Source organism: Carassius auratus, chromosome 3 (genome assembly GCF_003368295.1).
Source record: "Carassius auratus strain Wakin chromosome 3, ASM336829v1, whole genome shotgun sequence".
NCBI classification, from domain to species: Eukaryota; Metazoa; Chordata; class Actinopteri; order Cypriniformes; family Cyprinidae; genus Carassius; species Carassius auratus.
Genome location: NC_039245.1, coordinates 29239316 through 29311404, shown reverse-complemented (window position 1 = coordinate 29311404; position 72089 = coordinate 29239316). Strand labels below are relative to the sequence as shown.

At 37.2% G+C, this 72089-nt stretch overlaps 1 protein-coding gene and 1 long non-coding RNA gene across 3 annotated transcripts; both read left to right on the top strand.

Moving 5' to 3' along the window:
* The first annotated feature begins 10694 nt into the window (after window positions 1–10694).
* On the top strand, window positions 10695–11608 carry LOC113053555 (uncharacterized). The gene is made up of 3 exons (XR_003277245.1): window positions 10695–10746; window positions 10882–10910; window positions 11537–11608. It is a non-coding gene; the product is annotated as an uncharacterized LOC113053555 (long non-coding RNA).
* Window positions 11609–35491: 23883 nt separating this feature from the next.
* LOC113053532 (sialoadhesin-like) lies at window positions 35492–68107 on the top strand. 2 transcript variants are annotated; one of them, XM_026218654.1, is made up of 12 exons: window positions 35492–35521; window positions 36186–36221; window positions 38907–39179; window positions 46714–46974; window positions 47150–47422; window positions 62628–62900; window positions 65869–66141; window positions 66213–66347; window positions 66571–66741; window positions 66857–67138; window positions 67329–67571; window positions 67667–68107. In XM_026218654.1, the coding sequence occupies exons 5-12, from the start codon at window positions 47317–47319 to the stop codon at window positions 67795–67797; spliced, it is 1614 nt and encodes a 537-aa protein (XP_026074439.1). In that variant the 5' UTR covers window positions 35492–35521; window positions 36186–36221; window positions 38907–39179; window positions 46714–46974; window positions 47150–47316; the 3' UTR covers window positions 67798–68107. The 2 variants fall into 2 exon arrangements, with proteins under 2 accessions (XP_026074439.1, XP_026074446.1); XM_026218661.1 differs by lacking the exons at window positions 35492–35521; window positions 36186–36221; window positions 38907–39179; window positions 46714–46974; window positions 47150–47422 and adding exons at window positions 61506–61539; window positions 62256–62291 and having other exon boundaries at window positions 62820–62900; window positions 67667–68104.
* The last annotated feature ends 3982 nt before the right edge of the window (window positions 68108–72089 follow it).

Genomic DNA, 72089 nt, shown 5'->3' with positions numbered 1-72089 from the left:
TGGTGACAGAGGACGCAGTGTAGTAATTTGGGCATGTTGTCTTTAAATGAGTTTGACATATCAATAAATAATGGAAGATCCTTACAAAAATATGCATGTTTATTATGCTTTATGTATTTATTTGTTCATTCATTCATTCATTAATTTATAATTTCTGTTTTTATTCCTAGAGTTCAAATGGTAGAGAATGGTAAATCACAGAAACACAAATGTGAACAATTTTAACTTTAAAACACAATGTAATATACAATGTAAATTTTAGAAGCACGTCATTTGATTAGTAAATATATTTGTCTTTGGTCAAAAAAAAAATATACAAATCTTAAAAATGTGTCTTATATTTAATGAGAGGAATCTATCTGTTGGATACAACTGCGACTGCTGGGCATGTGCACATCAATATTGCCCAATGTTTGTCAAGCTGAACAACGGAGGAAGGTGAAGACGTTAATAAAACCGAATCTAATAAGTAGCAAGCTTAATCTATTGTTAACCGAATCTATCCCTTCAGCCGAAAAACGAAAGACATCTGTCATACATGGATAAGGAAGTGTGACGCTGCTGCTCAGCTTAGATGTCATTGGCTATGACTTTTCAGGACAGTCTGTGGTTGGACTATCTTTTAACCCATATTAAACAGCGCATCATGTTAAAAAGTATGTTTTGCTCCTATCATCACATTAGTAATATATTAAGTCAACAATGAAGTGTTGCTATCTTGAGAAAAATGACATCTCTAGCGAGATCCTAATCCTAACCCTAAGCATAACTTCAATGAACTACAAAAAACAGCCCCCTAGTGTTGCCTTTCTATAGATAGAACGACGGAGGCTTGTGGGTAATGTAGTTTAAAACTTTTTATTAACGAAACTAAATAAATTATTTATTTTAAGGTAAACTGGATATCTAAATATGTTTATTGTGCAAACATCTGTGATATATTTGAGAGGCAGGCTGAAATGTGGTATTTTACAGTGAGCAATATTTAAAATGCTTTTATGCCAGCTTTCCACTTATTTCTGAAAACTGAGCTCAACATTATTTTATCAGCATAGCATAAGTAATAATCCTGCCCATTTTCTCTTTGATATGTTAATTGCACTCTGATTTACAGCCATTTGAAATGTACAGTTTTGGGCTCTTCCGGGGGGTGCTACTGGGCCCCTGGGGGTAGCAGGGCAGTAAAACCTACATATATGTATTCTCCTCATCATGAACAACATACTGAGCTGAGTCACATTTATATCTGACAGTTTTCACAGTCCTCTGTTTTCTATTCTATTCATCATGACTATTATACCTTTTGACAGGACATTGTGAGGCCATCTGATGAAACATGGAAAAATTAGAAAGAAATGATTTAATAATGAAAATAATAGATTATTTCTTTGATTTTTGAAGTAAATGGCAAGAAATATAATGGATGAACCTGCAACAACTTGCCATTATCTATTCCCCACTGTAAAGCAGTAATCAAGGACAATGTATACACATTGTGATACTTCACTATTACACAAGGACAAATTCATGCAGTGCTAAGAATATTAATTTATATATATATATATATATTAGCATTATATATAACTATTTAGCAAAAATCAGTGTAAAAATGTCCTCCTCACCCCCGTATCTTGCTCCTCAGGTGCTGGACATCAGTAATGTGCGTGCTCTTGGTTTTAATGCAGTACAAGATCCACGTTGATCATTCCTGCTACATTCTCAGTTATCCCTTAAGTGTTTGTAACAATAAAGCCCATGGCACCATCTTGTAATGCAGAATAATTAATCTTGTAACTCCCTGTATTTCACAAAAAATGTGCATATTTGTTACTAAAATATAAAAAAAATACTTTCTGGTGTACTGATGTCCCAGATGTTATTAATCCGATCAAAAATGTTCATGTCTTAAATAAAAAAATAATCCCAATAATTAATATGTCGTTTTTCCAAGTCTAAAATAAACACATATGAGCCTACCTAGTAAAATGATGTATTTACCAAGAATCTTCAGAACACAATATTCACCAATTTCATTTTATTGAAGCATAGACTATAAAGTTGATAAAGTAGCATCAAGACAAATAAGATTCAATGAAAATAATTATCATCAAAGATACATTAACCTCATATATAAATCAGTTCCCACGGATGAGTGATGAAATGTCCTTAAAAGTCACACAGTCCCATCCAGTCAACTGTGATACAGATCATGTGATACATATAAGACATGTGATACTGTTCCAGAAAATAATGATTCCTTTCATCACATCTAAACTGGTTTCATCTCCCCATTGTGATCCTCTCTCGTGTCTGGAAACAGTTTGTGGTTGATGTCCAGCACTGATGTGGTGTAGCTTGTTCTCAGCCAGAGGATCTCTCAGTCCTAACATCCCAGACCTGGTCAAAGTGAAACACACAATGCAGAAGAAGTTGTTTAATGGACAGAGAGCGCAGCTTATGTTCTGTGTGGTTTTAGCAGTGTGAGCAACTATGACCCTTGTAGTACTGTACACTTACCATTCTTCAAGCTGGTTTGAGACCTTTTGAGAAGCTTTTTCTCTGAAGAGAATTGACCACATCCTCTTCTTTCACTCCTTTCAAGAGCATCACTTGGTCAAAACCCCTCATTTGGCTGATGAGATCATCTGTACAAATAAAAATACTGCAATAAATATGTCATTCTGCAAGAATTAAGAAAAAGTTACAGAAGCAAAGGTCTTGCTCATGAGACATTAGCATGTGTAGTTCTCAGAGACTCTAGAATTCATCTATTGTTGCAGTAAATGTGTTTTTTTTCCCTCTAGAATCTTTCTCCAAAGTTCCTGACTTCTCTCACAAATGTGTTTTAGTCGGTGCAGTGTAAGGCCTGGCTTCAAACCAATTCACTATCAATTCACAATTTATAACATAACATTTATAAAACAATGAAATAATGTCAATTGGTGTTTATATCAACTAAACCAATTTCATGATACTTGTCTGCTTTTAAAACAGGTGGTGTGTTTTTAAAAACATAATATTAAAAATGTCCAGTCACACTTTGCTAACATGCTGTAATTGTAATAGTATAAAACGAAATCAAGGCTGACATGACCAGTTCTGTGAGAGATCATCATAAAATGTTGTATAACACAGCATTGCTTCAACACACACATACCAAAGGACTTCTGTTTGTTTGAGCACAAGATGGCCGTCTTCATTTCTCATCCTGAGCAAATCATTTCCTTGGTCTTCCTTCTCTTCTGTGAAACAAGAAAATCTCTACTTACTCTCTGAGCAATTAATATTGCTCATTAAACATAATTAAGTTAATTTAAAGTAAGATTCAGACCAGAGCATTTGATGAGTAAATGTTGATTAAAAAATATTCTAAACAAATGTACCTGGGAAGAGCTGATCATGGCAAGATTCGCTGAGACTCAGTAATAGCTCTTTTAGGTTTTAGGAAGGTTTGTGAGGGTTGGCTCTTGAGTGAGCTGTTGAGCTTGATATTTTAGACCTGAAAAAGAAGAACAGCATTATCTGGAAAAAATCCTGTAAGACAGAAGGAAGGACATATTATTAATTACGTGCAGCTTGTACATTACACCTCTGTAAAGATGCTGTATAATTAAATGTTAAATGAATCCATTATTGAAAGCAAGTAATTAATAACAAGCTATAGTCATATGAATTCTTTGATAGTGTCAGATGAGACAGTCCTGGGGCTTGTACAATATCATACAAGTGTTAAACTGGATTATTAAGACTGTGATGTGTTTAGGGATCATTTTTAAGACTTTGACCCTGTCCAGATACCCACACTTGCAGTCTTGGCCACTTGAGAGTGTGTGTACGTGACAGTGTGTGAACGAGACTGTCCCCGGTCTTAATAATGCCAAAGCACAGCGTCCTTAACACACACTAAACCTCTCCAATACTGCTCCGGAGCGCTATACAAAGCTTAGTGTATCCCATCATGCATCATGTTTTGGAATAAATCGTCAGACTTTTTGCCGAGATCTCACAAGAGGTCACGGAAAGCTGTCCAATGTACAGTATGTGAAATATTGATAATTAGATATTAAAAATCTCTTTGAACACATAAGTGTCCCATAAGGCAGTGGCTCCCAATCCTGGTCCTGGAGAACCCAAACACTGCACATTTGAGATGTCTCCCTGATCAAACACACCTGATTCAACTCATCAGCTCATCAGTGAAGACTCCAAGGCAGATAAGAGAGACGCCAAAACCGTGCAGTGCTGGGGTTCTCCAGGATCAGGATTGGGAAACACAGTCATCAGGTCATGAAAAGTTTGACACACACTTGTGGTCATCATGCTCACTTGAACACTAGGCCAAATACAGGAAAGACTTCAAATAAGTAATCAAGTGGTCAAGTGGAAAGATGGCAAGTGTGGGTATTTGGACAGTGCAACAGTTTAAGAAACAACAAATGCTGTACAAATTATAACAGCAGGAATTTTTGATAAAAGAGACAAACTATCACAGACTTACTGCTGCAAATATCTGCCTCCGCAGCTTTCTGTCTTCTCCATTTCTGAAGGAATCCCTCTCCAGAAACACCACTGGGCTGACTGCCTTTACGTCTTTTCAGCTAAAAATATAAATAATAAAAAAGGGGAGAGAAAATAAAATTGAATTATATACAGAATGTTAATAATGATCTGTGAGCAAAATATTTATATATATATATATATATATATATATATATATATATATATATATATGAAAATAAATAAATAAATATATATATATATATATATGAAAATAAATATATATATATATATATATATATATATATGTTTAAAAAAATATATATATATATATATATATATATATATATATATATATATATATATATATATATATATATAAACTGATATGAATGAACTGCAAGATGGAAAAATACATGTTTTATTATTTATTTTTAATTTGATTTTTTTTTTTTTTTTTTGGATTCACATTAAAAGGTATTAAAAGCATGGTACAGAACACATGATTACTGTGATATCTGTCATATAAAAGCACATAAAAACACTAGCATTACAGTGATACAAACATAGCTGGTTTGGTGATTATTGTATTGTTGTATTGATTATTAATATATCATAGTAAAACTACAGTTACAGTTACTAATGTCCCATTTACTGTGTTTTAACTTCACATTTCATTTATTATTGTGTCGTGATTACCATGATTTTACTACAAATACAACTTACATCATTGATCCTGAAATTAATAATAATATAAAACGGATCGAAGGTCTATGGCACGTCACGTGACAGATAGAGTTTAATCACACTAATTAGCAGCTGTGTTCATTTATTTAAACGCAATGAAACTCAAAGACAGCCGCGGACGACCGATATAATACAGCGATTAAACATATGGCACTAATCTGATTAATAAAGAAGACAGAATACATTTGATAAAAGGCATTAAAAGAGCGTATATACGACTACTCACCCAAACTGTGGAACTGATAGCAAGTATCGCGCGATGTGTGCTGAATGAGACTTCTTGAACGTGATTTCATAGCGATAAACATCTCATGTCCTCGTGTCGAATTCTGACGCCAAAAGTTTCCCACTGAAAGCAATGAAGGTCGTAGTGCTTCGATAGTCGACGCCGAGAGGCACATTTGGCGTCATAAAAGTGACGCTAGGGGCGCTTGACCATGCTTCGGTTTTTGACGCCTTTGGAGTGAGAATGGGTTGTGTATTCTTGATGGAGTGTTGGTGGAGCCTCTTGTAGTGAGTAGCCGCATTTCCACTGTTGGGCCAGTGTGAGCCAGAGCTTAAAATGGGCCAGGCGGGGCTAATAGTCTCGGGCCAGTAGTACCGATGCCAGAATAGCGCAGGGTTTCCACCGTCAGGGCCTGAAGCTCCGCGTCACTAAAGCACGGCCTTTAACCTGGCATTTGTTGCATGCTTTTTAAAATATTCAATTCCAAAAGCTTCAATGTTTTACTATAGAACAAGTGATACATTGATCATAATGAATTAATTTATCAGGACTCAAAATTTAATCACACAGAAATAAATGTATCTATATTTTATTTATTTAAACGCTTATGAAAATAGCCTGCTTTTTCAGTCGTGTCTGTTTCTGTTTATTTGTAGCCATGCCTATATGTCACATTTAGAATTAATGATAATGTCTCTATTTTTATAAAAGCTCCCGGAAAAATATAAAAATAAAAAATAACATTATTATATTTTCATGACTTTTTCATGAATTTTCATTATATTTTTTCCTGCATGCCTTGTGCGGGGCACCGTGTATACATAAACAATATATTGTACCATATCTTTAAGTTTTTCTAAATCCCAAACAGAGTCCTTACATCAATAAAGTATCTGTCTATCAGAGGTGGGTAGAGTACCCAAAAACTTTACTCAAATAAAAGTAAAAGTAATTCTAGAAATATTTACTCAAGTAAAAGTACTAGTCTTGAATAGTTACTTGAGTAAGAGTAAAAGAGTATCGGATAAAAAATCTACTCAAGTAGTTAGTTACTAGTTACTTTGGGTTGTATATACGGAGCCTATTTTTATTTAGATATATAGATAAAATGTATGTTATGTGTGTGTGTATACATGTATATATTTCATCAGCCTTTACTCCAATTTATTATAAAACCCTGTCTGTTTACTTAAGTAACAGATATAGGTGTCATGCCATAACATATTTTTAATACGACTGACTTTATATTAAATGTGAATTTAACATTGAATGTTAATGTGATATAAATATTGCTACTAATCTTTCATTGTTCAGAAAGAGAGTAAATAACATTTACATTATTAAAAATCATTTTCACTGACAGTCTAGATTTCAATCACTCTCAGAAACTCCCATTAAAATCACTGAAACTGTTAACACTGAAATCAATATCTTAATTATAGATTCGTACACACATCTGCACTTTGTTGTTTCTGACGAGAGAATTCGCCAGAAAGAGGTCTCCATTCAGTGAGCGAGTGAAGGAAGTACCGGCATTTCAGCGATGACTCATCTGAACTCCTCTGATTGGCCATTGCATTCAAAAGCTCAACAGACTAATGGCACAGTGGTATCGTGTACTGTAATCGAATGTAGGCCAAGTTATTACCTGTTAAACAGTAGACAGCACACGCGTTCATCTAATAAGGATCTCCATCGCAAGCAAATAATAGCCTTTGCAGATTTGCTTTCAATTCAGTGCAGTTCCACAGCCACGTTTTCAACGCTGCTGATCTTAAACGTTACAACTCTGAGTGAACCGCTTCAGATGCTCAGCGCGTGGCAGGGAACTGAACGACTCATTTAAACTGATTCATGAACCAATACACTCGTTTCCCAATTGGTTTGATCAAGCCTTTGAAAAGAATTGACTCAAAAGAATGAATCGTTCGCGAATGGGCATCGCTCATTGCCAAGAGAAAAGTAGACGGCGCGTTTGGAATAAACTGAAGCATTTATAACATTTATTGCATTAAGATAAAGTAACGAGAGGAGCGTCGCCCACAGTAACGAAGTAAAAGTACAGATTTTTCCCAAAATATTTACTCAAGTAAGAGTATAAAGTACCCATCTTTAACTATACTCCGAAAAGTATTAGTTACCCCGAAAAATTACTCAAGTAAATGTAACGAAGTAAATGTAACTCGTTACTACCCACCTCTGCTGTCTATGAACATGTTTTACAGGCTTTTTTAGATTTGGGAATACACATGCGTTAAAGCTGCAGTAGGTAACTTTTTTTTTAAATATATTTTTTTACATATTTGTTAAACCTGTCATTATGTCCTGACAGTAGAATATGAGACAGATAATCTGTGAAAAAAATCAAGCTCCTCTGGCTCCTCCCAGTGGTCCTATTGCCATTTGCAGTTACGGACCACTCCGTAACTTTGTTTGTGTTCAAAATGTAGAAAAATGTATATAATACGCGAGTACACCATGAATCCATTTTCCAAACCGTGTTTTTAGCTTGTCCTGAATCACTAGGGTGCACCTATAATAAGTGTTTATATTCGGACTATTCTAGATTGCTTCGGGGATACCACGGCGGAGTAACCCAGTACCTTTGTGATTCTTCATAGACATAAACAGAGAGAAGTAGTTCCGGCTACGATGTTCTTCCGCAAGAAGCAAGCAGTTCTGTTTATTAACCGCTAGAGCGTCAAAAGTTCCCTACCGCAGCTTTAAGTCAGTATCATGTTAGATAACGTTAGTTTGCTAACGTGCCTATACACGTGCAATGTAAATGGAAACTATTTAGCTAACTACCACTACCAAGCTAACCGACTTATTAGATAGGCACGATTGAAACTTAATGCATGCCATAAATCCTATTTTTTTTGCGTGTTTTGTATAATTTAATCACAAATGTGATTGATAATCGATAAATGTATGTTTTATATGATATGCACACTACAGTAGTTAGCTTGTATGTTAGGATGGACTACTATGACAAATAGCAAGTTAAATAGAGTATAGGATCTGTTGTCATAGCACTTCCGCACTACAGCGTGGTTAGGTTGTATAGCGGGAGAAAAGCTGCCATAAGGGGTAGGTACATTAATTATCTGTAGTAAAACTAATTAGACCATTTTTAAATAACTGAATGTTCATTTAAATTATTGAAACATTATAATGGACCTACTGTATAGGTGTTTTATGTCGTAGAACAACTTCAAACATCTTTAAATGCTTGAAATCATTGATTTCACTGGTAGTTTAAGAAAACGCTTGACTGCAATTTAGGCAATACAATCCCAACTATACCATATAAAGCTTATTATTTTGTTATATCTGACAGGCTAAGAACTACTTTGTCATACAATTGGCAATGGGTTATTTACTGCATTTAAACTTATGTCTCTTGCTACTTAGGTTTTTACTCATGGAGAGAAGACGACGACTTCGACCAATCCAAGATGCGGAGTACCATATCCAAGCGGGGATTGATAAACCATGTCTCCAGCAGCGTTTTATCAATCATTTTAAAGGTAAATGTTAAACTCCTTAATATGATTTAGTTGGAATCAGTGAAATGCCTGCAGTGATCAAGTCTCTTGCTCAAGGGCACAGTGCACAATGGTGGTTGCTAGTACCGGGATATTAGAACTGACAATTCAACAGCTTTTAGACATGATATACCATTTTTTCCTTCAGCCCAGCCTGATTGCAGTAATCTAACGGTTTGACAGTGATTATTCCCTGTAAAATTATAGAGCACACAAATGCCTTATTTTTTGGCTCTAAATTGTTAAAATTTAAAGAATTGGTAGAATTACGGACACTTATTGTTATGTTTAAAGCAAAAAATAGAGTATTGCCCACAGACCTTCAACACTTGTTTGTCCTTATAGAAAATGAAGGAAGAAGAAAGGGACATTTTAGGTATCAAACTGTAAGGACAACAGCAAAACAAATGTGTACTTCAGTGGTGGGAGTGAAAGTTTGGAATTCTCTACAAAATGAACTAAAGCAATGCAAAAATATCAGTTTAAAAAAATATTTAAAGAGAAAACAATGGATTTGTATGAAAACTTATAGAAATTGATGATGATGGTTGTGATCATGGTTTTCTTTTGCTTTGGAATCTGTTTTAGGTTGATGTTTTGGTTTCTAGTTTGTTTCATTTGTTATCGTCATGCATTGACGTTGTTGTGTTTTTATTATTATTATTATTATTGTTGATGGGGCAGGAAATAAGATTCTTCATCCTTTTCATCATGGTTTTATAAATTAAATATATGAAGAAGATGAAGTAAGTTTTGTTGGAAAATATCTATGAATGAAATAAACATTATCAATAAAAAAAAAACTTTTTTTTTTTTTTTTTTTACCTTTTATTTAACCAGGTAGGCCGATTGAGAACAATTTCTCATTTGCAACGGCGACCTGGGGAGCAGCTGGGATTTGAACCAATGACGTCGTACACACAATGAATGCACTCTACCACTGAGCAACCAACTGCTAATTTAATCCTCTTTTTCTTTTGTCTTAGGCCGAGGTGTTTTTGCCACTGAACTCATATTCAGAGGCGACTTTGTTGTGGAGTACCGAGGGAAACTACTGTCACCGCAGCAGGCAGAGTTTCAAACTATTGAGTACAATGAGTCTGCAAAGGTTTTTCTTTTTGATTTTCAGTGGAAGAGTAAAACATGGTGGTAAGTAGATGAAGTGGCTATGTAGCAACTTTACAAAGCAAGGGCCATGTCTAAAATCTAGAGTTGTTCTCTTTATGTTAGTGCCTTTGTCAGTACTACTTCAGTGACAGTTTTCTACCCTTCACTGCACCTTCGCAGTGACCGTCATCTGGCCTTCACTGCACCTTCGCAGTGACCGTCATCTGGCCTTCACTGCACCTTCGCAGTGACCGTCATCTGGGCTTCACTGCACCTTATCTGCCCTTCACTGCACCTTATCTGCCCTTCACTGCACCTTCGTATTGACAGTCATCTGCTCTTCACTGCACTGGTTACTTGAACTAGTCATTATTTCTATTAAAAACAGCTAGGCTCATGTGAAACACTATTTTCAGAAAAGGCTAAAAACATGGTGTGAGTCATTTGTCCAGTTTTCTTTTACAAATACATTATTCCATACAATAATCCTCCCCTGCAAGGATGTCCCATGTTTTTCTTAGTGTAAATGCCCTCTTACTATATTTCACTTGTTGCCATCTGTGTGGTTTCCCAAAACACACTTCACTGGCACGGACACCCTGTCCAACATGCCCGTCTCAGGTAAAAGCAACTGTCCCTCTACCCCATCAGACATATCACTGTTGCAGGTCTCAAACTCTAGACTGATTGATTAGTTATTGTGTAAGGAAAGTGAAAAGTATAAATAAGGACTAACAAATTATGCTGTTCTTGCAGATGATAATTTGCAGAGTGAGCGCTCGAAGGTAAGTGCATAAGAGCCCCAGACTGGGTCAGTTTGTGGATCTGCACTATGTATTCATGATTGTCAAAGTTTCCAGTGTCTGGTTCCAAAGTCAAATGAACATTGAATTATACTCTTGCATAGCCCAAAAACGTCACTTCTACATCTATGTGTTGCTATACTAATACTTCAAGCATAATATTGGCCCACATAAGTATGGACACTAAAGCATTTCTCATGTTCTGTACTTTAAATTTGAAATTACACAAAGAAAATGTGGATACATGGTGTTTTGACTTTAGTCGAATAACTAATCCATACCGCATGACCGTAACAAAGACAAGTCTGGTTTCCAAACCTGCATTTTTTTGCTGGCACCCTGTCATATTTACATTTAAAAGGTTTGTGATGCGTTTTCATTATTGTTTCAAAGTACTGGTGTACAGAACAAAAGAAATTCATTTTCAACATGAAAATCTTATCATCCCTAGTGTCAGTCTGTCTGAAGTAATAGACCATTCCAGGTTACTTAAATCCAAATTAATTTATCAACCTTTTTGTAGTATTGCATTTGCATTTTTTTTTTTTTTTTTTTTTAAACAATAATTTCTGGTACACTGATTGTTATATTTGGTTCAACAATTGCAGGCCAGGATTGACAAATTAAAAGAACACCACAATAGGTGTGAAACTCGGTATGAATCTACGGCAGAGAAGCGAAGCGCTCTTCAAAGACAGCGAACCTTACTCCTACTGCAATTGGCAAACTTGGATAAAATGATGAGTCATTTTATTGTACGTTGACATAACTTGGGTAAAATATTTTCTGTTCTAAAAAATGCAGCAGGTAAACCTTGCCTGGCTAACGTCAGACCAATTGTCATTCGAGACTTGGTCTGGGAACCACCTGTTCATTTTCTCGTATTTGAGGCATGGTTCCCAGAGCAGTTTATTGGGCGCTACGAATGTCTATCAAATGCGCTTGCTTATGAAATTGTTTAACAGTTGCTCTTTTTTCAAAACAAACTTACGTTCTAAACTACTTAAAACACTATCTAAAGTCTCGTGTTTTGTATAATTTAATCACAAATGTGATTGATAATCGATAAATGTATGTTTTATATGATATGCACACTACAGTAGTTAGCTTGTATGTTAGGATGGACTACTATGACAAATAGCAAGTTAAATAGAGTATAGGATCTGTTGTCATAGCACTTCCGCACTACAGCGTGGTTAGGTTGTATAGCGGGAGAAAAGCTGCCATAAGGGGTAGGTACATTAATTATCTGTAGTAAAACTAATTAGACCATTTTTAAATAACTGAATGTTCATTTAAATTATTGAAACATTATAATGGACCTACTGTATAGGTGTTTTATGTCGTAGAACAACTTCAAACATCTTTAAATGCTTGAAATCATTGATTTCACTGGTAGTTTAAGAAAACGCTTGACTGCAATTTAGGCAATACAATCCCAACTATACCATATAAAGCTTATTATTTTGTTATATCTGACAGGCTAAGAACTACTTTGTCATACAATTGGCAATGGGTTATTTACTGCATTTAAACTTATGTCTCTTGCTACTTAGGTTTTTACTCATGGAGAGAAGACGACGACTTCGACCAATCCAAGATGCGGAGTACCATATCCAAGCGGGGATTGATAAACCATGTCTCCAGCAGCGTTTTATCAATCATTTTAAAGGTAAATGTTAAACTCCTTAATATGATTTAGTTGGAATCAGTGAAATGCCTGCAGTGATCAAGTCTCTTGCTCAAGGGCACAGTGCACAATGGTGGTTGCTAGTACCGGGATATTAGAACTGACAATTCAACAGCTTTTAGACATGATATACCATTTTTTCCTTCAGCCCAGCCTGATTGCAGTAATCTAACGGTTTGACAGTGATTATTCCCTGTAAAATTATAGAGCACACAAATGCCTTATTTTTTGGCTCTAAATTGTTAAAATTTAAAGAATTGGTAGAATTACGGACACTTATTGTTATGTTTAAAGCAAAAAATAGAGTATTGCCCACAGACCTTCAACACTTGTTTGTCCTTATAGAAAATGAAGGAAGAAGAAAGGGACATTTTAGGTATCAAACTGTAAGGACAACAGCAAAACAAATGTGTACTTCAGTGGTGGGAGTGAAAGTTTGGAATTCTCTACAAAATGAACTAAAGCAATGCAAAAATATCAGTTTAAAAAAATATTTAAAGAGAAAACAATGGATTTGTATGAACACTTATAGAAATTGATGATGATGGTTGTGATCATGGTTTGCTTTTGCTTTGGAATCTGTTTTAGGTTGATGTTTTGGTTTCTAGTTTGTTTCATTTGTTATCGTCATGCATTGACGTTGTTGTGTTTTTATTATTATTATTATTATTATTATTGTTGATGGGGCAGGAAATAAGATTCTTCATCCTTTTCATCATGGTTTTATAAATTAAATATATGAAGAAGATGAAGTAAGTTTTGTTGGAAAATATCTATGAATGAAATAAACATTATCAATAAAAAAAAAATATATATATATTTTTTTTAACCTTTTATTTAACCAGGTAGGCCGATTGAGAACAATTTCTCATTTGCAACGGCGACCTGGGGAGCAGCTGGGATTTGAACCCATGACGTCGTACACACAATGAATGCACTCTACCACTGAGCAACCAACTGCTAATTTAATCCTCTTTTTCTTTTGTCTTAGGCCGAGGTGTTTTTGCCACTGAACTCATATTCAGAGGCGACTTTGTTGTGGAGTACCGAGGGAAACTACTGTCACCGCAGCAGGCAGAGTTTCAAACTATTGAGTACAATGAGTCTGCAAAGGTTTTTCTTTTTGATTTTCAGTGGAAGAGTAAAACATGGTGGTAAGTAGATGAAGTGGCTATGTAGCAACTTTACAAAGCAAGGGCCATGTCTAAAATCTAGAGTTGTTCTCTTTATGTTAGTGCCTTTGTCAGTACTACTTCAGTGACAGTTTTCTACCCTTCACTGCACCTTCGCAGTGACCGTCATCTGGCCTTCACTGCACCTTCGCAGTGACCGTCATCTGGCCTTCACTGCACCTTCGCAGTGACCGTCATCTGGGCTTCACTGCACCTTCGCAGTGACCGTCGTCTGGGCTTCACTGCACCTTATCTGCCCTTCACTGCACCTTATCTGCCCTTCACTGCACCTTCGTATTGACAGTCATCTGCTCTTCACTGCACTGGTTACTTGAACTAGTCATTATTTCTATTAAAAACAGCTAGGCTCATGTGAAACACTATTTTCAGAAAAGGCTAAAAACATGGTGTGAGTCATTTGTCCAGTTTTCTTTTACAAATACATTATTCCATACAATAATCCTCCCCTGCAAGGATGTCCCATGTTTTTCTTAGTGTAAATGCCCTCTTACTATATTTCACTTGTTGCCATCTGTGTGGTTTCCCAAAACACACTTCACTGGCACGGACACCCTGTCCAACATGCCCGTCTCAGGTAAAAGCAACTGTCCCTCTACCCCATCAGACATATCACTGTTGCAGGTCTCAAACTCTAGACTGATTGATTAGTTATTGTGTAAGGAAAGTGAAAAGTATAAATAAGGACTAACAAATTATGTTGTTCTTGCAGATGATAATTTGCAGAGTGAGCGCTCGAAAGTAAGTGCATAAGAGCCCCAGACTGGGTCAGTTTGTGGATCTGCACTATGTATTCATGATTGTCAAAGTTTCCAGTGTCTGGTTCCAAAGTCAAATGAACATTGAATTATACTCTTGCATAGCCCAAAAACGTCACTTCTACATCTATGTGTTGCTATACTAATACTTCAAGCATAATATTGGCCCACATAAGTATGGACACTAAAGCATTTCTCATGTTCTGTACTTTAAATTTGAAATTACACAAAGAAAATGTGGATACATGGTGTTTTGACTTTAGTCGAATAACTAATCCATACCGCATGACCGTAACAAAGACAAGTCTGGTTTCCAAACCTGCATTTTTTTGCTGGCACCCTGTAATATTTATACAATATTTACTTAAATCCAAATTAATTTATCAACCTTTTTGTAGTATTGCATTTGCATTTTTTTTTTTTTTTTTTTTTCAACAATAATTTCTGGTACACTGATTTTTATATTTGGTTCAACAATTGCAGGCCAGGATTGACAAATTAAAAGAACACCACAATAGGTGTGAAACTCGGTATGAATCTACGGCAGAGAAGCGAAGCGCTCTTCAAAGACAGCGAACCTTACTCCTACTGCAATTGGCAAACTTGGATAAAATGATGAGTCATTTTATTGTACGTTGACATAACTTGGATAAAATATTTTCTGTTCTAAAAAATGCAGCAGGTAAACCTTGCCTGGCTAACGTCAGACCAATTGTCATTCGAGACTTGGTCTGGGAACCACCTGTTCATTTTCTCGTATTTGAGGCATGGTTCCCAGAGCAGTTTATTGGGCGCTACGAATGTCTATCAAATGCGCTTGCTTATGAAATTGTTTAACAGTTGCTCTTTTTTCAAAACAAACTTACGTTCTAAACTACTTAAAACACTATCTAAAGCTGCATCGAAAGGTAATTTCGCATCTGATGCCATGTTGGATCCATAGAAACTTCTTCGATGTGTCGCATAGATGTCGTCAATGTCTTGCTGATCCCTCCCCGTTCTGTGATTGGTTCCCTTTTTCAGGGGAGAATTTAGTCCATGGTGTCCAGGCTGCCTTAGCAGCGTGAATCAAATAATGCGGAAGGCAGCCTGGGAACACCCAGGCTAAGGTAAACCAGGATTTGCATGAATTGAAAATAAGATTTACCTACTGCTATTTATATATTTGATGGAAAAGATTTTAAACATTACTGTTTGTAATTAATGTGCTTAAGGGATACAGGGAACAACAGTGATTTTACAATTGTTTGTACTTTAGTTAAATCATTCTACACTCTCTTTCTGTGGCATTGAATTTTTTGATTGATTTTTAGCTGGGCCCAGAATCACATCCAGTCACTCAACCAGCAGAAGATTCTGTGATACCCTCACCAACAGACACTAGGGATGGGTACCAAAACCCGGTATTAAACTGGCCCCAGGGCTAAATTATGTAAGACCGTAGTATCAGTAAGATCTGACGGTACCGGTTCTGCTTTCGGTACTGGAGGAAAAAATAATAATGTACAATGTATTTTTGCTTAATGTTGTCATGCACATTTAATCTCGCCAAACATTTCTAATGTGCGATCATATTAAGACGTTTGTCCGTGAGATTTGCGTGAACTCATGCACGCCGCAGAGGCTGCCTGTCAGTAACACACGCACACACCACAACGAGCGCACGCACATGCATTAACTGTACGTAAACTCCTGGGCCCGTATTCATAAAGATTCTAAGAATCCTCTCAGAAAACTCTTAATTTAGCTTAAAAACTTTTACGTAGGAGTCTTAGCTTAAGAGCGATTCGGGACCGATCTGAGAGCAACTCTGAGTAAGGAGAAGACAAAAACTTTCATCTTAGTGAGGAGGCGGGGTTGACCCTGTTGCTATGTATGACACAATCTTTTGAAGACTGTGATTGGTTGGTTGTCCAAGAAGAAAAAAAAAAAGAGTGATTTTAAGTATAGGTCTATTCTAATTCTCACTTTGAATTTACATGTGTAATTTATCCTATTTGACCGTTCTCTCTCACACACACACACACACATTATATGTTTGTATATAAATCCTTTTTTTATTTACCATGCTTGTAATTTCCTATAAGGTATTTGATTGGCCTAGAATGATAAAAATTGTTCCACTCTTTCTAATTACATTGATTGCTGTCCTATTTAAGTGGCGGTTTGAATGTTGGTTTTAATTTATCAAACATGAAATCAAAACCAAGAAGGACGAGAAAGCCAAACTGGACAGAGGAACAGTGTTTACTGTTAGCCCAGTTAGTGGATGAACACAAGGCCATTCTTAAAGGAAAATTCGGGCCGGGTGTCACAGCAAGGGACAAGAAGCAGACATGGGAGCGTATAGCACAAACTAATAACGGTTCATTCTCCCTGCTTGTGCGCACCTATAAGCTTGCTATATTCATAAATGCAGTTTTTTGAGCCTGCAAGGTGGGAATGTCCAGTGGAAACTAAATGAACTGCGACACAATAAGATGTTCTGAAAGTGCTGTACTTGTTTGTGTGATCACTCTGCTTACAGAAGGTTGTGACAGACCCAAATCATCACTATTGCATTGTTGCATTTTCCCAGTTGCCAAATATCGTAATGTAGTGATTAATTTATATATTAAATTATAAATTATTATATAATCTATACCGTCTTATTAACTCACTGTCATCCATTGTCTGCAACACATTTCTTCTGCCTCTTCGTCTTTCTGCCATTTTCTCCTCTCTTAAAGAAACTCTTAAGCCTCTTAAAAGTCCTCGTCTGTGCTCCTAACTGTTACAATATGTTACATATTGTCAGAAGGATGTGACAGACCATGTATGGTTAATCTGTGAGTCCTGTGTATTTGACGTCATTTAGATGCACGAGCACGTGAAGTAAAGTGAGAGCACTGAGTAGCATGTGGTTGTGAGATTCCTTTATTTATATAAAAATAGAGATATTGACAGAGAGAACCAAGCATAACATGGTGGCAGCGGTAAAGTACGATACAAAAGTGAAATATTAAGTTTGCTATCGAGAAAGCAACTGCGAAAGACGAGGTCCGATTATGGAGGGTGCGTTCGGATTGAAACCGCCAGCAAACTTTGACTGGAATGTTACGTGCATACCCAAAGCTTGGAAAGCGTGGGAAGAGGAGTTTTCCCTGTACATCGATTTGTCGCTTACAGACGCGGACAACAAAACGAAGGTAAAAGTTTTCCAATATTTAATCGGAGAAACAGGAAGAGAACTGTGTAAGACGCTGAGCGCGGCTCTGCCGGCTGACGGCGAGCTGACGCTGGAATGGCTGTTAACCGCGTTCAGAAATCATTGCAATCCAGCACCGAATGAAACTGGAAAGATACAAATTTTTCTCCAGAAATCAGAACTCAGGCGAAACGTTTGACAAGTATGTTACTGACTTGAAAGTGCTGGCTGACACATGCAATTTTGGATCGGCGAGAGATTCTCTGATTAGAGACCGAATAGTATGCGGCATAATGAACTCGCACGTGAGAGAACGCATATTAAGAGAGATGGACTTGACACTTGATAAGTGTGTGAGGATATGTAAAGCATCAGAAATGTCAAAAGAGAATGTGATGACTATTGAGGGTCAGAAAACGGAAGTGCACGCAGTTCAGAGAGTTAGACAGGCCCAGAGTGCCAAACAGACACAACCAGCTAAGTGCAAATTATGTGGAAAACAGCATGAGTGGAAAAAACTGAGTTGCCCAGTTTATGGAAAGCAGTGCAGGAAATGTAGAAAGCTGAACCATTTTGCAGCCACATGCAAAACAAAAGAGACCGTGCGAAAAGGAATACACAGTGTGGCAGAAAAGGAAGAAGAACCATATCAAGAAATCCTAAGCCTTAGTTCACAAAAGGAGGACAAACATGGAAAACAGCTGTTTGCAACCATGCTGATAGGTGAGAGGCCAGTAAAATTTCAACTAGACTGCGGAGCCAGTTGCAACGTACCAATTCAACTGTTAAACCCTGACACAGTAATGGAAAAGACTGAACAGATTCTGGTCATGTATAACAAGAGCACTTTGAAACCCATAGGGAAGTGCAGAATAAAAATAAGAAACCCCAGAAACAGAAAACTTTATCGTCTGGAGTTAATTGTAGTGGAGGAAAGCTCATCAGTGCCCTTGCTAGGAAACAAGGCTGTGCAAGCAATGGATCTGGTAAGAATACAGCATGAAAACATTATGGCAATTGATGATATTGTTACCACAGAGAGATGCGAAGAAAACGAAACGTGGGGCAAGGAAGACTTACAACGAGAGTATGCTGATGTATTTGAGGGAGATGGATGCCTGGAAGGGAAATATAACCTCGAGGTGGATCCTGAAGTTAAACCGGTGAGGCTTCTGAAGCGCAGAGTTCTGGTGGCACTAATGAAGCATCTAAAAGTTGAATTAGAAATCCTGGTAGATAGAGGCATCATAGCTCAGGTAGAAAAGAGCACAGATTGGATTAGCAGCATGGTGGTGGTGAAGAAACCAAGTTGAAAATTAAGAATCTGTATAGATCCAAGACCACTAAACAAAGCACTTAAGCGTCAACACTTTCCTCTGCCTACCATAGACGATGTTCTCCCGGATCTGACCAAGGCGAGAGTTTTTACAGTGTGTGATGTAAAGGACGGATTCTGGCATGTAAGGCTGTCAGAAGAGTCAAGTTATCTTACCACTTTTGCTACTCCATTTGGCAGGTATAGATGGATCAGAATGCCCATGGGGATCAGCCCGGCTCCAGAAGTTTTCCAGCACAGGTTGACTCAGGCGCTGGAGGGGCTCCCAGGAATCCGGATAATAGCGGATGACATCCTCATCTGTGGGGAAGGCGATAATGATGAGGCAGCGGAGAAAGATCATAACGAAAAACTGAGACAACTACTGGAGCGATGTAGAAACAGAAACATCAAACTAAATTTCAACAAACTCAAGCTGAAACAGAAAGAGGTGCCATACATCGGACACAGACTGACTTCAGAGGGTCTAAAGATTGATCCAGAGAAAGTGAGAGCCATAATGGAGATGCCCAGGCCTTCAGATGTGAAGGGGCTGCCGAGATTATTTGGTATGGTGAACTATCTGTCCAAATTTTGTGCACACTTGTCAGATAGCTGCGATGCATTAAGACAACTGACACAGAGATGTGGTTTGGGAATGGACTGATATACAGGAAGAAGCGTTCAATAAATTGAAACAAACGATTGCCTCTGCACCTGTTTTGAAATATTATAATCCAGAAGAAGACCAAGTTCTCCAATGTGATTCCTCAGAGCTGGCTGGGTGCAGCACTTCTGCAGGCAGGACAACCAGTTGCTTTTTTGCAGCAGAGCACTTACACCCACGGAAAAGGGGTATGCTCAAATAGAGAAAGAATGCCTGCCAATCCTGTTTGGGATGGAGAAATTCCACCAGTACACCTATGGCCGGAATGTAGAAGTCCATTCTGACCAGAAACCCCTAGAAACTATCACAAGAAAGCCACTTTTAGACGCACCTAAGAGATTGCAGAGAATGCTTTTGAGGCTTCAGCGATATGATATCAATGTTGTCTATGTTCCAGGTCGACTAATGTACCTAGCAGACACTCTCAGCAGAGCGTACTTACCGGAGTGTGCTACAGAAGGATCTGTAGAGACAGAAATTGAGACGATTAACATGCTGCAGTACCTGCCCATATCAGAAGGAAGTCTACAGAAGATACAGACAGAAACGGCTAAGGATGGGACATCTCAGATATTACAGCAAGTGATAGTCCAAGGATGGCCGGAAGAGAAGATTCAGCTGAAAGAAGAGATGAGACCATTTTTTTCAGTAAGAGAAGAGCTTAGTGTGCAACATGGTGTGATTTTCAGAGGAGAGAGAGCTGTAATACCAGCACAGCTAAGAAAATAAATCATGGAGAGAATTCATGCTTCGCACTTAGGCATAGAAAGCTGCTTACGCCGAGCAAGAGACTGCGTATACTGGCCCGGGATGAGTGCCGCCATAAGAACATACGTAGGAAACTGTGCAGTCTGCAGAGCAGTGGATGCACGGCAGCAGAAAGAGACAATGTGCCCACATGACATTCCTATGAGACCATGGTCAAAAGTGGGAACAGATTTGTTTTCATTTAACAACAGAGCATATCTCATCACAGTGGATTACTTTTCAAACTTCTGGGAAGTAGACTGTCTCACGGACACCAGGTCAAGTACAGTAATACACAAGTTAAAGGCCCATTTTGCACGACACGGGATCCCAGACACTGTGATCTCTGATAACGGACCACAGTACAGCTCACAAGAATTCAAGCAGTTCAGTAAGGCTTGGGAATTTAAACATGTAACGTCGTCTCCAGCATATCCACAAAGCAACGGCAAAGCGGAGTCTGCGGTAAAGACGGCAAAACAGCTGATGGAGAAAGCAAAGAGAGCAAAGACTGATCCATATCTAGCTATTCTGGAACACAGGAACACACCATCTCAGGGGTTCCAGGCCAGTCCGGCACAAAGACTCATGAGCAGAAGGACTAAAACATTACTGCCGACACATGACAGCCTCCTGCAGCCAGGTGTTGTAAACACAGAACACGCAGTAAAAGACAACCAACGCAAACAAGCATTCTACTACAACAGAGGAGCAAAAGATCTTAGACCTCTTCAGCAAGGAGAACACGTAAGAGTTCAGCTGGACACCAAACACAGATCTGACTGGACACCAGCAAAAGTGTTAAGAATTGCCAATAACAGATCATATACAGTCAAGCTGGAAAATGGAACTGTTGTAAGGAGGAATAGGAAACATCTCAGACCTGTGTCTGGAGGACCACAGAGAGCAGAAACACAAAACTTGAGTGACAAGATTGAACAGTCTAATCAGAAGATCCAGCGGGATGAAGGACATTCACAGACAGTACCAGAGACACACACACGCACACAACATTCGGATAACAACAACAGTGTTGTGACAACCAGATGTGGCAGAATAGTCAAGAGACCAACACACTTGAAAGATTTTGTTTAAATCTGTTAATTGTTATTGTGACACAGAATCGTTACTTTGAGTATGTGTTATATTGTTGTTCTTAGTCACAAGTTTATTGCATACAGTGACCACAGTGACAGTTAAAAAAAAAAAGGAAGGATGTTACAATATGTTATATATTGTCAGAAGGATGTGACAGACCATGTATGGTTAATCTGTGAGTCCTGTGTATTTGACGTCATTGAGATGCGTGAGCACGTGAAGTAAAGTGAGAGCACTGAGTAGCATGTGGTTGTGAGATTCCTTTATTTATATAAAAATAGAGATATTGGCAGAGAGAACCAAGCATAACACTAACAAGTTTGACTTTAAGACCTCTTTTAAGGGTTAAGATGCTTTCTGAATTACTTTTTTCTTTACTAGGATTTTTTCTTTAATTTTAAGAGTAAAAGCCCACATTTCTAAGAATTGTCTTAGAATTTTGTCACTAGGAGCTACTTTTTGCATTAAGATTCTTTATGAATACGGGCCCTGCTTAATAATAAAGAGTGATGATGGCGAAGAGATTTGCTAAATGTTATCGTGCACATTTTATCTTACCAAACATTTCTAATTTACGATATTATTAAGACGTTTGTCTGTGAGATCTGCAAGAACTCGCATGCGCGCCGCGGAGGTTGTCTGTCAGTCACACACACACAACAAGAACGAGCGCGGTACACGCATCACAGTATGAAAACTCCCGCTTAATACAAAGAGTGACGATGGCGGAGAGAGCAAAACGTTCCACAGTGTGGTTATACTTCACTAGAGTTGATGCAGACAATGCTGGTTGTCATAAGTGCAAAACAATATTTGCATGTAAGGGCAGAAACACAAGCAATCTGTCAAAGCATCTTTCAAAAGTGCATTATGTGTATCGACTGCCTAGCTAGCTCGTCTCTGGTTGTTGCCCCATCTACGTCAGGTATGTATGCTAAAATCATGTTGAATCAACGTTGTTCACGTCATTTAAAATAAATGTAAAATCTCCCTGGTTTGCTAACCTTACGTAGAAATTCTGTTGATTTCTTTTGGGAAAAATGAGAATGAAATAAACATATTTTCTACTTGTTTTTAAAATTCCAAATGAGTATGTAAATGTAAACATTTATTAGGCTAACTTAAATGCACAGCACCTCAAGTTAGTTTACAAAATAGCCAATTGCCACATTTTGCAACCTTTTTATTATTATATATATATATATATATATATATATATATATATATATATATATATATATATATATATATATATATATATTTTATTTTATTTTTTTAAGCTGCAGCTACTATGAACCAACCAACTCCTCCTAACACCTCTGGTCCAAGACAAGCCCATTATTAATTTTACATAAAAAAAAATAAAGAAATGTTAATTCTGTTCTCAACTTGTTCTTAAAAAAAACAAAACACACAACACAAAGTACCGATAAGAATACCGTTAAAGTACCGGACCGTTAAGCAGTATCGGTAAGAGTAGTAATACCGTTAAAACCTTAACGATACCCATCCCTAACAGACACACAGGTAATAAGAGAGTTTTTATAACCATTTAGTTTCAGAGCTGCACAGTATACATTATATTATAGTAATTATTTCCCAGCAACAATGTTGATCAGAATGTGTTTGACAGAACGATGTGAGGATGGCATTATTACAGGCTTTAGCCCAGCCCTGTTAGGGCATACTGGATTTTTTGCACACATTTACGATTAGGGCTGGATAATTAAAGTAGTTGAAACTGAAATTCAGATTGAGGTTTAAATTCTAACCGACTTAATTTTCCAATGTCGGTTATTTCGTTTTTTTCATCCTGTCAAAACTTCCCCCTTAAAACTTGCCCAGCTGTGACAGAATTTTACTAAGGAATGGGGAGAAATCTTAAGCTAAAAAAAAAGAGTGAGGATGACCTTTTTGGTATGGATGATGTCGGCATGATTACTAACTACACCCACCATGATTGGCTGATAAGGGATGAGTCTCTGTCAGTTATTTTATAATAGAAATATTGTAGAATGAGATATCATGTTGCCATAATCAAATAAAGATTTCAAAATAAAAATGTTGCAATATTCAAATAAAGTTTGAACTAGAGTGTCACTAATTAAACAAGCATATGTTCAGCTAATTGTCAGCCTCTACATGTCTGCATCTTATAAATAATTGTTATATGTATAAGCAGCCTTTTAATTAACAGACTAGATTATTATGGTTGATATGACAGTAAGATTTAGTACAAAGGTAAAAGAAATCCAAACTGGATTACTGTGGAAACAGCCATTTTAGGATTGTTTATGATTTGGTCTTTGTGATTTAGGTGTCCTCTTGACTACCACTAACTTTTCACAGATTTAAGAGCTGATTTTTACATAAAAACACTTTATGAAGTACTCGAAGAAGAGTCGAAGAGTCCTAAAGATGTGGAGTTAGGAGCAACATTTAGTTTCACTTAAAATATTTTGTGAAAATGGCCCCTGGTGTTTTTACTCTGTTATCTAGTTATGAAGCACTGCAAAATAATTTATGCCAATATTATCTAATTTATTTTCTACATTAAATATTATTTGTTTGACTATACCACATACTTAATGCCTATTATCATTACCAAAATCATGAACCTCATTTTTGTAACCTATGTATCATTAACGCAACATGTGGTCTTTTAAGATTTATTTAAGAAATTGAAAAATAGTAGTCTGCTTTTAAATGTATGTGCAGAATCTATACATTATGTTCTTTCGGGTTTGCCACATCATTTTGAAATTATTTCAGTTTTTAATGAAAAAAATATAAAAAATTGGCTGCAAAATGCAGAAGGTGTTGCGGTAATGAGAGAAATAATTGAAAATCACATAAAAATTTTATTATAAAATATATATTTTATTCCAGAGTTTCAAGTGCATGACTGTTAATAAACCATTTTTAAAAATGTGAAAATGTCTTATTTTTCCCCTTGGCACTGGACTATTCAGAGTGTTACGGTAATGAGATTTTTAAGGACATGTTTTGGAAAATATGTTCAAAAAGTTGTTAAATTGTCAGTAAAACTTTTTTAAATTTATGGTCACCGACACCTCAGAGCTGGCTCTTAATGCTTAAAAAGAAAATCTGTTGATACAAACATTTTTTAAAATGTTTTAAATGAAATCTTTGAAACTACGATTTCGTGAGAATCACCCAACTATGCTATTTACAACCCACAGCGTCACAATAATAGAGATAGTATGACTAATTCACACACGCAATCACTCGTACTGGTACTTGTTCCAATTTCTTTATCTGATCTTTTATTTATCTCTTACACCGAGCAATAATCTATAAAAAATGTTACGAACATAGATCAAATAACTGCTGATAGTGAGCTATGATGTCAGATCACGCTTTCAATAGGAAAAAATATCCCACCTTTACTAGTCGATCTCAACCGTCTGGCTGAGGTCAGTCTAAAAAGACGCTCAGGACAGTTGACAGAACGCTGCTGCGTGTCGACACGAAAGCATATCATTTTCACGTGTTATTAAGCCTTGCCACTTGCTAATTTAACCATTCAAAAAACTTAAAAGAATTCAAACACAAGACGCGGAAAAGCTAAACTGAGCAGCTGGTTACTCACGCTGTGCTCAGTTCACATGCAGAGAGAGAGACGACCTCTCGTTTGCGGAATTGCTAATGCAACCTTTTCACACCACAGACTGAACACAATTAATCATTGCTTGGTAATTGGCCAACAAAGTCAAGGAACTACACTTACTTTTTCCACTGGTGGCACTTGTGCTACTAACTTTTTCAGTTACTGGCGCAAAACATGATTTGGTCGCACAAATTATTTATAATAATTACTGGATAATAATGAAACTGTATTGCATACAGATGTGCTTTGTTTTACTTGCCATCCTTTAAACCACATGCCTTGTTCTATTTCTTACAATACACACAGTGCATTGCTCCGTCTTGTAGCTGGGGTTAGAGGGGCCCCGGTGCAGGTTGTACAGTGGACCCTGTTTAAAATAGTTTCATTTGTACTGTATGTTCACTATTTATTTATTTGTGCTATTTACAAAATGTTTACATTTAAGTTTGTTTTTGTTAATTTAAAATAGCATTACATAGTCTTCACTGTAAAATAAAATACACAATCAAACCAAAATGTATTCAGACACCTTCAACATTTCTTACATTATCACAGTTATTTGCTATAGTTTAGAAATTGGTAATAAAATATGACAAGAACTCCGAGTTAAACTGTGTCATAACAAATTAATCTTGATAATTTCGGATAACTTTGCTAAAAAGATATGTAATGGATTCAAACAGGCAACTGAGACAACTGTCAGTATGACAATATTTACACAACTATCAATACTTTGAACAGTTACCAAGCAAGCAATGCTTAATTTGGTTCAGTCTGTGGTGTGAAAAGGTTGCATTAGCAGTTAAAGAAAGAAACACTTAAGCAAAAAATGGTCAGGTCCCTAATTTTTATTTTTTTTTATTTTTTTTGTCAATTTCATTGGTAGTCTACAGTATGAAGAATTTTTGGGTATAATATTTCACAGATCACTATTTTACCATACTCACTTAAATGAACAAGCGTCCTGCACCCACTAGTAAAACAATATAATCAATCAGTCAGATTTTTGGATTGACTTTGGATAAATTCTTGTTAAACCTTGTAATTCAGTCAAGAGCAGTGAGTGATTTACTTTCATTTTCATACATTAAAGGCACTGACAGCAGAGCTAGTAAATTAGGCGCGGTCCCTTTAGGAGACAAACGCATCCATTATAATGATACACATCAAACTTTTCTCAACTCTTTACTTTCACTTAAGACATAACCACAGACTTTTTCGAACACACTTTCCAAGACGGGTATTTCGGCATATTTTGTATGTATTTGTCGTCGGTACAACAGCAAGAAGACTTTGAGACGCGTCTCTCTCTGCTTGCTCCCCGAACACCAGAACACTGCGGTGCTGAATTGAGCTCTTTCGCTTTTCGCTCTTTTTTTTTCTGTTTATTTAAACTGCGATTTGTATTTGTTCGTTCAGGTGCGGGAGGACGTGAACGTCCTGAAGGAGAGCTCGGTTCAGTGTTGCTGTCCGTGAGATGCGGCTCTCTCTCTAGCACCGAACACAGCGCGAGTCACCAGCTGCTCAGTTCAGCTTTCCCGCAGCGCGGGGCTGAAGCCAACTTGATGTGTTGAATGCTCGGAGCACATTATAAAACGTATTCTTAAAATACACATTTCTGTTTTAATAAATGCTCATATTAAATCATAGCATAACACATAAGTAGGTACAAAAATAATCAGTGATACATTTGCGACCCCATAAAAATTTGGGTCGCAATGGCATTTCAAAAGGTCGCATATGCGACCATTTTGGTCGCAGTGTAGTTCCCTGAAAGTATTGACTGTTGTCTGAAGTTTTGTTTGATTGTAATCCATTACATATCTTTCTATCAAAGTTATCTGAAATTATCAAGATGAATTTGTTCTGACAGTTTAACTCTTGAGTTCTTGTTATATTTTATTACCATTTTCTAAACTATAGCAAATAAACTGATAGAGAAATGTTGAAGGTGTCTGAATAAATTTTGGTTTGACTGTATGTTTAATTTTTACAGTGCTATTTTACATTTAATTATTCGGTTTCTGTACCTGGACACTTACAAACTTGAAAAAACTTAAACACTGTGTAAATAGCACAAACAAATAAACAGAACAAACACACAATTTAAACACTTTCAGACAGGCCCCACTGGTACAACCTGAACCGGGGCCCTGCTAACCCCAGCTACGGCTCTGTTTACAGTACAAACCTTGTCAGTGAACTATGAGGGCAAAAAACAAAACAGAAACAAAGTAACCGTTAATTAATCGTAATCGAGGTAAAATGTTCAATTAATCGAGGTTTTGATTTTAGGCCATAATAGTCCAGCGCTATTTACGATACGTAGTTACATTTGTAAGTTATGAATGACAAATTGTAATATAATTATATTGGTTTCTACACTTTAAACGACTTACCACAAACGATGGATACAAACACCCTCTAAACAAACCTGAAAGTTTGGTTGGCACTTTAACCTCATATAGGTAGTGATGAGTATTTATGATAGCTTTTGGGGACATTGACCTGTATTTTAACTGTCCTTATGGGGACACTTTGGCTTAGTGAGGATGGAATCCTAGTCCTCTTAAGGATAACCATTGGAACTCATATGTAATTTCTTGCTGATATAATTTTTGTATATTTATACAACTAAAAACTATTGATCCTGCTACTGTTTTTTGCAAACTATAAGGTGCACCGTAGCAGTTTTCCTATATAGTTCATTGGGTACATCCGTCAGTAAAAACCATTATAAATCCTAAAATATTGTTTGTCTAATTACTAATTTATTATTGGAGACCATGTATTTAAATGGCTAGCCTTATACACTGTCCATAAAAGATGGATAGAAACATTCTCTAAACAGAAGTTGGTAATAACCTCAGGTTTTTATTTCAAATATTTCTAAATATGTGTTGGGCCCAATACTTACAGAGTGCACTGTAGATGTGTTAACTGGTTCCCGGATTTGAATTTCTGTGTCACATGTCACTCTAGCAAAAGGAAAAGCTTTGTTTCCCCTTGTTTTTGTTTTGTAAGACTGTTATTCAGTCTCAACGTGCCTAATCTGTTTCGTAATTTCATAGCCTCAAATGATAATTATTTTTTATTACAGGTATGGTCAGAAATTGACCATGCATCTCTTTCAACCAGCGAATGTGTACCGCCACTGGAAAGAACAGAGAGTGTATTTGTAAGTAACAACATTCATTACTTGCCTAAGTCTGTCAATTAGGGTTACATAAAATATCTACCTTTTAAGTCACTATTCTTTAAAGTTTGTGGTCTGAAGATCACATTTAATTGTGACCGGGTTTAAAAGGTATACGACTCACCAAGAAATATTTTGATTGTGTACTGCTCTGCATACAACTGTATAATGTCTAAACATTAAACCAATATGTCTGTAATGATCTCTTTGTAAGAGACAAAACCACAGTAAGATTATTTATCGAAATGTCATGATGAGAAAGTGCATTATACAAGAAATTGCCCCAACTCACGCTCAGCCAACATGAAATTGTAGGCTATTATTTTTGCTGTTGTGCTCATGTATAAATTGTGAATAGAACGAACAAGCGATGTGTGATGTTATTTGATACCTTTTGGGGACATTGACCTGTATTTTAACTGTCTTTATGGGGACACCTTTGTTGCTAATATAATTTGTGTAGAATTCTCAATACCTTTTATATTTGTCATGTTTGACTGATTACAGGTTGCTTTCCAAAACAACATGGACACAGATTCCAGCTGTGCAGAAGATAAGAATGTGTCCCACTCCAATCCCAAGGTAAGCAAGTATAGATGATGGCCACAGTTCATAAAAGTTTAGACAATTCATTAATTTTATCTTGACTGATTTTTGTAACAGTTTAAAAGGCAACTCTTTCAATGTTTGTTTAATACTTTAAACCCATTCATACTTGATAACTTGCATTTATTTTTGCATTTATTGATGCAATTAGATATTAAACTAGAGTAATTGCGTGCATGTAACAAAAATGCTTGCTTTTACTTTTTTTTTTTTTTTGCAGTTTAAAATATAGGGTATTTTTTTGTGGATGTTAGAAGGAAATACTTTTATTCTACAGATATTGGGAGATATTGTAGTTCTGTTTCAATGACACAGACCTTGTATTTAGGAAATTAAATTTAAATTAAATTTCAGTTTAAAAAACAAATGCTTGGATATGATTCTGAAGACTCACTAAGCAGCATGGAAATAACAGAGGATGAATATGTGCCAAGGTCTGATTGTGAAAGTGGGACCAGCTCAGAGGGAGGCAGTATATTAAAGAAAAATGCTGCCACCATGGCCAGTCCTGCTGTTAAAAATGGAACAAGAAAAACATACAAGGGACCTAGAAACTGGAACTCTGAATCTGACACATCTGGGGAAAGCTCCATAACTTCACTTACAGTCATGCACAGTCAAAAGACTGACGATGGATCTAGAAGATACACCAAAAAACATTACTGTCTCTTTTGTGAGAAACCACAATCCAAAATCGCCAGGCATCTGGAACTTGTTCATGGAGATCAATCTGAAGTCACTAAGGCCATTTCATCTCGAAAGAAAGCTCCAACTGACTACACTAAGGAAACAGGGGGACGGAGCACACAATGTAGATGTCATTAGAAAGGGAAAAGGTGTCATTGTTCCATGTAAACAAACGAGTTCTCCAAATGTCAATCCAAATAAATTCTTACATTGTGCAAATTGCCAAGGACTTTTCAAAAAAAGATTTATTTGGAAACGTATATGAAAAGGTGCCCACTTCGAGGTGTTCTTCCAAAACCTGGTAGAACTTGAGCCCAATCGATTTGCGCCTTTGCGCAACCTGTGCAGGAAGGAGTTAGCAAGGGACTGTGGAAACTTCTCAGTGACATGAAACAAGGTGAAGTGGTAGATGTCATAAAGAGTGACCATTGTGTCCTCAAGTATGGCGAACAGAAATACAACCTCATGGGACACCGGCGTTCTGATCATGAACTGATCCGTCAGAAAATGCGTGAGTTAGGGAGACTGGTTTTGAAAGGAAGGCAGGTGTCCCCTCTCAAATCACTTGAGGAATACATTGATCCAGCCAACTTCCAACACACAGTTAATGCAGTTAAAGCTGTTACAGGCTTTCAGTGTGAGACAAATAAGATAGCGGTGCCAACGCTAGCCAACAAACTTGGTCAGAGCCTCATGAAGGTTGCCGACATTGTAAGTTGTGATGCAAGGATCTGCGGTGACACAACAAAAGTTCAAAAAGCAGAGGACTTCAAACACATCTATCAGACACGCTGGAGGGAGATGATCTCATGTCATGCTCACAATACCCTGGAAGAAAAAAGGTACAACACTCCACTGATCTTGCCATTTCAGATGATGTCAAGAAACTCCATATATATTTAAAGGAGAAACAGCAAGAATACTACAGCACACTTTTTAATGGATCGAAAACACCAAGACCTGGGCAAAACTGGCTAAAGTCACTCTTGCACAAATGATAATCTTCAACAGAAAAAGGCAAGGGGAAGCCTGTCTGATGCCAGTACAATCATTCGAGTCTCGAGACAAATCTACTTTAAATATTGATATTGCTGACTCTCTCTCAGAAGTTGAACAAGCACTATGCAAGTACTTTAGTCGTGTAGAAATCTGTGGAAAAAGAGGAAGGAAAATTGCAGTACTTTTGGCACCGGAAATGATCAAATCCATGGAGTTGCTGGTTAAAACACGTGAAGTTTGCGGTGTTCCGAAGGAGAACATCTACATGTTTGCAATCCCAACATCGTGGTATTACTGATCCTGCTGACTGGGAACACTGCGACCTGTCAAATGCAGCAGTTTGATAACAAAGCGTCTGGATTCTGAAGTGATTAAAATTGGATATCGCTGCTCCTATCATGCGGATTCCTTCGCTTTGCATTGTCGTCATCATTGTCATCATTCTTGTGACCCTGTCTGGGCTTCGTGGAGAGCGGGTCCTTCAACAACAGTTGGATTTCATCATGATAAGGTTTTTTCTGAAACTTTTCTCTTTTTCTGAACTTCTCTCATTGGAACATTATTTACTCCCCGACGTCTGTGTTCAAAAGACCTTGAAATCATGTCGGCTTTTACGTCGGCCGAGATATTTGCACAGAGGATCACGGCGTAATGTTTATACTACTGGGACTGGCATTAAAGTTTTATGGTCTCTATCCAAGGCCTCTGAAACACACAAGCGTTCTCTACGTGGTGTTTGCCATGCAAACTTGTGTTACCCGCAACTGACTCATCAGAAAGTGAGAATTGAAACTGCTCGATTTGCACATCTAAATGTTCGTTCAATGAATAATAAGAGTGCTGTACTTCATGATATCATATCGGACAATGCTTTGGACTTTTTTTGTATATGTGAGACTTGGCACCAGCCAAACGATTTCATAAACTTAAATATGAGTGCTCCACCGGGATATACATATATTGAGAGACCACGTCAAAGTGGTAAAGGTGGCGGTCTCGCTGTTATATACAGAGCTGATATATCTGTTACGGAAATTACCATTCCCTGTGTATCATCATTTGAGTGCATTGCTTTTAAAGTGAACGGAGTCTCATCTGTCCTTATTGTGCTCATATATCGACCTCCAAAACCAAATCCTTTGTTTTTTACTGAACTCACAGAGCTACTTACATCTCTTAGTGCTGTTTGTCCAGCAATGATTGTGACTGGAGACATTAATATTCATGTGGACAACTCAAATAGTAAATTAACAGTTGATTTCATGGATGCATTAGACTGTTTTAACATGACTCAGCACGTGAAATTTCCCACTCATAATAAAGGTCACACACTAGATCTGGTTTGTTCTGTTGGAGTAGACATTGATAACCTAAATAGTAGTGACTTGTGTATCAGTGATCATAAGCTTCTCACTTTTAATTTAAATGTTCCACTTTTAAGTAGTACTCAAACAAGGGTCATTAGTTTTAGAAATGTCAAGAATCTTAACTATGACAATCTCTCCTGCCTGATCTCAGAGCACTCAGGTGTAGAAACTGTTGATCACTATAATTCTATTTTGTCATCTGCTTTGGATGAGTCAGCCCCTAGGAGAGAACGAGTTGTTTCATTTAGTAAATCTTCTCCTTGGTACACTACTGAGTTAAGGGCTATGAAGATGAAAAGCAGGCAGCTTGAACGTCAATATAAGAAATCGGGTTTGACAGTTCATAAACTTATGTATGATGGTCACTTGAGTCAATACGTTGAAGCACTCAAAGAAGCAAGAACAAAGTACTACTCATTTATTATTAGTTATGGTGCTGCAAACCCAAATAAGATTTTTAAGACAATCAATAGCCTTCTTGCACCAATCAAGTCACCAATTTGTTCCTCCGTACAAGAGTGTAACAAGTTTCTCAGTTTCTTCATGGAAAAAATTGAAAACATCTATAAGTCTATCAGTTTGGTACCCTGCTCTGCAGTTCCTGTGATCTTTCCCCCTAGTTTTCCCGAAAGTACATTTTCTAGTTTTAGCATAGTCACTAATGATTGTATTCTGAAATTAGTGATGGCAATGAATACAACTACATGTACTCTTGACCCAATCCCAACATCTGTTCTAAAGGGATGTCTCTCGTCAATTTGCCCCCTCATCTTGAACATTGTGAACACCTCCCTCATTACTGGTTCAGTTCCAAAAGCCCTTAAAATTGCAGCTATTACACCAGTCCTTAAAAAGCCTGGATGTGATAAGTCAGATCTATCTAATTACAGACCTATCTCAAACTTACCCTTTCTTGCTAAAGTTTTAGAACGTGTTGTTGTGGCACAGCTCCACTCACACTTGTCTTCCAAAAAGCTCTTTGAACCTTTTCAGTCTGGGTTTAGAAAGGGACATAGTACAGAAACAGCCCTGGTTCGAGTTATGAATGATCTGCTTATCTCAGCTGACTCTGGAGCCTCCACCATCCTGGTCCTGTTGGATCTTAGTGCTGCATTTGATACAGTGTGCCATTCTATCCTGATAAACAGGCTGGAGAGATGGCTTGGTATCACTGGTACGGTACTAAACTGGTTTAAATCTTACCTTACTGATCGTACCCAGTTTGTTGTTTTGGGAAACAACAAATCTGAACTTGGACAGGTCTGTCATGGGGTTCCTCAGGGATCTGTAATGGGTCCTATATTGTTTAGTGTGTATATGCTTCCTTTGGGACAAATTATTATGAACAGTAGCCAAACGAGAGAGTGAGTGCCTATAGTTTTCAATGCCTTTATTCAGGCCCCTTTACTTTTCACATTTTAATTTTAAATTGATTAATTTATTTTCTGATGGCACATTAGACGAAACGCATCATAAAAAGTATATGTTGTAATATCTGGTGGCAAGCACGGAACCCATACTGTACTGATTAAATTTGGCTGTAGATTCAATTTGTATCAAGGTCGTTTTTATTTCTCTTGGATTTTTTTTTTTTTAATGACTTAAAGATTAAATTCTTAGAGCATTTCAAAACAAGACAAAAAAACTCCATTCCACTGATAACGTTCATAATTTTAGACAATTTAAGAATTGTAGCTCTGATCTAACCTTCCCGAATGTGTTATTACTGGTTAACTACAGGATACTTAACTTTACCTCAAACAGAATACATACTTTTAACAGTAAGCTTACCATGTATACCTTTAATTGGTTTGGTAATTTTATTTTTCATATTTTTGTGTATCTACTTGTTTGTGCTCTGTCAGGTTTAGGGTGGGTGTTTGTAAAAGCACTTTGACAACTTAGTTTTAAAGGGCTTTATAATATATATTAGATTGACTTTGATAAGAGCAGCTAAATCACATTCAAGGTACGTCTCTCATGGGTCATAATAATCAGTAAATGCAGCAACTGAATTGTGTAAGAATTAGTTAAATGCAGTATATGATTGTGGCAGTCTTAGTGGACTGAAATGACTTGCTGTTGAAGAAGTTAAAGTTCATTTTTGAAGTCAAGCTGAACTAACTTGTTAAACCACCCTATTTTTAACGAACCAATATAACTTCCAGAAATACCATTATGAATTGGCCAGCTGGCCATATTATGACCTTTCTTTGTCTGTAGATTACACTGGTTTGTCCCCAGATTGGACATCCATATGTACTTATTGATACACTAGTTGGTCAGGGTTTTGTCCCCAGATGGGACATCCGTTAATGCCCATATAAGGAGTTGTCCCAGTGTCCCCACATGTGTTAACCTGACCTGTCCCCAGATTATCACCTACCCTTATTTAATGAATTAATTACATTTTAAGTGAGGTATTTATAAAAAAAAAATTTTTTTTGATTTTTTGATGCGTTTATCTAGTCTCTAGGATGTCAGGAAAGTGGTGTCCCCAAAATGTGGTAAATAACTGGTGCCCCCACGAGGCACCCCAAACAAGTATGTGTGTGTGTGTGCATGCGTGTGTTTGCGTACAAGTTTGTTTTTCCTATTGGGCACTTAAACCTGACCAACTTGTGTGTGTTTGCGTGCAAGTTTGTCTGTACTGATGGGCACTTAAACCTGACCAACTTGTGTGTGTTTGTTTGCAAGTTTGTCTGTACTGATGGGCACTTGAACCTGACCAACTCGTGGGAACTTAGTGGGGACCTAAATTGAGGTCAAGCTTATAAACAAGATTATAAATCATACAGAATGAGTTGTAAAAAGAGGACACAAAAATGCAGAATAGTTTGCTGTGAGAAGGATGGGCCCAAAATTGGAATTATGGATTGAGTGATAATACTCCATGAGTGAACTGCGTTGTTTGCAAATGTCGAAAATGCAGTAAACAGCAGGAGTTTAATGAACCAATGCATCCTGTTTATGCGTACTGTTATGAAACTGTTGCAGGTTGAATGGGTTCATGTGTTTTAAAGAGGATTTTAAGAAAACTTTGATGGAAGAAGAGCAAAGTTTGTGCATATATTTATAAACTCAACATATATTTCAGGTCAGTGACATCACTCAGTGATGAAGTTTCTGCTACTTCTATCATTCAATATACACAACAGAATTGTACTTATTATCATAATGAAATCCAAGCTTATCAATTTGATAAAATATGATTCAAATATAGAAAACATGCATGTTAGAGTGACCTTTTCTGAAAACATTACAAGATTATCAGTATTATCAAAATATTTATATAACACATGAGTTTTTTTATTTTTTATTTTTATCTGTCATGATGTTTCTAAAGATATTACTGTAAGTTTCAGGAAGTCTTGAGGCTTTAACACAGTCTGTGTCTTTAACCGTCTGTCATCATATAGTCAGTATGGAGCTCAGTCAACTTCCTCTTGTGCTCTGTGAGTATTAGTATGTATTACTATGTATTTCAGTTGATGGTAATTGCTATTATATCATGTAAGTTTTCTAATTTAGTGTTCCTTGATTTATGTCTTTTCTTGTTGCTCCGAGTTTCAAATCCAGCTCTATGTTATATGAGTGAAAGATGAGTTTGAAAGAGGAAGAGAAATTTAGCACTGTTTGTGAAAGAGAAATGTACTCTGCTGTGATGTAGATCATTGTGTTTGTTCAGTCATTCAGGTTTGTGCTGTTTAATGGTGTTTGTTGAATCAGTTCTGTTGGTTTGTTTTACAGTTTACTGTCCCTGATGCCTTAGTAGATGTTCACTTTAGTACACAGTTACTAAAAGTGTTTGCTTCAAGTTCCCTAAACAAGTTAAAATTCTCTCTGCTATGATGAAATCTATAAGACATCAAACTAATATTTCGGTGTTTATCTGAACAATAATGTAATGTGAGTTACTATTCATAACAGTCACTGTTTTCAGACTCTGGAAGGTTTTTACAGAAATACACTACATCTAGAATCTAGAAAAACAAGTTGAGAAACATTTGAGAGTAAAATTATGGCATTGCTTTAAACTTTTATGTCTAAAGTATAAAGGAAAATTGATCAGCTCCTTGTTCACACTGTAATGAGTTTTTTTTTCTCTTTGTGTTTTAGTGCTGATTTCACACATTCAGTCTGGACACACTGAAGGTGAGGGAATTTGACTTATATATGTCATAACATATGGATGATACCTCACTAACGGTTACATGCACAATGTGCAAATGATTTCATAAGATACAAGTGACCACACTGCCCAACAACTACAGAGAACAACACTTCAGTCTTACCTTATTTAGCATGAATGCTTTACAGTCAGGCAAATGTGCTCACACAGTAGAAACATGAATGAAGCAGCTGTGTGTTAACCCACTTATTACCAAATGGTATTATTCTTTTTAAACAGATAGAACCCAATGTGTAAAAGTAAAAGGTTGCATTTCACAACTAAAGATTAGTGGTACTGGTGTACCTCAAGGCTGTGTCAGTTCACCTATTCTTTTTACACTTTTCACAAATGAATGCTCAAACTGGCATTCACAGAATTATGTTTTTAAATATTCAGATGACACAGCCATTTTAAGTCTACTTTATGAGCATGATAATGTTAGCACCATTTATCAAGCAGAAATAAGTATGTTTAATGACTGGTGTGATAAAAATGAGTTGGTAATTAACACAAAAAAGACACAGGAAATTGTATTTGATCCAAAATGTATTAGTGACCATCAACGAGTGGTTATACACAACCATCATATTACCCAGTCGCAGACCTACAAGTATCTGGGTGTTTATACAGAGAGCTCACTTACATGGAATACACATATTGAATGGGTTTGTACTTGCCTAGAACAAAGATTATACTTCTTGTGCAGATTACATCTGTATGGTGTGAACAAAAATGTCAGTAGGCGGTTTTAGAAAGCTGTTTTAGAAAGTATTGTTAGGTACGGGATCACAGTATGGTCTGGTAATCTTTCAGTGAAGCTTAAATCTAAGTTGATGCACTTGATATTGACAGAATCTAAAATTGTCTGGCATGAGAGAGATTGTAACCTCCAGGATTTATATGAGGAATGTATTCTTAACTAGGTGGAAAGGATCATTGGCGATCAGAGTCATGTTTTAAACTCACAATATGAACTACTTCCCTCTGGCAGAAGATACAGAGTCCCGAGGTGTAAGCTAAATCTATACAAGAACTCCTTTGTACCAGTATCTGTGTGCCCATTTATCAGATGTTTATCTTAAGGTTTTCTTTCCATTTTATCTTTTATATTGTTTGTTTTATCTATTGTATGTAGATTGTATGTAGGTCATGCAGCAATTTTGTAGTCTAAAACAATTTTCCTCTCGAGGACAATAAGGTATACTACTACTAAACAGCAATTTTTTTTTAATAGTAAATTGTTGTTGTTGTACATTAAGACCAAAAGCCAAAGTGAGCATTAAACATGCTCATCATGTATTCAGTGGTGAGACAGTCACTCTCAGATGTGACATTGATGGTGAAGGAGTCACTGGCTGGCAGTACAGCTGGTGTAAAGACTTTTCAGCTAATGCTTTCAGTGAACTACTGGAACACATATTTATTCCTGTTACTGAGTCTGACGCAGGTAAATTCTCCTGTTATGGAGCAGAGAGAGAAGGATCACGCACCTCACAAAACAGTGATGCAGTCACACTGACAGTATCAGGTGATTTTGATCATCACTTCATATACACACACATTTAAGGCCCTATAATACACCCGGCGCAATAGGACGCAAGACGCAGTGCAAGTGTGTTTGCTAGTTTCAGTCCAGCGATGTACGCATTTTCCCGTCCAGCACCATGTCATTTAATTATGCGTTTAAAAAACATTTGGCTCATTTTTGCGCCTATGGGCGTGCTAATCTAAAAAAAGAGGTGTGTTCAGGCGCATTGCAGGCGCAATACTATTTTAAAGAGCTGAAATTAGACTGCTCCATAGACCAACTCAAACCTGATCTAAAGTCTGGCGCAATGTTTATTCTTTGTTATTTAAAGAGCATGTTAGTTTAGGCGGGTCCACAACACGCGTACACACTGCTTATTAAACACAGGGACGCACAGCAGCACACAAACATGCCAAATATTAAAAATTAAATGATTGCAATGCATAATAATTTTTTGTAGGCTAATATATATATATATATATATATATATATATATATATATATATATAAATATATATATATATATATATATATATATATATATATATACAGTATATATGCCTACATATCATCATGGATAGTCATCGCATCAGAATTAGGCTATCTATTTACTCTCACACGAGCATTTCTGTTTCATCTCGGAGACGCAGTTCTGTCTTTGCGCTTGCCAAATTCCACCGTGTAAATAGCAAATCCATCATGGCACAAGCGCAACTGGCTCTTAAAGGGAATGGAAGATGAGACTCTAATTGGTTTATTGTACGTTATGCCCAAAACCACCCATTAACCATTAAGAGTGGATTTAGACACGCCCTGAGTGCATCTGGGCCGTGTGCTTTACACTTTGCCTTTAGATCGTTAAAATAGGGCTCTTAATGTGTTATTTATTAGGGATTTAACGGTTTTAGCAGTTTTAAGTGTTTCTACACAGTTGTTGAAAAAGTTTAAGATTTAAAAATGAAGATTTTGATTTCAGAATGCAGATGATGATTTTAATTACAATCAATCATCAGTTACTGTAATCTAACCTGCTATAAACCTAAAGATTGTGGGTTTAAAACCCCCTTACATTTGCATGATTTATTTATTAAATTATCTAACACATTATTTTTTATTGTGAATTGTTGTTGTTGTACAGAAAGATCAAAAGCCAAAGTGAACATTAAACCTGCTCAACGTGTATTCAGAGGAGAGACAGTCACTCTCAGATGTGACATTGATGGTGGAGGAGTCACTAGCTGGCAGTACAGCTGGTATAAAGACGGTTCACTCTACAGCTCCAATGAACTACAGGAACACACATTCAGTTCAGTTACTAAGTCTGATGCAGGTAAATACTCCTGTTATGGAGCAGAGGGAGGAGGATCACGCAGATCACAAGACAGTGATGAAGTTACACTGACAGTATCAGGTGAGTTTGAACATCTCTTCATAAACACACAAGTTTAAGATGTTATTAATGAGTCATAAAAAAGCTATAGCCCCATCAGAAACTTGCTTAGCCCCGGCACTGTCTCTGAGACAAGGAGAGAAACTACTTCAACATATGCTGATAACGGTATATAGGCTAACCATCTTAAATTATTCCTTTAATACACTGAACAAAATGATAAACGCAGCAGTTTTGTTCTTGCCTACATTTTTCATGAGCTGAATTCAAAGATCTAAGACTTTTTCTATGTACACAAAAGGCCAATAGCTCTCAAATACTGTTCACAAATCCGTCTAAATCTGTGTTAGTGAGCATTTATCCTTTGCCGAGATAATCCATCCATCTCACAGCTGGACATCAAGATGCTGATTAGACAGTATTATTGGACAGGGGTGCCTGAGTCGTCTGAAGCAGTTCACTCAAATTTGTAACAGAAGCTTTAAGAACATCAAGAGCTTTGAAGATGAGGCTCTGGATTCAGAGTCAATTGAAAGCAAATCTGCAAAGGCATAAGGTATAACTTAGGCTACATTCGATTAAAGTACACGGTATTGACATTAGTTTGTTGTACGTGCAACTTATACATTAAATATAATATTATTTTTTCATTAAATAAGCAATCACAGTGTATGAAATAAATACCCTCTAAACCGGCGTTAGCTCTGTTCCAGGAGGAATGCCTTTGCCTAGACACAAATAATTGATATTTCCCCAATATTTCCGCTTGAATAAATATACATTTGTTTACATTTTGCAGAACAGACAGAAGAAGATCCGTCAGTGCATTTGGTTCATTATGTTCGTTAACTTAGCCGTCATGTGAGGAGTTTTCACTCTTCTCCGTGTCAGAGGTTATTTATACATATACAGAGGTGGGTAGAGTACCCGAAAACAGTACTCAAGTAAAAGTAAAAGTACTTATAGAAATATTTTACACAAGTAAAATGTCTCGGGTTACGACTGTAACCCTTGGTCCCCGAGAAAGTGAATAAGAACTGCAAGTGCTCCCAGGCAGGGGGAGGTGTGGCGAAGGGACGCAGTTCTCGTTCACTTTGGGGGAACGAGTATCCACTATGCCACAACGAACCCTGCCTGTCCTAGTGTGAAGCTGCGCACAGGCACACTTAGGACGAGAGCACAAGAGTGCCAGGTGTCAATGGAATGTCCAGGCTGTGAAATCTAACAAAAGTGTGAGGGGTGGCCCATCCTGCTGCATCGCAGACCTCCTGGATGGGGGTCCCATCCTCTAGAGGATGCCATGTCTCTGGTAGAATGAGCCCTCACGGCCAGAGGTGAAGGCAAATTGCGCACCTGGTAGGCCATAGATATAGCTTGGACAACCCAGTTGCTAATGGTCTGTTTGGAAGCAGGAAGCCCCTTCTTGGGCGACCCGAAACAGACTAACTGAATTCCGCCATGAGGAGGACCTCTGGATATATATTTTGAGAGCTCTAACAGGGCAGAGCATGTGAAGTCTCTCCTCATCCACCGCTCCTCAAAAGTGTTTCCTTCTTCCCTAATGGTGGGTTGAGATCTTGGCTGCTAATCTAAAATATGTGGTTTAGACCAATTCCCGCATGGTTTAGTTGCAAAAGCCTTTGTTCCTATTTTTTTACTCTTTGCATCATACTGAGTAAATGTGAACCTCACTTGTTCCTATAGTTGCTTGCAGCTGCATTTATTCAATTGTCTATGAAATTAAAATGCACTTATAAAATGTATCAGGGTTTTTGTTGGCTGAGGTCATAAAAGTAATAAATCAGTCTTGCACAAATCAAAGCCTTAAAAAGTCTTAAATTTGAGCAGATAATCTTAAATTCACGAATCCATGGCATTAAATGTTGCATGCCTTGCAAAATAAATAAACAAGTATATAAAATAATGCATGTTTTATTTATATAGCACATTTCGTACACAATGGTAATTCAAAGTGCTTAACAAAAAATAAATTAAACTAATCATGAAGAAAAAATCATGACTTATTTAAAATGAATTTAAATAGAAAACGATTACACATAAAATACATTGAATATGTAAAATACAGTGCAATCGTTCGGACATTGCACAGTGCTCATTCAATAAATGCACAGCTAAACAGGTGAGTTTTGAGTCTAAATTTAAATGTGACTAGTGTTTTAGCACATCTGATCTCTTCTGGAAGCTGATTCCAACTGTGGGCGGCATAGTAACTAAAGGCGGACTCCCCTTGTTTTGTGTGAACCCTTGGTATTTATAGCTGACTCGATCCTAATGATCTGAGTGGTCTGTTATGTTTATATTCAGAGAACATATCTGCAATATATTTTGGTCCTAGGTCATTGAGTGATTTATAAATGACTAAAAGTACTTTAAAATCAATCCTAAATGTATCTGGAAGCCAGTGTAAGGAACTGAGGACTGGTGTGATATGCTCAGATTTTCTGGTTCTAGTCAGAATGCTGGCAGCAGCGTTCTGGATGAGCTGCAGCTGTCTAATGGTCTTTTTGGGAAGGCCGGTGAGGAGCCCATTACAGTAGTCCATCCTGCAGGTGATAAGGCATGAACAAGTATCTCCAAGTCTTGACTGGAAACAAAACGTTCCAGATTACTTAACTGTAACCTTCTTCCCTGAGGAAGCGGAATGAGATGCTGCACTGCTCAGCGCATTGGGAAAAGTCTAATTCGTGACCAGCTGTGAATAATGTGTGTAACACATCGATTGAATTGACCCGGCGGTAATATAGCCTCGGTTGATGATGTCATCGGAGTGCGCCTGCAAACCGAGCTATAAATAGATAAGTCACAGGTGCATCAACCGGACATTTTGTCTGAAGAGCAGTCATGGGACATATTCAGCACGCCAGCGCAGCGCAGCATCTCGTTCCACTTTCACAGGGAACAAGGTTACAGTTAAGTAATCGGGAACATTCCCTTTTGAAAGCTTCAGTCGATGCGGCGCTGCTCAGCGCATTGGGATCGAGAATACCCATGCCGCCAAGTTTGAAAATGTTTTGACCCCTAAGGTTTTGCAGGTGTGCTACCAAACCACAAGAAGGCCTCAGACATTAGCTTGTGATGTTGACTCAAGGACATGAGAGCCCTGAGTAGCATGAACATCCAAACTATAAAATCTTATGAATGTGTGCGAAGAGGACCAACCTGCCAAATCACAAACCTGTTGTAAGAGGCCACCCCTTGCTAAAGCACTACAAGAGGTGACCCCTCTTGTGGAGTGAGCTCTAAGACCTATAGGTGAAGCTTGACCGCGTGCCTCATAAGCCAAAGCAACAGCATCCCTGACCCAATGAGACATGGTCTGCCTGGTGGCAGCTGCTCCTCTGCTACCACCACCATAACAGATGAACAGTTGCTCCAACTTATGCCACTGGCTAGAGCGGTGGATGCAAGTCTGAAGAGCACTGAATGGACACAGTTTAAGATTTCTCCTGCTCCGGCATTGTGAACGGCGGAGGGCAGAAGGCCTCTAGAATGACCGGATGTACAGCTGGAAATGGAACCTTAGTCAGGTAAACAGGATGAGGATGCAAAATTACTTTCACCATCCCTGGAGCAAAGTCTAAGCATGATGGTGAAATAGACAGAGCCTGCATATCCCCAATTCTCTTTAAAGAAGTTGTCGCAATGAGAAAAAACTCCCCCACCCTTCTTGGGAACCAGGAAGTATCTGCTGCAATAGCCCGATTCTCTCCTTGAACGAGGATCATGTTCTACGACCTCTTTGCCCAGAAGAGTTTGTAGCTCTTGAGACAGTACCTGCATTAGCTCCGGTTTCACGGAAGTGGAGACCACGCCGTTGAAATGTGGAGGATGACGAATAAACTGTATCCTGTATCCTATCCGTACTGTGCTCAATACCCATGCAGAAATACCAGGCAGAAGTTTCCACGCTGCCAGACTCTCTGAGAGCGGTACTAATTTTAACACTTCTTTTTGAGGGGATGTTAGCTTATCCGTGTCCTGAATTACAGCAGGAAACACTGGAACATCTAACATCTCGCTGGATACCGCCGCCCCCCAAAGCACAAGAAGAGGTGGGGATGGAAGGGTTTTGTGAGGATAACGGGAAGGGGCGAATGCTCCCTTCTGCACCTAGAGCCACTAGCTGTGGCTGAACTGATGAATGCCTCTTCAATGCCCGTCAAATTAAGCCAAAGATGCCTCCCTGTGCTGACTAAAGCTGACATAGAACGGCCGATTGCACGGGCCATTTGCTTAGTCGCACAGGCTGAAAAATCTGTGGCTCGACGAAGCTCAGCGAACACTTCCTTGTGTGCCTAGAGCCACTAGCTCGGTGCCCTGAAGCGACGGACTGATAGGGTACGACCGTACTAGCCGCTCTAGAGACCTCCAGCAGACCGATCTCCTGAGGGCACTGAGGAGAGATAATGCGGTGTACACCGCTCTTCCACAGAGATTGACTACTGCCCACACTCAAGTCCTTCGACAGGTCAGCCTGGTATGCCTGTAACACTGACATATTGTGCAGCGCAGCACCAGCCTGACCTGCAGCCTTGTAAGCCCAAGAGGTAAATCATTCCCATCGTGAACTGAAGAAGCACCGGAGCGTGCTTCGAGATCACGAGAAAGGATACGTGGATCAGGTGATGCAGCAAGCAAAATCCCTACGAGAGCCCCGCAATGATAATGAGGGTGCGGTCTGGAAATAATTCAGATGAGAGCGAAGCATTTTCTTCACTTTTTCTTCATTTTCCTGACGCACACATGCACAGAATGATCTGAAGACAAAAGACCTTTTGATGCACCTGTGGCTTATCTATTTATAGCCCCGGTTTGTGGGCATGCTCCGATGACGTCATCAACCTAGGCTATATTACTGCCGGGTCAATTCTATTGATGTGTTATACACAATATTCACAGCTGGTCACGAATTAGACGTTTCCCAATGCGCTGAGCAGCGCAGCATCGACTGAAGCTTTCGAAAGAGAACATCTAAATCTTGCAATGTTTTTGACATGATAGTATGCTGATTTAGTTATTGCTATGACATGACTACTGAAACTAAGGTCTGTCTCCAGAATCACACCAAGATTCCTGACTTGATTTTTAGTTGTTTGACCCCTAGAGTCAAGGTATCAAGGCAGTCACTTAGAAAACTTCATATTTGTTTCCAAATAAAATAAAATTCAGTTTTTTCCTTGTTTAACTGAAGAAAGTTCTGGCACATCCAACTATTAATTTCACCAATACATTGGCAGAGGGAGTCAATGGGGCTGTAGTCATTTGGAGATAAGGCAAGGTAAATCTGGGTATCATCAGCATAGCTGTGATATGCAATTTGGTTCTTTCTCATTATTTGACTTAGCGGGAGCATATACAGGCTAAACAAGAGCGGTGCAAGAATTAACCCTTGTGGGACTCCATATGTCATGGACGTCCACTTAGACTTATGCTCTCCTAGACTCAAATAATAGCCTCTCCCTTCTAAGTATGAACTAAATCATTTGAGTACCATCCCAGAAAGCCAGACCCAGTTTTCCAGTCAGTCTAGTAATATGTTATGATCGACAGTGTCAAACGCAGGACTGAGATTTAGAAATACCAGCACTCATTTTTTGCCAGAGTCAGAATTTAAGCGGCTATCATTTATCATCTTAATGAGTGCGGTCTCTGTACTGTGATGTGGTCGGAAACAAGATTGAAAATTGTCCAAAATTTTCAAATAAGATAATTAATACAAAATAAACAAATAAATTGTTTTACAATACAATTATCTAAACAGCCTTAAATCAAGATATTTTTTTCAGATGTAACATAAAGATATGAATTCTTTTTTTCTCGGACATTGAATAAAATACTTGTATGAGATCTTTTTCATATTATAACATAAAATTAAGCAATATCACAAGCGTTTTTTGCGAATAGGAACATGCAAAACGTGATATTGATTTTATAAAAACCTTCAGCAAACAAGTTAATATCAAGTGAATTAAATTTCAGACACAATTTTATTTAAAAATAGTTCCAAACAAATCCATAAAATACTTTTTGTGTGTTTCTGATCAACACACAGAGGTGATTTATTACTGAATGTGTCAGGTGCTTTGAACATATTAATTGAATAAATTATTCTGTGACATATTCATTAATTGATTTGCCACTGTATATAGACTACTGGCGGTTTTTGCTATATTAATTCTTTTTTTTTATACCTTAGATGTAGTAAACTACTTTAAAAGCCATGTTTCTGTAGTGCAGTGGTTTTCAACCTGTGGTCCGCGGCCCCCTAGTGGGCCGCGGTGGTATTGCAGGTGGGCCGCCAATTATTTTCTGTTCATTTCCAGTCCATTCTAGGGCTGTGCGATTAAAAGAAAACGTCCTAAAATCACGATTTAAGCGTGCGCATATGCCTAACTCCAGGTTCACACACTGTCTGTGATGCGCCTTTTTTCTGAGCCAATGTTGACGGATCAGAGCGTTCTCACTGCGGTAAAAGGCTAGAAATAAAAACGTGCGAAAATAATTCATGTCTAACACATGAGCATAGAGTGAATTTGTTAGTGAACAGGATGCAGTTTAAGTGAGAGGAGACACGTTTTAAGTGTGCACACTCTCTCCTCGCAAAGCAGCGTGTATCTGAGCAAGCACGACCGGTTTTGTGACAGAGCAAAGGAAATCTGCTGCGAACAGAGAGATTCGCACTCGTGCATTATTTTCGCACTCGTGCATTATATGTGCTTTCGCGTTATATTTATGCGCTCTCACTGCTGACCGCATACACATACTGTATACACACTGCAAACACCTGAGGCACCGCTACAATTAATGAGCTCTATGAACAATGCATGGCAAAAAAGAAAAAAAAGTCCCTGTATACAGGATTTTTTTTTTTTTTTTTTTTTGCCATAAGTCTATAAAATGTTTTTACATCTTCACTATAGGGATAATTTTGACTTATGTCTGTTCTAGAGATGTTACAACTTTTTGATAAAGCTCTGATTGGTTTTCTTTTGGAAATATGTTTCAAATTAATCCTGAATGCGTTCATGACTGTAAAAGCACAATTGCAAAATTGATCAAAAAAATCGCGATAGTTTTTTTTTTTTTTTTTCTCCATATCGCACAGCCCTAGTTTATTCAATAAATATAGTTTAAAATCTAGCTTCTGAGTACTAAGTTATTAACCCAACAATAGCGGGGTCAGTTAATTTTTTTGAAGTGGGCCGCGCAAACATATGTGTTTGGTTGTGTGGGCCGCGAGTTGAAAAAGGTTGGGAACCACTGCTGTAGTGTATAGCTTGCTACATTTCCCAGCTGTAGATTTAGTTTAGTGAAACTTCATTTAATGTAGAGTAACTGTTATCTTACTTCACTACATTTCCCAAGTAGCTTGCCCAACACTGGATATGACTAGCTTCTTTAGTTATCAAGTATCGCTATATTGACATAAACAAATACATGAAATGGCTCATACACCATGTTTACCAATGAGAGAATGAAATCTTTTGCTGAAATGTTTTCAAGACTTATGCCACAAATGATTTTATACTGACAGATATTCCCAGACCAGCTCTGACTGTGCTGCCACAGAGTTCATTGTTCACTGGAGACTCAGTTACTCTGAGATGTGAGGTGGATCAGTCATGGGATGGATTGGAGTTTCTCTGGAGTAAAAACTCAAACACTGAATCTACTGAAGCTTCAACTAAAACAGTTGATTCAGTGAAAGTCTCTGATGGAGGAGAGTACAGGTGCAGAGCACAAAGAGGAGGATATTACACCAATGTCAGTGAACCAGTAACATTGACAATATATGGCAAGTTTAGACCTTATTTACATACTGCACAAATGATTGCATAAGCCTAAATAATTGACTGTTATAGTTATAGAAAATAACAGTTTAACCTAATTTAGCATGAGTGTCTTGTAGTCCAGTTTTTATTCTCTAAAACAGCTCATTGTTTTCATTGTAAATTGTTGTCATTGCACAGAAAAACCAAAAGCCAAATTAAGCATCAAACCCAATCATCATGTATTCAGAGGAGAGACAGTCACTCTCAGATGTGCCATTGATGGTGAAGGAGTCACTAGCTGGCGATATGTCTGGTATAAATACAGTGCATTCTACAACTCCAGTGACCTGCAGGAACACACATTCATGTCTGTTAATGAGTCTGTCACAGGTAAATACTCCTGTTATGGAGCAGAGAGAGGAGGATCACGAACATCAAACATCAGTGATGAAGTTACACTGACAGTATCAGGTGAGTTTGATCGTCTCTTCATACACACACTCTGTATATGTTATTAATGAGTGATTTCTCTATTTTAGATAGAGTCCAGGCAGTTTTAAGTGTTTCTCCACAGAAGTGGTTGACTGAAGGAGATCCAGTGACTCTGATCTGTGAGGTTTATGGCTCCTCTACAGACTGGACATTCAGCTGGTTCACTCTAACTGCTTCATCAGGTAAGATATAATGTGCTTCATGTGATAACAACTCAATTAACTGGTTTTATTAATTGGTTTTATGTGCATGTACTGGTGCCCATAATTTCCATGAGCTTTGATCTGGCCCTAATACAGTCAAACTGAATACAATGAATTACCCCAACAAACATAATTTAAAGTGTAAAAGCACACAGCAAAAGCTCCTTAAGGTGAAATCTACATGAATTCTCATGTTTTGTAGACAACAAACATCTTTATCAGCTGCTCTCAGACAGCAGCAGAGGAGATGGAGGAAACTACACTGTCAGTTCTGCTGCTCTAAAACACACAGGAGTTTATGTGTGCAGAGCAGAGAGAGGAAAACCAGCCTATAAAACAACCTACAGCAACACACAGGAAGTATGGGTCACTGGTGAGTTCAAACAGGATCAGTTTGAATGAGACAGAACTAGATAATAATGTATGAGAGTGATATAAAGAGAAATCTTTTTTTTTTTTTTTTTTTTTTTGAGATCTAAGATGAGGGAAGAGCGGGGTCAAAATTAACGTTGGACGAAAGTAACAAAGCAATTTTCTCAGAGCCTTTTACTGCATTTGCATTCTAATCATGTTCAACATGCAACACTTGATATATATATATATACAGTACAGACCACAAGTTTGGACACACCTACTCATTCAAAGAGTTTTCTTTATTTTCATGACTATGAAAATTGTAGTCACACTGAAGGCATCAAGGGCTATTTGACCAAGAAGGAGAGTTATGGGGTGCTGCACCAGATGACCTGGCCTCCACAGTCACCGGACCTACAAGGGCCAACAAGTGCTAAGCATCTCTCGGGGAACTCCTTCAAGACTGTTGGAAGACCATTTCAGGTGACTACCTCTTGAAGCTCATCAAGAGAATGCCAAGAGTGTGCAAAGCAGTAATCAAAGCAAAAGGTGGCTACTTTGAAGAACCTAGAATATGACATATTTTCAGTTGTTTCACACTTTTTTGTTATGTATATAATTCCATATATAATTCCATATGTGTTAATTCATAGTTTTGATGCCTTCAGTGTGAATCTACAATTTTCATAGTCATGAAAATAAAGAAAACTCTTTGAATGAGAAGGTGTGTTGGTTTTGGTTGCTTTTTTTAATCAAGTTTGTACGTCATGAGACATTTGCTGAAACTTAAAGGGTTAGCTCACCCAATAATCAAAATTATGTCATTAATAACTCACCCTCATGTTGTTCCAAACCCATGAGACCTCCGTTCATCTTCAGAACACAGTTTTAGATATTTTAGATTTACTCCAAGATCTTTCTGTCCCTCCATTGAAACTATGTGCACGGTATACTCTCCATGTCCAGAAGGTTAAGAAAAACATCATCAAAGTAGTTCATGTGACATCAGAGGGTAAGTTAGAATTTTTTGAAGCATCGAAAATACATTTTGGTCCAAAAATAGCAAAAACTATGACTTTATTCAGCATTGTCTTCTCACTGGTCTGTTGAGAGGTTTCAAAACACTGCAGTGTAGTTATATCACTCGATGTAACCGGATCTTCTTGAACCAGTTCACCAAATCGAACTTAATCGTTTAAATGGTTCGCATCTCCAATAAGCATTAATCCACAAATGACTTAAGCTTTTAACTTTTTTAATGTGGCTGACACTCCCTCTGAGTTAAAACAAACCAATATCCTGGAGTAATTCATTTGCTCAAACAGTACACTGACTGAACTGCTGTGAAGAGAGAACTGAATATGAACATCGAGCCGAGCCAGATAATGAACAAAAGATTGACTCTTCTAGAGTCAAGAACCGTTTCTGTCAAACGCGACCGATTCGAGAACCGAGGAGCTGATGATACTGTGCATGTGTTGTGTGATTCAGTGTGAAGCAGAATGACACACAGAGCGTCTGAACTGAACTGGGTATTTTTTTTTGGTGATTGATTCTGAACTGTTTCTGTGCTAATGTTATGAGCCCAGGTAAACCGAAGACTAGAATCAAGGGCAATCATTGCAAATGACGTGATTACGTAGAGCGCAAAAGAACCAGTGAACCGTTTTCTTCAACTGGTTTATTGAATCGAACTGTCCAAAAGAACTACTGGTGATCCGAAAACCGATGAGTCAATCCTTTGTTCATTATCTGGGTCGGCTCGGTGTTCATCTTCAGTTCCCTCTTCACAGCAGTTCAGTCAGTGTACTGTTTGAGTACATGAATTACTCCGGGATATTGGCTTGTTTTAACCCAGAGGGAGTGTCAGCCATGTTACAGCTTAAGTAATTTGTGCATTAATGCTTATTGGAGACGCAAACTGTTTTAAACGATTCATTTCGATTTGGTGAACTGGTTCAAGAAGATCTTGTTACATCGAATGATTAGTTCGCGAACCGGATATCACTACACTGCAGTGTTTTGAAACCTCACTTGATGATGTTTTTCTTACCTTCCTGGACCACCATTCACACAGCTTCAATGGAGGGACTGAGAGCTCTCGGACTAAATCGAAAATATCTTAAACTGTGTTCCGAAGATGAACGGAGGTCTCACGGGTTTGGAACAACATGAGGGTGAGTTATTAATGACATAATTTTAATTATTGGGTGAACAATATTTAAATTCAAAATACAACAATGAAAATGTAATTTAATAACTTTTTGCAAAAATAAAGGACAAGATATGTTTGCAGTTACATATTAACAAGTTCATAGTCTGGTATACTTAATAAAAATAAAAGTAACAGAAAAAAAATCTATCTTATATTGTTGTGTTACTTTTGACCCACTTGTGTGTTATTTTTGTCCCCTCTGACGGGGTTGAAAGTAACAATGTGCAACTTATGTTCAAAGTGAAATTATACTGAAGTCTTTCTACATTTCTACAAAATATCACCTGGTATTGAAGGACCACACTTCTGAGTTACTGGCCACAGTAGAAATATATCTCAGTCTACAACATTATCTTTTAAAATTATGTTTTTCTGAAGAAATTTTACTTTTGCCCCTGCTCTCCCCTACTATGATATTACACGGTTTCAAAATGTAAAAATTCCTCATCAGTTTGCAATAGAGGAAATAGTCATTGAAAATGAAGCATGACTATGTATGGAACACAAATGTTACTAATACTATCAATAATATTATTTTTATTAGTGAACCTGAAGGAAAACAATTAAATAAGCCAATGTAAGGGGAACAGGGCAATTTAGCTCAAAGGGAATCATTTAAGATTTTAAAGGGAATTTGAACAGAATCACTGTTTCACGGCTGATCACTGAGACTCTCTGTGATTCACTGAATGAGCCGTTTAACATTGGATATTAATATCCAAAGTATAGTGAAAACACTCTCAATTAGCACAGTAACAAGATCGGCAGTTTAAGACATTAACTTGTAAGCAGAAAACAAGATACTTCTCTTTCAATGTGAATAAGGCTTGGGTGTCTTATGGGAAGTTGGGAAGTGACGTCTTGGGAAGCCTGTGGTTGGGTGTTGGCTGACGATGCAGAGTTGTGTGGGCTGGTTGAAGTTGAATGGGCACTCGAAGTCAGACTCTGAGACATGGCGCTACAAAACTTTACTCAGAACACGAAACTCTCAAACAGAAAAGAAAAGAAACTAAAGTAAAAGAACAGAAGTAAAGTTTGACGAGACTAGGTGGTGCTTCTTCTCATCATGCCTAAGTAGCAGCAGGCGTGCAGGCCGACGCACACTGGAACCACGCTAAAATAATGCTTACAGTGATGACTAAAAGCATGGCTAATAGCAAAAGCTAAGAAGCAAAGCTACAGGCTAAAAAGTTAAAAGCTAAAAGCAGGTATGACTAATAGCAAAAGCTAAACGCAAGCTAAACGCAGAATTTGATGGTGTCTTGAGTATTTAAACTGGCCTTTTGGCCACACCTCAAATGTTGTCTTGACCAATTAGATATTGTCTTGGCCCGGGGGTATCATAAATCATATGTTATCAAGCATGTGGTCCGAATTTTCCCGCTATTGCAGGGTATCATTTTGGACATGATTTCTATAGCAAGAATATGATACATTTGACAAAGAAATTATGGTCAGAAACATTTCAAGTAAGCAGATTGAAAAACATACATACTAAACATGAATATGAGTCCTTAAACTATTCAATAGTTACTTAAAGGCATACACATACATAGAAACATGATAATCAAATGTGTGGGTTACATATGAATGAAAATGGTGTTAAGCAATGGATAGATTCATTTATAAGTCATTTTGAGTTCATTGAGTTCACTATAAAAGACAGTTCCTGTGCCATTCTGTGCCAACATAAGGTGTTCTGTAGAGACCAGAGGTTAAAAGGTCCCCTTAGGAATTTCAGTCTGGTTCTGCTAGATGGGGGCAAGTCAATCCAAGGATCATGTTTATTACTCTCATGGGTTTACATGTGATGGTCAGACTTTCCATCTCTTTGATTACTTGCCCCAAATTTGACACTCTCTCCTCCGAATTGAAATTGTCAATAATTTTTCTAGTGGTGTTAATGTTGAAAACTGTTCTGTGAAAGAGTTGGTTGGTTGGTTGGTTGGTTGGTTGATTTACAACATCCTGTTGCCTTTCTGAGGAATTCGGCTCATGTTTCAACCACGGTCCTGATCGACTCTTTAATTTGTCTGGTTCGGGTCTGATACGCTACACAAAGCTAAAAATGTTACACCCATTTAAAAAGAGAGATCTTACGCTTAAATTATTTTAAAACACTTCCAAACTGTAGCTGTAATTGTCTTTTCAGGTGTTTCTCCTCGAGTATCTCTGATCATCAGTCCCAACAGAACTCAACACTTCACATCTGTTTCTCTCTCTCTGAGCTGTGAGGACCAGAGTAACTCTGATAGATGGAGAGTGAGAAGATACACACAAAGTTGGGGGGTGGAAGATTCTTCATCATTATGCTGGGCATCACAAACAGGTTCTACATGTACAATCAATTCAACCAACACATCAGACACTGGAGTGTACTGGTGTCAGTCTGAATCTGGAGAGAAATATCATCCTGTTAATATCACTGTACACTGTGAGTCTGTGCTTCTGTATTTGTTTATTTCACTGTTTACACATCAGTGGTCAAAAACACTCAGTGGGCAGCCAGTACAAAAAAAAAAAAAAAACATAAAAAACACTAGTTTTATTATATATATATATATATATATATATATATATATATATATATCATATTTTGTTCATATAGGCTTACTCATGTTTCCTCTGTTTCTGTAGCTGGTGTGATTCTGGAGAGTCCTGTTCATCCTGTGACTGAAGGAGATACTCTGACTCTACGCTGTTTATATCAACATTCAACTCCACCAAACCTCAGAGCTGATTTCTATAAAGATGGATCACTCATCCAGAATCAAACTACAGAGATGATCATCTCTACTGTCTCAAAGTCACATGAGGGTTTCTACTACTGCAAACACTCAGAGAGAGGAGAGTCACCCAAGAGCTGGATCTCAGTCAGAGGTGAGAGTCAGTAGAAACTGTGAGCTGATTTATTTCTTCTTATGCTCTCGTTCAGATATAGTACATGATAAAGTGCTTGTGTGTCTGTTTTTCAGTGTCTCCTTCAGAATCTCAGATCTCTGTCCTCCACACACTCAGTTCTGTTCTGGCAGTTAGTCCATATCTGCTAGTGACAGTCGTGCTGATTTTCAAATGCTGCTGGATGAGAGGTGAATCTGACTGATTTATTAGATGCTATAATTATTATATTTAATTTCAATAATCATTATATTTAAACCAAAAAAATTGTCATTATTATCATATCATATATTATATGGCTATCATCTTTTGATAACTTGCAGAGGGTTTGAAAGTGAAAGTGAAGTGACATTCAGCCAAGTATGGTGACCCATACTCAGAATTTGTGCTCTGCATTTAACCCATCCGAAATGCACACACACAGAGCAGTGAACACACACACACACACACTGTGAGCACACACCCGGAGCAGTGGGCAGCCATTTATGCTGCGGCGCCCGGGGAGCAGTTGGGGGTTCGATGCCTTGCTCAAGGGCACCTAAGTCGTGGTATTGAAGGTGGAGAGAGAGCTGTACATGCACTCCCCCCACCCACAATTCCGTCCGGCCCGAGACTAGAACCCACAACCCTTCGATTGGGAGTCCAACCCTCTAACCATTAGGCCACGACTTCCCATAAATAGCACACATACATCTCGGAGACATCTATTTGACGTATGCAAGATGTATTTTTTTTTTAGCGTTTGCTCATCTGCAATACGTCTGATAGGACGTTTCCTTTTAGATGTCAAATAGATGTTTATTAGATGTCTTTAAGATGTTTATGATTTGGAATGTATGTAAAACTGACATCTGAAAGATGTCAGATGTTTGTAGACAGCAGATGCTTTCCAGATCAAGAGATCTTTAACAGACATGTGGGTTGTTATGTGTTATTAATATTGAATTGACTCTTTTTGTGTATCTTTTTCCCTAAAAATACATATATTCTCTCACTGACACTTTTTTTTGTTGTTGTTGTTGTCAAATTTATTTTAGCTAATCTAGTTTAAAAATGATGTCCATAAAAGCAGTAAATGGATAGAGAGAGAGAGAGAGAGAGAGAATCTTCAGAAAAAAAATCTTCACTTTTGAGAGTGACTGCATTTAAATGCTGAAATGAACTCTCTTTCTGATCACTCTGTGTCTGTATGAAATACAGAAGTCACTCCTGATTCACGATGACTAGCTTCTCATGGTTGTTAAAGTCAACATGAACCAGAATTCATCAATTTCTTTTTCATTTGATTTTATCTATGACAAACTGACTGTAAAAAGATCAGAATAAGGGTCAATTTTTTATGTAATATTGACTTTAACCAGAAACATGGATGTTAAACTGTTTAACCCAGGGGCTCTCGACTCTGGCCCTTGAGATTTATCTCCAGCCCTGATCAAACATACCTGAACAAGTTAATCAAGGTCTTCAGGATTATAAAAATTACTGTCTGGTGAGTTTGATCAAAGATTAACAGACTTACATCTGGTTTAACCAATTGTATTTTATTTTAGATGTTTTTTTGTTGTTGTTGTTTAGTTTTTTGACCAATAACATATTGTGAATATGGGCAAACCCCCTCCGAACATTTATGAACTTCACAGAGCTTTAGCGTCACAAGTACATCCCCATCAGTTCATATCATTAAAATGGGCACTTAATTTTAATATTTTAATGTTTTGGTTTTGACATTTTCACTATTGATTTATCACTTAAATTAAAGTTTTATATTTCGTTTTGTTCTACTTTAATATTATTAAACATTATAACCACATTAACATAACATGCAATTTGGAAGCATGTGTATTCTTGTTTTATTATCTTATATCATATTTTATTGTCTCTTGTATTGCTGCAATATTTCATGTTTTTAACAATTTAAGTTTTCTTTTTAATAAAGAAAAAGTGACTAAAATATCTGGACTTGATGCTTTGTTAAAACTTGCACTGTTACGGTAAGAGCAGAAGAACAATTACTTTTCACAATAATGAATCAGGATTTATTCTCTAAATTTCAATTTAGGAGATTTCAGCATAATGCTACAGTAATCTAAATTATTACGGTTGGTATGGTAAAATAGCATCACATTTTAAACAATTCCTAAACATGCATTTCTTATATCTGCAGCCAATACACGTGCTTATTTTTTATACATCCTGTTGTTCTGACTCTCATGAAAAAATGCTGTATACTGTACTAGTGTTTACAAGGTGATAACTAACAGTTGTGGTGTTCTTGAACACTACTGAACATGAACACATGGTGTTGAATGCTGAATATGCGTGTAGAGTTGTGAAACAGGAATAGTGTTAATAGTTTGGAGAAATCTTTTAGAAAATGTCAATTTAGTATATAGCATTTTTAGTCATATTTCCCTAACATAATAAATCTTAAATGAGTTAAACTAATAAGCTTAGAGAAACACATTTAATCCAAAGTATAAACAAAAGTAATATTGATACTTAGCAAACAACACTAATAAAAGTCTGTGCTAAGTGTCATTCAGCTTCAAGCATACACGCATGTACACAGACACACACACCTAATGTGAGTGGTTGATTAGATAATAGCATTAATGAGAAATTTAACAGGTGTTCCTAATAATCCTTTAGGTGAGTGTTTATGTTTTCACTCTAGTCCATGATATTTGAGTGAAAGATGAGCTTGAGAGAAGAAGAGAAAGTTAGTTCTACCAGAAAGACTCGGGAGATAGAATGATGTACGAAGCATACATTTATTGACAGCTCAGCGAGCACAATTATAAATTTCTTTGGCGGAAGGCCCCGTCCATGGTTCATAATCCGAGGGTAGCGAATCTGCATTTCCTGCCTGAAGACGAAGGCAGGGGCGCAGCCGACCCCCCCTGGAAGGTAAGGACAGGACCATCCTGGTGGTGGTGGGGAGGGTGGAGGTTGTTGTCGCGTCGGAATCTGCGAACTCAAACATGTGTAAGTACGATCTTTTATACAGGAGTATAAAGACGTGATTGGATAATGATGAAGGTAATTAGTGACGAAGTGATTGAGTCTTCCTGGCAGAACTTAGGCTAAAGCTTCCATTTCTGTTTGTAAAAGCGAAACTGAGTGTTGTATGTCAGTCTCTCTGTTCAGTCAGTGAGATTTGTTCTGTTTAATGGTGTTTGTTGAATCAGTTCTGTTGGTTTGTTTTGCACAATTAATGGTCTGATGCTTTAAGTAAATATTAGCTAGTAAGTAGAAAGGAAGATTCAAATTCATCCATTAGCTTGTAAACACACGGGTTGCTTCCTTAAACAAGTTCCCTTAAGTTCATGTTCTCTCTGCTATGATTATAAAAATGATAAAATATCAAACAGATTTTGCAGTGTTTATCTGAAAACACCTGTTATTAACTTGTGTAAATCTTCTAATTAGAAAACCTTAAAAACCTTTGGAGAACTTTTTGTGTAGTGAAGCTAAGAATATTTGAGAGTAAAAGTATGGTGTTTTACAAGCAAAGAAAGAAGAATGAAAGATGTCTGATGTATAGGCTAATATATACATTATCAGCACCATGTTCACACTGTTATGAGATTTTTCTTTTTGTGTTTTAGTGCTGATTTCAAACATCCACTGTGGAAACACTGAAGGTCAATGAATTTGACTAGTATATTTCATAACATGATTCTACACTGTTACAAAACAGCTGTAATAATGTAATAAAGTAGTTTGATTATAAATAAAAATGCCAAATTCTTATGAAGAATATGGAAACATAAAATATATTTTAAAATGTCCTTTGTCTTTAGAAGTGACCCTAAAGAAAAAAAAAAATTCTGTATCTGCAGTAACAAAGTGCTTTGAACTACAACAATTTACAACACTTTGTTGTGTCTGTAGATGTGTGACACAGTAGGTTGAGCTCTGGGCTATAGACTTAAAGGTTTCTGAACCCTTCATTAGGTGATCTTAAAGCTGCGAAAACCTTTAATGTCCTTTAACTCTTTGCATTATGCTGAGTGAAAACTGAACTCGCTTGTTCCTGTAATCGCTATCAGCAGCTTACATCTGTAAAAAAAAAAAAAAAAAAAAAAAATTACCAATTATTTACTAGAAAGAGAGAACTTATGGCCAAAATTTTTCACAACTCATGCTTTTTTCCAATTTTATATTAAACCAACTCTGACTGTGCACCTTACATAATGCACAAATTGTTAAATGTCATAATTTACAGTGAGAGTTTGATTTCTTCATACACATTTAACATATTATTAATGAGTGATTTTTCTATGTCAGATAGATCTATTTCAGAAATAGAATCATTTAATTTATAAGTGAGTGAAAATTTGTAAGACGAATGACAAAAACAGTATATATATTATGGAAAATAATTTAATGTATTACAGGAACTGCTCATATTTATGGCTCTATTGATACAACAATTAAGAAAAAGACACATACACAGGTAACTAATGATGTCATTTCAAGTGTTTTTAAACTGAAACAGTAATGCTTTTATTAAAAAAAAAAAAAAAAAAAAAACAGTTTAGTGTAGCCAGAAAAGAGACTCTGGGTGTGCATATGAAAATCTGGGTGTGCCACATTTATTGTCAGATTACTGTGCAAAATTATGGGATAGTATTTTTGTCGCACTGCTTCCGTCCAACCATACTCCTAGTGGTAATTTGCAGGTCATGTCAAAATGTAGTTAATTGTTAAATGTAATAATTTTCTTCCAAATACGATAATTTTGAACTTCTGGTACGATACTTGGACATTTCCAATCTGGCAACACTGTCTGCTGATGTTGGGCCCGGGGAGGGAGAAACCTTAGGCCTTGTGTCCGGCTGTCCATCAAGCCAAGGTTTTTTCCTAAAAAAAAAATTAAGGAGCTCTGCGACATATTGCTAGCTAGCAATGTGCAATCAAAAATTATCTGTTTATGTCATAGACTGCTGGGGTCACAGTCAGCTGCTGTTTGCTGATTGGTTGGCAGTCCGAATGTCGGCAGATATATTTTAACAAAAATAATTTAAAATGTAAATTACATTTTAACATTTTTAGTATTATTGCACCATATATTGGATTCTTATTTCTGTGCCCCTGAGAGTATGATTTAGAATGTTCAGTGGCGTCACAGAACTGCCAGATTCAAACAGCTTTCGCGCGTTGGCTGCACTGAGCCAGAGACCGACGTGCTCAGCGCTTGTCATATATCACAATTAATATGCAGTGTTTTCAACCACATAATGTTTATTTTAGGTTTCATACATTTAAATATACATAATCACTAGTAAAACAATACATTGGTAGTTAAATACACACTGATGTCTACAGAAGCAGCAAAAACTATCTAATCAAATGTAATTTGCGACGTGTTTTATTCATATATCAGACACGCATAGCAGAACAATAAAGTTTACTCTATTCTTCGTCCAGTTCGGGAGAAACTGGGGAATTCAAGTGCTGTACGTTAAATCCGGCTGACAGGACTCTGAACTGCAGCGCTCATCTCGTTATAGATCAAGATAATTTATAAAGGTTTTTAAACGAAGAATCGGAATATCAGATAGTTGACATGGTAAGCAAGTTTGTGTATATATTTTAATAAAAAATGAAAAACTAAATAAAACGAATACCGATACATCTGTTAGTGGCTGCGGTGTGTCACGTGACAACCATGACGCGTCGCCATGGAAACAAGGGGTCAGTTAAAATATTTGTAACTTACTCGTGAAAGGGTTGATTTAAAATATATATATATATATATTTTTTCTAAGTAAACCACAATTGCCCAAGTTTAGTAAACATTTTTTATTGAGACTATAAAAAATAATTCTGCATCTATTTTTAGGTGTGCCAGCTGCCACTGTGGGTGGCACAGGCACACCCTGGCACACCCGTGGCTACGCCACTGTAGTAAACAGTGCGTTTACACTTTGGTGGACTGAGTGGAGCAGAACGAGCATTTTCAGTTCATTCCCATGAAAGCCTAGCTTCACACTGTGAATTGTGGGATTGACAGTGGAACAAGAGAAAGTGTTGAAAGAGAGTACAAAAGTTGAGAAATGCTCAAATTTGGGCAAATGATGAGCAGAAAATGCTGATATCTCTGAGGTTCAGGTAATGATATTCATCATGAGCATTTAAAAATATGTGCTTGAGTTTCTTCGGGGATTGGTAAATCTAAATCATTTCTGATACAATTGTTGATGAGTCCAGGCATTTGCAGGTTTGAAACAGGTCCTGTCTTACTTTCTCTTGGTTTTTTTTTTTTGGTTTTTTTTTTGGGGGGGGGGTGTTTCTTGTACACACGTGTGTGTGTGTGTGTGTGTGTGTGTGTGTGTGTGTGTGTGTGTGTGTGTGTGTGTGTTTCTATACTGATGGGGACTTAAACTTTACACACCAACTCATAGGGACATTGTGAGGACCTAAATTGAGGCCAAGCTTATAAACAAGGTTATAAATCATACAGAATGATTTTTTGAGGATGTAAAAATTAGTGCTGGAAATTTAACGCGTTAATTATATTAATTATGGAGAAAATTATTAATGCATTTGAAGTACTTGCCCTGCCCCAGACCTATGTGGATCATCTGCCATTTCATACAGTCGAATGATGACTAATATGAGGCAGAGCAACAACTTACTGCGTGATGGAGTCTAGAGAATATCCCTAAAATTCAAGATATGGGGCAAAACGCTCATTTGAGATTGTGTCACACAAGTGCAAACGTGAAACTCATCTTATACAACAGTTCATTAAGAAGTTAATATTTTGTTGTTTTAGACACAATGTTGTCTGTTTTGCTTAATTTTGCCAACCAGAAGATAAAGACAAAACAGAACTGTTCATCTCTGAACAACCCACAGCGGCATCTAATTTCTTTATCCACGTTTTGAATGAATTCGGTGAACCATTTGGCATGGTGAACCACTGGCCATAGTCGCATTGGCTTTGAAGTGGCGCCACACAGAACGATCGGTGTGTGACATCAAAGTACCACGAGAGAGATTCAAAAGCACAAGGAGTCGTCTGCTCTCTAAGCTCTAGCGGTTCTTTGATGTCACACACCGATCGGTCTGATGATGATGATCCACTTCAAGTCGAACAAGCCTCATGATTCAATGAACCATTCATAAAGTTATATATTATAGTTCACCCAACCGAAAATGACAATTCTGTCATTCTGTCAATTCTGTTATTCACATAAACCAAAAGAGTAGGCTGTGTGTAATCATTTTTATCAAACAAAATATTTCCTGCTGAACCTACTTTTTGTAATCTATGTTTGACGCTTTACACAACGTGTTTAAATTATCTTTTGGGAGTATTTTCTCCAAATATTATGTGTGATTAATTTGATTAATTAATCGCCACATCATGTAATTAATTAGATTGAACATTTTAATCGCTTACCAGCCCTGGTAAGTATGCAGAATAGTTTTCTGTGAGGGGGATGGGCACAAAATCAAAATTTTGGATTGAGTGATAATTCTCCACGAGTGGACTGCGCTGTTTGTAAATGACGTAAATGTGGTAAACAATGTGAGTTTAATGAACCACTACATCCTGTTAATGAATACTGAGATGAAATGACTGCAGATTTATGTGTTCAGGTTCGTGTGTTTAAATGTTTTGTCAATACACCTGGGTATTGTTGTATCACTGCTGTGTTGTCCAGAGCCTACAGTTCCTCACAGATGTCTAAGGTTTTTTTTTTCTTTTTTTGTTTTTTTTTTATCATACATGACGTGAAAATGATAATTAAATACTTATGCCCTTTTACATGAAGAGACTGATGAGGGTATTAAGAATGGGACTGCAATCCCCCCCCACCCCCCCCCCCCCCCCCCAAATAAAAATATATTCAAGCACTAACCAGAAGAACATGAAACCGGAGTTCCATGACTCTCATCACTTGTCTTGATATATGAATATTAAACTGTGTTCACAAATACAAATATAATAGAAACAAACTCAGCATCTATTTCAGGTCAGTGACATTAATCAGTGATGGACGAGCAGCAGTTGTTCATTAGTTTCTGCTGCTTCCATCATTCAATAAACACTTATCACTTATTGTCATAATGTAATTTAAGCTTAACAATTTGATATGATTCAAATATGAACATTTGTGTAGAAAACATGCATTTTCTGAAAACATGTGACTAGATTATCAACAGTAGCGTACCCTGGGGTTTCAGTCAGGGCCTTCAGTAAGCAACTGTAAACTACATACCCTTTAAAATATTATCAAAATATTTCTATAACACATGAGGTACGTTTGCGTGTCTTTAATCTGTCTTGATATTTCTAAAGATATGACTGTAGGTTTCAGGAAGTCTTGAGGCTTTAACACTTTCTGTGTCTTTAACCATCTGTCATCATTCAGTCAGTATGGAGCTCAGTCAACTTCCTCTTGTGTTCTGTGAGTATTATTATCTGTTACTATGTATTTCAGTGGATGGTAATTGCTATTATATTATGTATCTAATCAAGTGTTTTAGTTTTCCTTGATTTATGTCTTTTCTTGTTGCTCTGAGTTTCAAATCCAGCTCCATGTTATATGAGTGAAAGATGAGTTTGAAAGAGGAAGAGAAAGTTAGTGTTATTTGTGAAAGAGAAATGTTCTCTGTTGTGATGTAGATCTGTGTGTGTGTTTGTTCAGTCATTCAGGTTTGTGCTGTTTAATGGTGTTTGTTGAATCAGTTCTGTTGGTTTGTTTTACAGTTTACTGTCCCTGATGCCTTAGTAGATGTTCACTATAGTACACAGTTACTAAAAGTGTATCTTTATCAGACTGTTTGCTTCAAGTTCCCTAAACAAGTTCAAGTTCTCTCTGCTGATGATGAAATCTATGAGACATCAAACAAATGTTTCTGTGTTTATCTGAACACACACACACATCTAGTCCCAGAACAATATCTTAATATGAGTTACTACTCATAACGGTCACTGTTTTCAGACTCTGGAAGGTTTTTACAGAAATACTCTTTCAGATGCCAATACATCTAGAAAAACAAGTTGAGAAACATTTGAAAGTAAAATTATGGCATTCCTTTAAACTTTTTTTGTCTAAAGTATAAAAGAAAGTTGATCAACTTCATGTTCAAACTGTAATGAGTTTATCTCTTTGTATTTTAGTGTTGATTTCACACATTCACTCTGGACACACTGAAGGTGAGTGAATTTGACTTATACATTTCATAACATATGGGTGATGTCTCGCTATTGGTTACAAACCAAATGATAAAATAAACTATTTGATTATATACACACCTTTTTAAACAACTTTTATAAATGACCATTAGCAGTGAGCAAATACATAGCAAGTACTTTTACTTGCACAATGTGCAAATGATTTTGTAAGATACAAGTGACCACACCGCCCAACAACTACAGAGAACAACACTTCAGTCTTACCTTATTTAGCATGAATGTTTTACAGACAGGCAAATGTGTTCACACAGTAGAAACAGCACATTATTTTTATTATAAATCGTTTTTGTTGTACAGAAACACTTAAAGCCAAAGTGAGCATTAAACCTGCTCAACATGTATTCAGAGGAGAGACAGTAACTCTCAGATGTGACATTGATGGTGGAGGAATCACTAGCTGGCAGTACAGCTGGTATAAAGATGATTCACTCTACACTTACAGTGAACTTCAGGAACACACATTCACGTCTGTTAATGAGTCTGTCACAGGTAAATACTCCTGTTATGGAGCAGAGAGAGGAGGATCACGAACATCAAACATCAGTGATGAAGTTACACTGACAGTATCAGGTGAGTTTGATCATCTCGTCATATACACACAAGTTAAAAATGCTATTGAAGAGTGACTTCTTAACCCTTAAGTGCTGTTTGGGATCTTTTTGACCACAAATGACATTTGCTGAAATAATAATAATAATAAATTATTAACTTTATCTACATGGCATGAGACTTTGTACGGTTGCCAACACTTAGGTAGCTTTATAAAAAAATAACTAAAATAACAAAAAAACACCTGAATTGATATCTTGCTGTATGTTAGTGTGGAAAAAGTCACACTTGCATCAACTGACAGTCAGCTGTTCCTGACGTGTACCAATCCAGTCTTGACACCTATCACATGTGGTCTATTTAAATTCCAATTCTTCAGTGTCTCTTCCATCGCATCACTGCTTGCAATTAACTCCCTCCTCCAAACTCAACTCCACCAACTGAACCTGTAATCCGATCTAAATTTGTTCTTTCTTTTCAGTCTCTTCATTGAATGCAGTCTCTATCACATTTTGTTTACAACTCATGTAATTGTGAATTGTAATTATGTATGCTTATAATGGTTCTGTTCTGTACCCCGGGGGGGGGGGGGCGGTGTACAGGCATGGCTGCATGGACAGGCATGTGGAGTGTTGCCCAGAACATAACCATACCGCAAACACTAACTGTATGCAATATAATTGTCATAAATATACGTGACAGAAGTGGCCCTGACTGAAATATTATTTTGCTGTAACGCAGTAGTGTAAGGCATTACTAATAAATGTTCAGTAATATTTTACTCAGTACATGTTCAGTAAACCTTGCCCAAAATATTGCTCAAAAAAAAAAAAAAAAAAAACAGCAAGACATTCACGAATCAATTGTGTGACGTAGTCCAATGAAGGCATGTTCAGGGTGGGTTTTACAGGAGTGCCGTGAGGATACTGGAATGGCGCTGCATGATTTCAGCCTCTGTGCTCGAGGTTCGAGGCTGTTAGCTCCATCCAGCTCGCTGTTAGCCCAGCCTCGCACTGGCTAGTGGAAAAGCAGCTAATGGGTGAAGATGGCAGAAGATAGTACATTTGCGAGATGGACGTATGCGCATCTTGTCATTTTATAATTGCATATGGCATTAGAGTTTACATATAGTCCTGTTGAATAGTAATTACTAACGATGATGCACAAATAAGAATTGAGAAGCACCCTAGGTCTTGCACATGTATTTCCTGGTCTGAGAGTGACTTCCTGTTTAAACAGGAAGTAATGGATACCAAAAAAAAGGTAGAAATATATATATGTAAAAGGAGAATGTATGTGTGTGAAAGCAAAAAATAAAAAGTATCTATGTGTAAGGAGAATTAATGTGTGTAAAGCAAGAATATATGAATATGAAAGGAGAATGTAAGTGTGTGAGAGTAGAAATGTATGTATGTGTAATATATATTTCTTTTTTTTTCTTTTTTTTGTATAAAAATAAATCCATGCATCATCCCAAAACTGCACAGATCTAGAGAAAAAAATATATATAATAATAATATAACTGAATAAACTGAGCAAAATTACATATGTTTTTAAAAAAGCATTATCACATTTTGTTGTCTGGGGCCCTGAAGATGCCAAACAGCACAAGTGTATCCCCCAAATGAACAGCACATAAGAGTTTAATTTAAGATCCCAAAGAGCAGTTTTAAGTGCTTCTCCTCAAAGTGGTTAAAAAGTGTTCAGATATTTAGGGGTTAAGCACCAAAGATGTGTAGTGAATTTTCTTTTGCTGATAACTTTGAACCTGGTCTAAAAACAAGATCCTTCTCTTGATCTTGAAATTAAGATATTTACAATCTCTGTAATATTGATTATGAGACATTGTAAAATAAATAGCTGTTTTTGTTCCACCACCTCTTGGTCAGAAATTAATTTTATTTTAAATCTCTACTTAGCTATTTAGGATTTTATCATAAACTGCTGTACCTGTAAAACACTTTGTTTAATGTTGTGTCTCTCTGACTGCTGCCATTGCTGATGTGTCATGTGTGGGTTGAGCTCTGCTAACTTAAAGGATGTGGTTTTGAACTATTCCTAGCATGGTTTATTTGCAAAAGACTTTGTTCTCCTTTTACTCTTTGCATTATGCTGACTGAAGAGCTACATTTATTTAATTGTCCATGGAATTAAAATGAACTTATAAGATTTATCAGGGTTTATGTGAGACTTAAAAGGTCATAAATGTCTTAATTCAGTCTTCCACAAATCAAAGCCTTAAAAGGTCTTAAACTGGAGAAGAGAGTCTTCAATTCATAAAGTCATGGCATTAAATGTTGCATGCCCTGAAAAAAATAAATTAATTAAAGAAAAGATAAATAAATATATAAATAATACAAAATAAATACATATCTTGTTTTACAATACAATTATCTATGCATCATAAAATCAAAATAGAATTCTTCTTTTCTTAGAAAATGAATAAAACTAAGTACTTATATGAGATCTTTTTTCAAATTATAACATAAAAATAAGCAATATCATGAGCTGTTTTTGCTAATATGAGCATGACTGTAAAACGTGATACTGATTTTATACAAACTTTCAATAAACAATTAGTTAATATTAATCAAATTACATTTCAGACACAAATTAATTTAAAAATAGTTCCAAACAAATCCATTTCAAAATTTTCGAAAACAGTTTCTGAGCAACAAACAGCAGTGATTTATTACTGAATGTATCAGCTGCTTTGAACATATTGACTGATTAATTTTGTGACATACTCATTAAATGATTTGCCACCGTCTATAGCCTACTGACGCATTTAGTTTGAAATTCATATTCATTATATTTTTCCATCATATTTTTTCAGCTTCTGTGAATTCAGTTTTTTAGAATTGAAATGACTGGATGTAATACCTATAAAAAACAACACTTTAACTTGATTTAGCATGTATTTTTTGTATTTAAGTTTTTATGTAAAAACAGCACATTATTTTCATTATAAATTGTTGTCATTATACAGAAACACCAAAAGCCAAAGTGAGCGTTAAACCTGATCATCGTGTATTCAGAGGAGAGACAGTCACTCTCAGATGTGACATTGATGGTGAAGGAGTCACTAGCTGGCGGTATGTCTGGTATAAATACAGTGCATTCTACAGCTCCAGTGAACTACAGGAACACACATTCAGTTCTGTTACTGAGTCTGACGCAGGTAAATACTTCTGTTATGGAGCAGAGAGAGGAGGATCACGAACATCAAACATCAATGATGTAGTTACACTGACAGTATCAGGTGAGTTTGATCATCTCTTCACATACACACACTCTTTAGATTTTATAAAATGACTGATTTTTCTATTTCAGATAGAGCCCAGGCAGGTTTAAGTGTTTCTCCACAGAAGTGGTTGACTGAAGGAGATTCAGTGACTCTGATCTGTGAGGTTTATGGCTCCTCTACAGAATGGACATTCAGCTGGTTCACTCTAAATGCTTCATCAGGTAAGATATAATGTGCTTCATGTGGTAACGACTCAATTAACTGTTTTATTAATTGGTTTTATGTGCATGTACTGGTGCCCATAATTTCCATGAGTTTTGCTCTGGCCCTGTTTCAGTTAAACTGAATACACTGAATTACCGCAACTAAAATAATTAATAAGTGTAAAAACATACAGAAAATGCTCCTTAAGGTGAAATCTTCATGAATTCTCATGTTTTGTAGACAACAAATATAATTATCAGAAGCTCTCAGGCAGCAGCAGAGGAGCTGGAGGAAACTACACTGTCAGTTCTGCTGCTCTAAAACACACAGGAGTTTATGTGTGCAGAGCAGAGAGAGGAAAACCAGCATATAACACAACCTACAGCAACAAACAGCCAGTATGGGTCACTGGTGAGTATAAACAGGATCAGTTTGAATGAGACAGAACTGAACCCATTTTTAAAATGGAGATTTTACACTTCAATTATCTTAAAACATTACTAAAGAGCTGTAATTGTCTTCTCAGTTGTTTCTCCTCGAGTCTCTCTGATCATCAGTCCCAGCAGAACTCAACACTTCACATTTGTCTCTCTCTCTCTGAGCTGTGAAGACCAGAGTAACTCTGATAGATGGAGAGTGAGAAGATACACAGAGAGTGAACAGCTGCAAGATTGTTCATCATCAGTGTGGGGATCAGAAACAGGATCTACATGTACAATCAACTCCACCAACACATCAGACACTGGAGTGTACTGGTGTCAGTCTGAATCTGGAGAGAAATATCATCCTGTTAATATCACTGTACACTGTGAGTCTGTGTGAATTTATTCATTTCACTGGTAGTTTACATATCAAAGCATAAAGCAGGTTTATTAAACACAAGCAGGACACATCAGTGAGCAAAAAACTCTCAGTGGGCAGGCAGTACAAACAATCTAGTTTTATCATAAAACATACAATATAATATAGTCTTACTCATGATCCCTCTGTTTCTGTAGCTGGTGTGATTCTGGAGAGTCCTGTTCATCCTGTGACTGAAGGAGATACTCTGACTCTACGCTGTTTATATCAACATTCAACTCCATCAAACCTCAGAGCTGATTTCTATAAAGATGGATCACTCATCCAGAATCAAACTACAGAGATGATCATCTCTACTGTCTCAAAGTCACATGAGGGTTTCTACTACTGCAAACACTCAGAGAGAGGAGAGTCACCCAAGAGCTGGATCTCAGTCAGAGGTGAGAGTCAGTAGAAACTGTGAGCTGATTTATTTCTTCTTATGCTCTCGCTCAGATGTAGTACATGATAAAGTGCTTGTGTGTCTGTTTTTCAGTGTCTCCTTCAGAATCTCAGATCTCTGTCCTCCACACACTCAGTTCTGTTTTGGCAGTTTGTCCATATCTGCTAGTGACAGTCGTGCTGATTTTCAAATGCTGCAGAATGAGAGGTGAAACATCCGACTGATTTATTAGATGCTATAATTATTATGTTTAATTTCAAAAATCATCATATTTAAACCAACAAATTAGTCAATACTATCATATTTTGTGGCTATCATCTTTTGCTTAATTACTGAGGATTTGTTCTTTGTTTCCATCTCTTCCTGTATATCTTTTTCTCTAAAATACATATATTCCCTCACTTTCACACACATTTTTGTTGTCAAATCTATTTCAGTTAATCTAGTTCAAATATGACGGTATAGTCCATAAAAAAAATAAATGAAGTGAAAAAGCGAAAGAAAGAAAAAACATGCATGCCAATAAGTAAATACTGAAAAGATTGATTTTTTGTGTGTATTTAACAGATCCATGTTGAAGATGAAGAAGCTTTAATTTTATCTGTTGTGATGGTGAGAAAACATCTTCAGTTTTGAGAGTGACTGCATTTAAATGCATAAATGATCTCTCTTTCTGATCGCTCAATGTGTGTATGAAATACTGAAGTCACTCCTGATTCACGATGACTAACCTTTTGGCATTTCTTCTCTTTGGCATCTTTTGTTGCATGGTTGTTAAAGTCAACATGATCCAGAATTACCAGCCCACTTGACCTCCATTGATTTCTTTTTCATCTGATTTTATCCATGATGATCTGACTGTAAAAATTAGGTTACACTTGAAATAGAAAAGAATGAGGGTAAATTATTTTGATGTAATATTGACTTTAACCAGAAACAAGTTAAACTGTTTAACCCAGGGGCTCTTTACTCTGGCCCTTGAGGTTTATCTCCAGCGCTATATATATATATATATATATATATATATATATATATATATATATATATATATATATATATATATATATATATATATAAATAAGTTGATTTTAAATTTCATGGCATCAACACATCTCAAAAAACTTGGGACAAGGCCATGTTTACCACTGTGTGGCATCCCCTCTTTTTATAACACTCTGCAAACGTCTGGGTACTGAGGAGACAAGTTGCTCAAGTTAAGGAATAGGAATGTTGTCCCATTCTTGTCTAATACAGGCTTTTAGTTGCTCAACTATATTAGGTCTTCTTTGTTGCATCTTCCTCTTTATGAAATTTATGCCAATTTGTTTTCTATGGGTGAAAGATCTGGACTGCAGCCTGGCCATTCCTAGAGCCCGTCCGATATATCGGCCGGCCGATATGAGCTTATTGCATTTACAGGGCTCTCAAGTCTCACGCATTGGGCGTGAGACCCACGCATTTCAACCCGTTCACACGCTCACACGCCACACCTTGTATTTCTCACGCAGAGACATTACGAGGATAATGCCCACAAAGTTGCGGCGCTATTTTTTAAACAGTGAAACAGGTAGAGGAATCAAGTGAGTTCTCCGACGGCCCTGACACGCACCAGCTAATCGAATAAAAAAAATATAGCTACCGATCAGCCAATCAGAAAATAGTATTGCTGTATCTGGGTAAGATTTTCACAGGATCGTGCGCAACACAGATTCAGACGCTCGATGAAGTATGTAACGTAACGGTTACAGAAGAGGACAGCGGGCTGTCAGATTTTAAATTATTTACATCTTGCCGAACTAATTTCTACAGACTGATCAACGTGGGAGAAGAAGAACATCCTATGAGTAGAGTAAGTCATCTCACCATTGCTGGGGAATACATGTGTCCAGACATAAGTGTGCCCTAACCCCCAACCCCTCCACCACCAGTCATTGTCCAACTCCATTGACTTGCCAAGACAATGACCCCGATTTTGACTATATGTTTTTTTTTTAATCAATATATGAATTAAAAAAAATTTCTAAACAGTCTAAGATATGTTTTGATCTTATGGTTATTATGACCCCGACACGCACGCAATTTTGGCTATAGTACGTGGTCGGCTGTAGCTTTTGCGCCTATTATTAGTCCACTATAATTTTTTTTATAGCTAACTTTACACGTTGAAGAGGATGTGGGGCTACTCTGACAGTTTTATATAAAAGACTTCTATAATAGGCCTATCCATAATACTTGTATGGCAGTACCCATAATAGTTTGAATTTTATTTTTACTGCACAACATCCTGGTCCCCATTTTGAAAACGTTTTGCCTAGGCTATTTCATTATATTTTATCCAATGTATAATATTGATCATTGCATTCGTCTATTTCAAAGATGTCAGGGAAGAGGCAAATGAGCATTCTTTCATGCTTTGCTCTAAAAGATCAGCTCCCTAAAAAGGTGGCTAGGTTAGAGGAGGATACTGTGGAGAAGACAGTGGAGGAGGCAGTGGAGGAGGAAGTAAGGGTGCCAGTAGAAGATGGGTCCATGGAAGAGACTGTGGAGGACACCATAGAGGAAACCGTGGAGAACCCACTGGAAACAGGCAAAAAGAGAGGGTGAAGTAGAGGAGCCACCTATAGGTGTTCCTTTAAGAAGGATTGGTCAACACGATGGCCATTCATCACAATGAGAACCACCAGCTCTTTTACTGGTGCTTAGTCTGCAGACGAGAACTCCTGTGTCCATCAAGGTGTGAGGGACATAAGCAGGGAGGCTTTCTTAAATAGCTGCATTGGTGTTAGTGCTCCCTCATTCAAATGCTGAGAGGGTTTTCCATGGTGGGATTAAACAAGACCAAAACCACAAATAAATGCTGAATTAAATAAATATTATTTTATTTGTAAGAATATGTGTCATGTATGAGATCAGACACCCGTCCCCATCAAACCCCTGCCGCCATCGTGGCCGCCGCCAAAATCTCACTCTGAACTCATTTCAAAACTTGAGAACCCTGCATTTAAATCGGCATCGGCGTTTATAACGGCCGATGAAACATGAGAAACAGTCTCATGCTTTACTCATGTTATGAGTGTTGCATAGTTTACCCACCAGAGGGAGCTCTGCAGCTCCAGAGTTGACAACAGCGCCAGAAATCCACTAGCGAAGAAAGCGATCAGCCAAGCCAGCCACGGAGATTTTTTTTTCTGTTTTGACGGTGAGTCTGTCGTTCTTCATGTGAAATGATTTAGTTCATACACTGTATATACAATGATGTGGTAGTTCTAGCTAACGGTCCTATCATTATCACTTATAAATATTCTGTAACATCACTTACAGCCGCTAATGCATTGCTATATTAGATTAGCCACAGAGCTAATACCATGTTTATCAGTGGAAGAGTGCGAACGTTAATAAGAGGTCAAACTATAACGTTATCGTTTAACTTATTCTAAATATATCTGCAGTGTTTCCCACATAATGACCGGGTAACTGTGGCAGGGGGGCAATGACTAGAAGTTATGTACAGCGTGCCTCGAAAAAACAACAGCTGTTATGTTATTGAATGAATTCATTAAAAATAGGTCATTGCACTTACATCAAATCACGATATGGACGAATATCTGTAAGTATTAAGCCGGAATAGTCTTTTTAAATATGAATCCTGCATGTTCTGTGCGTCTCTGTTAATGAATGGCGCAGAAGCGCCTCTTCATTCATTAAACACACGTAAGCGCGCATTAAGCTCGCGGTGAATTCAGCGTCTGCTGTCTCACTAAATAAGCACGTGAACACATGAACAACATCTCCAGAACTGCTCTGACAGTCACTTCATGAGCATTTGACCGTTTGATTTAAGTAAAAGCAGCATCACATCACATACACAGAACTGTAACGTTAAATGTACGCCAACCCGTCAAAATAAAAGTCCAGTTAAAGACTGTTGTTCAGCAGAATGTACAAAAGCCTATCATAGACTCGATTACTAAAATATTCGATAGCTACAGCCTTATGTTATTCTAACGCTAATATAGCTTCCTTTTTAGCAGGCCCCTTAAATGCTTGCTATTAACTTGATTGAAGGTGGTTCTTCTCAAAATTGACAGCGGTGTGTTCATGACACTAACGTTAACCATTCAACTTCGAGTAGGTGCGTCAGAAATGATTAACCAGAGGGGACATGTAAATAAATGTGAGCTGAACAAGCGCTTTTTTTTTATTTATTTTTATTTTTTACAGATTGTTTCAAAGCAGCTTTAAAGACATAACAGGAAAATGTTGTAATATTGTTAAATAGAAGTAGGTAATAGGTAATCCCTATTGGTTGACAAATAAAAAATATATATATTTCTCATTTTTGGCTATGTAGGAGATCCCTGTTTATTATAATTCTAATTCTAATGATGACACGAGTAATGATACATGGTGATATTATTAATACACATGCTTATTCTTTCTCTGTCTCTTTCTGCCCTACAGATGGCTGAAAAAGGTGAATGCTGTAGCAGCAAAGTGTGGGACTACTTCTGCAAAT

What these genes read in the sequence shown, in the direction of transcription:
- LOC113053532 (XM_026218654.1), top strand. Translation starts at nt 47,317, where the DNA reads ATGTCTGTTAATGAGTCTGTCACAGGTAAATACTCCTGTTATGGAGCA. An exon ending in AGTTACACTGACAGTATCAG is followed by an intron (nt 47,423 to 62,627) that starts GTGAGTTTGATC and finishes TTTGTTGTACAG; the next exon opens with AAACACTTAAAGCCAAAGTG. An exon ending in AGTTACACTGACAGTATCAG is followed by an intron (nt 62,901 to 65,868) that starts GTGAGTTTGATC and finishes GTCATTATACAG; the next exon opens with AAACACCAAAAGCCAAAGTG.